Genomic DNA, 72089 nt, shown 5'->3' with positions numbered 1-72089 from the left:
TTTGTTCACTATAATACACATCAGCGTGAAGTTTAAATAAGAATTGTAGAAAGAAGCAATTACAGGTCATCACATGTTCATTTGCATTTTTTTCCTACAGATCAGTATGCTCTAATGGCGAATTTTATGGATTTTGCAACAGTGGACTGCTGAATTTCTTATTCTTCCATTACCAAATACATATATTCATGAAATAGAACCAACATAATGAAAAGTTGGCCTGACTTTCACAAAGTTCTCGGGTAACCAAGTATAAATTCATGCAGTCTTTGACCATGAATTTTTTTTCTTTATTGAGGAAGATGATGACTTGAATAGGAGGAAAGCAGGGTCTTTTCAGTCATTTGGGACCAAAAGGCATGGCTGAGAGATGGCTGGGAAGCTCCCTTTGTTATCCCTTCACTAAACAAATTGATTTTATATCCTGGGTGCAGAACACCAATAGTAGAGGTGTTTTGGAAAACAAAATACTTTTTCTAAAGTGTAGCCCTTGTTGTCAAGGCAGTTTGAAACTAGAACGTCACAAAGAGTTCGAAATATTGTCTGTTGCTGTGGCAAAGAGCCAAGTCAACCAGGCTCGCTGGACAGGAATCCAACCAAACATCTTGGCTGGTTTCCTGCCATCCTCCGCCAAATGAACAGAGTTGTTCGGATGATGGGAGTAGTTGAAACACGTGGGTCATATCATAAGCAATATCATCAAAGCAGATCTCTGGATAAAGATAAAATATATACTGCAAAGTAAGAACGGAAACATAACTGCCGAAGTCCAGACTTTTTAGTGTCCAAAATACTGCGAGTTATTTTCTTTTACTTCAATTAAATAACATTTTTTCCCCAAACAAAGGCATCAGGTTAAGGAAATGTCACCTGCTATATATTAACGATTGTGTTGCTGTTGTTTCTTATGTTTAGATGTTTAGAGTTTGTCTTTATGGCTCTGTTCTATCTGGTTATTTCAAGTTTTTTTTTTTTTTCCCAATTCCCCATGATGGAATTGAATTTCAAATTGTGATAGAAATGATTTAAAGTTCTGTGAAACACTGCATATTTGGGATGACGAGTTTTTCTGTTGTGTTTACATAGAAAAATTAATTTGCCACGCGGAGGCAGAGAAGTTATTTTAACCCAGCTTAGAATTTGAATCCCTATAGGCATACCTAGTGTATGCTCCTCTCATTCAGAGCTTGGGTGAACAGCAGGAGCTCTTTTTTTCCTGCAGAAATGTCAGAAGGAGGAGGAGCAGGCTGGTATTGTGACACTACTCTGCTTCGATGTGATATTGAGTCCCTCGGCTTCGTGTTCTGGAAGCTTCATAACAATGTGGAAAGTTACCCCGTATTTTCCTCTGCCTGTATCTCTAACTGTATGTGCACACATGCTTGTGTGTGGTGACACAGACAACTGTTTGGATAGGTCTTGAAGAGAAAACCCTCACTTTTCAGTCTTGGTATCACTAATCTTGCAGCTGCTTCTCGTCCTTGTTTAAGAAAATTTGTGTTTTATGTAAAGACACCGTCAAGATCATGCAGAAGCACTGCAGTTACATCTCAGACCAAAATGACAAGACTCAACAATGAGCCAGCACACAGGCCTAATGCATTAAAAAGGTGGCGGGCAAGAGCCTGGAAATCTGAAAGCTGACAGCGTAGTTTTTTAACCTAGGAAACCAGCTGGAGACGTCCATACGCGATGCGTCATCACATCATTAGTTCCAGAAAGGAGTACTGAAAAGCATAGCTCTCTTAAGGCCACAGAATGTCTTTAGGGCTTCCCTGGTGGCTCAGACAGCAAAGTGTCTGTCTGCAATGCAGGAGACCCAGGTTCAGTCCGTGAGTCGGGAAGAAGTGGCAACTTCACTCTAGTATTCTTGGAGAAGTCTATGGACAGAGGGGCCTGGTGGGCTGCAGTCCATGGGGTCACAAAGAGTTGGATACAACTGAGCGGCTAACACTTTTTTTCCACTTTCCAAGACACACTAAACCCTTCATTAAATCTCCATCTCCTCTGAGTCTTTAATAGGCAATGCTTCATGGGTGGCTTAGTCAGAGCACTTGTCCTGAACACTTGTGAAGGGCCAGGCACGAAGCACACAGCAGTGATGATGCCACGATGCTGGGGCCACCCAGCCCTTTCTCTTGGAGACCCCCACCTAGGCCTGCTCTCTACAGGGAATGCCTCTACTTCAGGCCTTCTTACCCAGCTTCTGGGGATTAAAAGAATCCATCTTACTTCTGTATCCATTTCACCAAGACGCTGCCCTTTCTTGTTCCAAGAAACAAATTTATGCCACCATAATAATAAGAACTGACACTTAGCAAGTGCTTACTAAATGCAAGATGCTAAGTGCTTTGCATTCAATTCAGGGAATCCTCACAACAACCTTGTGCAATAGGCATAGTCATTAAACCTGTTTTTACTGGTGAGGAAAAACTGAGGCACAAAGCAGGTTAGTAACTTGCCACAAAGTCACCCAGTTGATAGGTTAGGAAGCCAGGACTTCAGTGAGATGGTCTGAGTCTATGAGCCTTAACCCATGCATTCTGGGAACCCTTTCTAGAGCATCTGCCCCTCCCCTGACCAGTGTAATGAGGTTCATTCTGGTAAGACATATATTAAAGGTAAGACTTATATATAAATATTAGATCAGGGTAGAGCTTCACAAGCCGGTGGAATTATAAGCAAATCTGCATCATTCCCTCATGAACCCCGCAGGGACCCATGCTGTTATAAACTAGGTAATTCCAAGAACTCTTTCTGAAGCTCATTTTAAAATTGAATCTAGGAAATATGAAATAAATGTTACAAAGAAAGATAGTTTTTTTTTCAAGTACTTAAGTCCCAGAAACCATATAGCCATAATAAAAAAAAGAAATAGGGAACTCTCCAAGATACTGTACAGTATTTGAAGGGGAAATCCGTATGGCAAATGTACTTACTCAAGGCAACTGTTTGGGCAAAGTCTGTGTCAGCTTCGGTCTTTGTGACAAGGCATGGACAACTAGTAAAAGTAGTTAAAGTGTCAAATATGGTGCCCAATGAAAATCAAAAAGGGGGAAATGTGAGAGTCAATGTTTGGACAATTGACGTAAAAAAAATGTGGGTACAATATGGCAGAAGGTGAAGGAAGGTGGCTTCCCCTACAAATGCAATATGCTCAATGAAAGAATGTTTTATCTGGGCATGTCAACAGTCAGCCTAATCTGAAAACCCAACCATCAAGTGCCAGATGAGGGTGCAAAAATGCCAAGAAACATATCAAGAGGTAAAGAGAGCCAATTAAAAAAAAAAACTTCCATCTCGTGGCAGTTTTATGAAAAGGATTTACATAGAAATCAAGGGCTAATAATGAGAGCATACAAATTACTGTGGAAAATGATGATTAGTGATAATAATTGTTCGAGAAAACATGTGTGTCACCTGCCTCTAAATGATAATTTACACTTGACTAATGAATAATTCAAGTCCCTAGGCTTAGGACAGATTGCTGTTGAAACTAACTAGTTTCCTAGTGGGACCAAGGAGAGAGGGCAGCAACTGAACAGATCCCCAGAATTGCCCGTCCCTCACAAGCAATTCCTCCACGGCCACTGCTGACTGAGGTCTGAACATGGCTCTTTCCCCACACCAACCCTCCTCCCACCCCCGTTTATCCATCTTGTTCACCTTCAAAGCCTGCATAGAACAAGTGGCTCATGACCTCCAAATGTCTGGACACGTAAAAGGTTTAGCGTGTATAGCAAGTGAGACTTTGAAAGATCACCTACCAAGGAATATAATCTGTTGGCAAACTAGAGGGAGAGATGTCTGAATCTTGACCACAGTGCTCAAAAAGACGTTTCACTCTGCTTCTCTGACAATTCATGTTCTGAAAAATAAAATGCATCAGGAGAGCTGTTAGAGATACTATTATAAGGTTGAAAAAGGCATTAGTGGAATAGAGAAGTGACTATCACCAATCTTCCCAAAAGAGAGGGGTCATGATATCACCCTCAAAGGGAAAGAGCTAAAGAGCTATTATTATTAAAGACAGAGCAACAGGCTGCTGTAGACTGTTTGTATCCACCCAGAATTTATAGTTGAAATCTATGGAGGAGATGCCTTCAGGAGCTAATTAGGTAATGAGGGCAGAACTCTCACGAATGAGATTAGCTGAAAAGACCACAGTCTATGAACCAGGAAGTGAGCCTTCCCCGGATGTTGAATCTGCTTGATCTTGGACTTTTCGGCCTCCAGAATAGTGAGAAATAAATTTCTGTTGTCTATAAGCCACCCGGTCTGTGGTATTTTGTTATAACAGCCCGAAGGGAGCTAGACGAGGTTCAAAGTTACGATTTTAAACACACTTGAGTGATAAAGTTTCCACACCTCTTATTGTCCTTCACGGAGGGTTTGCATATGACATTTTGAATTAAATGATCACAAGTCAATGTAGTACAGTCAGCTATTAATTCTCCGTAATACATCTTTGGCATGGATAATTCATGGAAATAGTTCAATAGCATTTCCCTTTGCTCATTTGTCTATTTTGTGGTGGGGGTTGTTTGTTTTAGGAGAAGAAATTTTCTAAACAATATTTTCTGTATTTCCAGAAGGAAGAGTGAAAATAGATGAGGAGGAGGAGGATCAAGAAGTGGATGGTGAGAACGAGAGGAAAAGAGGATCGAAAGGAGAGAGAGGAGGAGGAAATGAAGGAAAGAAGGAGGGAGCGTACTCAAAGTGTCTTCTAAAAGCGTTGGTTTTAAAAACATCCATGAAGACTTACCTGCTAGATCTCGCAGCAAAAAATCCTTTTGCTGTTCAATGTTAAGTTCTCAAAGTTTACAAACAAGCAGAGTAAGCAATATCCTGAGCACTGTGATTTCAAGGACACTGGCTTTAAAAATAACTACATTTTCCTTTCTGGTTTGAAAAGCCCATAATTAGACAGCTTTCCCTTTCCTTTCTAATTGGATTCAGTATAAACATACCTAGAAGACAGTCAATGTAAATCTTTTACTCTTCAGTATGAAACTTTAGCATGAAACTTTATCAGATACTTTTCTATAAATGATTGAAGGACAAGGGGAGCCTGATATAAACAGTGTCTACAGTAAAGGAGACTGAAAACGAGTGGAGAAAGGACTAGAGACACTGCAATTCATTTTCCCTGCAGTTAAAAAATGGCGACTATCAAGTCACTGCTCTAACCTGCCAGGGAAGGAACTATGTCAACTGTCTTTGAAATGGGTAGCACCAACCTTAGAATAGCCATTCTATGGATGTTTGCTGAATTTATGAATAAATGAATGTAAGTAGCTGACAGTTAATATATTCTTGATAGTTTGTAGAATCTACCTGCAGCACGAAATTGACTTCTAGAGACATGGCCTATATAGCAAGTGTTCTTTCAAACTAGCTACATCTCTGCATTAATTTCTAAACCAGGTTCTGTCTCCACCTACACCATCTTAGTTTCTGGTGAGGAAATTTGTTGTGTTATTCAAAAAGCAAACCAGCAACAGGCCCATTTTTTTGTGGATATTATAGTGAAGAATGGCCAATGATAGAGACATCCAAAAAACATATTTAAAAATGCAGAAAAACATATTTAATAATGTATTCACTATTTACTGAGTTGCCTGTCATGTGACGAGTAAAAAAGGCAAATTCTCTGATCTCTTAGAGTACATAGTCTAGCCTAGGGAAGTAGACAAAGAAAAAAGTGCAAATAAACAGAAACAATACTCTTTCAGAAGGTTATATGTTCTTTTAAAAATATGAATGTGAGAGGCTGATAGGGTAGGTTCTACCTGGGAATGCTTCCTGAGAATCAATAAGAAGGATGTAGCCATCTTGATTTCTCGGGGCAGTGTTCCAAGCTTAGGCACCAGCAATTGTGAAGACGAAGAGCAAGGGGGACAGGAAGGTGACTGTAGTGGTAACTTAGGAGAGAGCAGTCTTCTTTCTCACACAGGCCCAATAATTTAAATTGTCATTGAATGCTCCCTTAAAATTAATGCCAGAGAGTTAGAAGCTGGTCTTGCAAACGATATAAATTCAAATCCTGTCTTTGCCATTTTGGGGCACAACAGTCTTATGTTCCAGAGATGTCTGTTCCAGTTCTTTCTCTAGGGGGCTTTGTCTGTAATTATACTGAGGAGTTTAAGCATGAAGACAGCCCAGCCTTAGGAAAGACAGCCTATATGGTTTGACTGGGCACCCATCACTCCAAGTTAGATGACAAAAGGAAAAGTATTCCCTCCAAGTACACTGGTTAAAATTGAACCCTGAACCAGGAAACTTGAAGGGACTTCGGCCTAGGATGTGAACATCAACTCATTTATCATTATCAACACATTAACATGGATTCATTTTATCATGTGATCTAATTGTTGTCTTGGAAGGCAAAGTGTGGGACCCTAAAAGACCAGAAGAAAGGAAAACTAAGTTTGGCTAATAAAGAACAAAAGTAAGAAAAGTTCAATACATGAAGATAAAGTTCTTTACACTTAAAATTTCAGCCATTCTAAATAGCGGTTCTAGAGTATTTTTGCAAGAAAGTATAATTGTTTCTTTGCTACAATAGAATATGTAAGTGAAGTGAAGTGAAAGTCAGTTAATCATGTTTGACTCTTTGTGACCCCATGGACTATACAGTCCGTGGAATTCTCCAGGCCAGAATACTGCAGTGGGTAGCCGTTCCCTTCTCCAGGGCATCTTCCCAACCCAGGGGTCAAATCCAGGTCTCCCACATTGTAGGCAGATTCTTTACCAGCTGAGCTACAAGGGAAGCCAAGGAATACTGGAGTGGGTAGCCGATCCCTTCTCCAGTGGATCTTCCAAATCCATGAATCAAACTGGGGTCTCCTACATTGCAGGTGGATTCTTTACCAACTGAGCTATCAGGGAAGCCCAGAATATGTAAGACTACAGAGCAAATGAATGTTTTCCCCTAGAGCTATGATAAATTACAATGTCCTTATCTATATGTTGTGATTCTGTCCACTGTTGATTGTGTCTTATAAGACTTTGTGATTTCCTTAATTTTAAGAGTGGTTGCACATCACTATTTACAATAGCCAGGACATGGAAGCACCTAAATGACCATCAGCAGAGAAATGAATAAAGAAGATGTGGTGCATATATAAAATGGAATATTACTGTGTCATAGAAGGAATGAAATTGTGTTATTTGTAGAGACATGAACGGACCTAGAAACGGTCATACAGAGTGAAACCAGAAAGAGAAAAACAAATATTGTATATTAACCCATATGTGGAATCTAGAAAAATAGTGTGCTGTGCTTAGTCACTCAGTCGTGTCCAACTCTTTGTGATCCCATGGACTGTAACCCACCAGGCTCCTCTGTCCATCAGGATTCTCCAGGCAAGGATACTGAAATGGGTTGCCATGCTCTCTTCCAGGGGATCTTTCCAACCCAGGGATCGAACTGAAGTCTCCTGCATTGCAGGCGGATTCTTCACCATCTGTGCCACCAGGGAAGCCTAGATGATCTTATTTGCAAAGCAGAAATAGAGACACAGAGGTAGAGAACAAATGTATGGACACCAAGGGGAAAGCGGGAGGTGGGGTGGGATGAATCGGGAGATTGGGATTGGCACACATACGCTGCTAAATATAAAATAGGTAACTAGTGAGAACCTACTATATAGCACAGGGAACTCTTCTCAGTCCTCTGTGGTGACCTAAATGGGAAGGAAATCCAAACAAGAGGGGATACATGGATGCATATGGCTGATTCACTTTGCTGTACAGCAGAAACTACACACTGGGCAGTAGTGTGAAGCAACTATACTCCAATTTCTTTAAAAAAAAGTGGTTGCAGCACTAAATACATCACAATGGGAGCATTAAAATGTTAACTTTTAATACTATAGTATCATCTATTTTAACATTAACCTAATAGTAAGTCTATTGTAACTGTGAATCAATATCTTAAAAAATTGATGCCATTGTAGACTTTGAGATTACACATATCATTCTACGTATCTGCAGCAGTTAGAAATAGTATTCAAATTGGAATATCAGAAGATATTTCTGTTATATGTTTCCAAAAATACCACTGGAAATAAAAATTAGGCTTATTTTCTGTGTATCAGAAATAGATTCTAAATGCAAAAAGATAATTGGTAGTGGAAAGGGAAAAGGAGAAGGAGAAGAAAAGTATGAGAAAGAGGTAGAGGAGTAGAAAAGGAAGAGAAGGAAAAGAATCCAAATATATTGTGAGAAGTGACTTTATTTAAATAAGTGCGTAATCTCCCTGAGGAATGCTTTACATGCATATTTTGACACCTTTATTTAAAATTTTTAAAATACACCTTATTATCATATGTCATGACGTATAGAATGAATCTAATTTTATCTCATTTGTCTTAAATGAGATACATAAAATACAAAGATACACTAAATTAAAAAAAATCATTGAATACAGAGATTCTCCATATCAAAACTCATAAAATAAAAAGTATGTTTAAAAGCATGACATTTCATTAAAACTATTCCTTAATTTTCTGTGTTGGTACTATTACCAACAAGCTTTGAGGGACTTACTCCTTTATAATCTTTATTTCTGGTACTTGATTTCCCTCTTTTTGTCATTCCATTGCGTCTTTCACTATTCTAACTTCACATTTTAAAAATAAGCCACCGGGGAGAGTAGCAAAATGCTTTTTTCCTGCATTCCTGGCAGAGGTGTGTGGGACTGACTAAGAAGGGATAGTCCCAGAATTAACATCACACAGGATCTGAGTCTGCCCCTGGGAAGAGCATTGAATGGTGTGGGACCACAAGCCTGTTTCGAGCTTTCTGAACTGGAGGTCAGTTCCACTGAGCTACCCACAGTTTCTACTTCTTCTAAACCGCAGCCTTCCCTTGTAGTGGGAGCCAAGAGCCATCCAACTGTTGGAGGGTCCTGGAGAATGCTGGAGCAATATGGCCTCATCTGAAAACCCTGCTGACCTCTGCTAAGAGCTTCCACTCAGGTGTCTAGTACGTGTGTGCACACTCAACCTCTGCCACTCATGAGCTCCTGCGCCTTTCTCAAAGTCAGTCAGTGACTCTGCACTTGCACTTTCAAATCGGAAGGAAGGGAGGAAGAGAAGAAGAAAAAAAACTATCTGACATGGTTGTTGTGAGACTTCATGAGAGTAAAATAGCTAAAGCATTTAGCTCAATTCTTATTGCTTTAAAATTATTAAATAAATAGTAACTATTTTAGCTCAGAAGCTACTTTCCAGATATATATTTTTTTAATCCACAGAAATAAAAATTAAGTTCAAAAAAATCCATCAACAGAAGTGTAAGGGCAGGTAAATCCTGACATGCATGGTTTTGTAGTTCTTTTAAATTCACCCTAAAAAAAAAATCATGATTTGATGTGGGGCAGCGAGGGGATAAGTGCTATATGGGGTGGAGGGAATCACTTTTGTAAGAGTAAGTAACTTGAAAGTTCACCTAAAGCAGATGGGGAAACTGAGGCCAGGAGGAGACGATCTGTCGCCCTCGCTCACAGAGGCGCTCTTCAGGCCCTCCCTAACCGCCCGTCCTTTCTCCGCACACAGGGGCGCTTGTCCGGGGAGAGCCCGGAGTCCTCCAGCGCCCCTCCCAAGCTCCAGAATCAGGTCGACCTGGAGGCTCATTCCAAAGCTCGGTCTTCCCTGGGCAGTCCTGAAGTGTTTCTGAACCGCACTGCGGAGTTTCTCTCAGGGAGCTCTAACGGAGCATCTCCAGGGATGGGCTGACCAGAGCGGGGAGAGGAAACGAAACAGGACGAGACTGGAGGGTCAGTGAGGTGGCAGCCTCAAGGTTGGGAGTTAAAGGGGTACAGGAAGTTTCCGAAGGTGCCATCCCTCCAGCCTCAAGTTCGAGACAGGCACTCGGGAGCCTCCCTCATTCAAAAGTTCCAAGAAACTTGGATTCAAGTTTCTGAGGTTTGAGTTCCAAGATTTTCCCAACCTGCCGGAGGCTCTACAAAATAGACTCATGTGGTCGTCGTCGCTGAGGGTAGAGACGTTGAGGGTGAAACAGGTAATGAAAAAGACGCTTCCAAACCTCGCGTCCCACACCTCAGTCTCCCATCCCTTCCTCGTCCCTACTCTCCACCCAGAAGCTGCTGCTGCAAAGTCGCTTCAGTCGTGTCCGACTCCGTACGACCCCATAGACGGCAGCCCACCAGGCTCCCCCGTCCCTGGGATTCTCCAGGCAAGAACATTGGAGTGGATTGTCATTTCCTTCTCCAGTGCATGAAAGTGAAAAGTGAAAGTGAAGTTGCTCAGTCGTGTCCGACTCTTAGCGACCCCATGGACTGCAGCCTACCAGGCTGTTCCGTCCATGGGATTTTCCAGGCAAGAGTACTGGAGACGCTACATTTCGCAATTTCAGAGAAAGAAAAATAGGAAACGGACCAGAGAGAGAGAGAAAAAAAGACCGCTAGTCTTTTCGGATTCTTTTTGATCTACAGAATAGCTTAAATAGTCCAAACGTATTTTTTTAAACAACTGCACACGTAAAATTTAGAACTCTAGCCAAGAAAGAAGCGTTCGCAGCCGGGCTCCAGGAGAAAGCTCCCAATACCATCCGAGCGCAGAGCGCCCGCGGGGTTGCCGGCTCCGGGCCCGGGGCCCACCTGCTACTTGGCCTCGGAGCTCGCCAGGCCTCGGATGCTCGGAGCCTGCGACACCCTCTCTACCTTTATCCCAGACTCCAGATTTGCATTGCCCTCCTCCCCCCACCCCATCCCCTAAAAATTTCCTACGTGAAACTGATGGGTCGCTCGGATTCCCAGCCGGGCGGCGGCAGGGCGCGCGGTTGCTGGAGAGGGGCGGGTCGTCCTGCGTTGAAACCCCTCCATCCCCACCAGCGACCCTGGGAGGACCAGCAGTGGTTTGGTGGCCACTCGCTGGCCAAGTTCTCAGAGGTTCTAGGGGCCGATGATCCAAGTCCATTCTTTCCAAAATCTTAGGGCGGGGAAAGATCCACGACCGGAATCGTTCTGAGAGGAGGGCGACCCTTTTGACAGCAGCTACCAAGCCGCTAGGATCTTGCAAACTGGGATATCAGCCCTGCCGCTCCTACCCGGGTGGCGAAGGGGTCAGGGCGACGCCGAGCCCCCGAAGCTCGCTGTTTGGCCTCTCCAAGACAAGCCTGAGTGAGGCTGTTTCTCATCCGCGCCCACTTAGAAGTTGGCTGAGGAAGGCTCCTGTGAGCGCTCCCCGCAAAGGTGAATCTGGCATTCTGGGACCTGAGGCGGGGTCCCTAGGGGCCTGGTGGGCGCAGATGGCGCCCTTGGGTACAGTGAGGAGAGCGCTCCCTTGGCTTCTAATGGCAGGGGCGAAAGGGCTGCTACGCGGCCAAAGGTAAGTCCCCAAATTGACAAGGGCCCAAGTCGGGCTGGACTCCGTTTTGTTCAGCTAGGCATAGCTCCCCGACTTTGGCCTCAGGTGTGCGAACGCCGGGCCCGCCCGCAGCAGCGCCTGCTCTGTGCGCCCCACGTGGTGCTGAGAGTGACTCGCGCCGCTTCCGGGGTGCACACAGGTTAAGCGCCTGGGGGCAGGAACGCGAGTCTGTCCTTGCTTGGGGCTCTCCGAGTTTTTATTTCTCTTTGATTCCCCAGCTGCTGGGTTTTTCTTACCCCGGAGTTACAGAGAACTCCTGCGGCGAGGTGGCGTGGAGGTCGAGGCCAACGCCCACGGCCAGAAGCGCCTTTGCTATGAGGGTCACGTCTGGGCGTTTAAAAGTTGGAGCCTGGTTGTGTTTCCCGGTTACTTGACTGAAGAGATCATTTCTTAAACTACGACAGTTCGCTTTTCTGTATTAAAATCTATTATTTTATTGCTGCATTTTTGTTTTAAGATAGGTTTTATGTTGGCGACTTAAAATGCTTCTTATTTCACTTAACAGTTCTCGAGCCTTCCTCTCGGGTCCGCAATGAAATCTTCGGCCCTCACGGGTTCCCTTTCACTACGCATTTCTTCCCCTGTTGGGGCTCAGCACCCCTCCCCCGCCGCATCCCCCAGCACTGCGATTTGGCAGCCTTGCGCAGAGGGGAGCTACTGCTGCACCCTGGGTCTGACATCCGACTCTGGACGGTCCCACTCACTGGGACAAATTCACGGGGGACCCTCAACACCTCTGGCCGAGAAAGGAGGGGGTGGTAACTCCCGCCCCTGGAGGAGCTGAGCTAGCCCCCTCCCTGTGGTCCGAGGCCCCTCGGAGAGCCGGCCCCAACACTGCGGGGAGAGGCCTTGCTCTTCCCGCGGCCTCGGGACCCGGTGACTTACTTCCAGGACCTTTCCGAAGGCTCAAAGGGGAGAAGGGGAAAGTTCGGAGAAATCATTCTACCCTCCTCCACCCGCCCAGCCCCCAGTGCTGCTCTTCCTTCGCCCATTGTCCAAGAGTGACAATCTCTCTGGCCCCGCCGTCCCTCCCTAGGACTGCTGTCCCCGGACGGGGGGCCGAGACGCGCTTGCTGCGGTCCGTGCGGGTGCCCCCGGACCACTGCGCTCCAGGCGCAAAGCCTCAATCCCGGGCAGTGTGAAACCGGCCCCAAGCGGATTGTGATCAGGGTTTGGGAAGAGGCAATGCCTCGGGTGCCCCATCTCTGTCTCCCAGTCCTTAACGACAGATTGGGGTACCCGATGGAAAGCCTGGCACAAAGGGAGGGAGGACCCCGCGAACTGCCGGAGGCTACCCGCCGGGGAGGGGGTCATCTCCAAGTCCCTGCTCCGAGCAGCTCGCAATTCTGGCTTCGGCCCTTGGGGGAAGAGTGCCTCGGGGAGGGGTGTCGGGGGCGTGGGGTGGGGAGAGAGCAACGAGACTAAAAATATCCTCAAAAGCCTTCAGGGCAGGACCCGGCAGGAAGGGCCAGGGCAGCATGGTGGTCCGCGAGGTGAACTCAGACACTGCCAGACGGCGGGACCCTGAGCTCCGTATTTTCTTGGGACCTCTCCAGCTTCTCTGTCCTGCTGCGGTGTGCGCGGAAAGGGGAAAGAGAAAATTCAGAATTCTACTTATTCAGAAAAAGGGACATTGGGTCTGAATAACTGTGGCCTATGGTTTGCTTTTGACGCACGCAGTGCGCGGACGATCTTTTCCAAAACAACTTCTGCATTTGTTTCGTGACTGATAAAATAAATGAAGGGGGTGGGAAGGTAAGAGGTCGTTTTATCCTCCTGGTCGTTTTCTTTATTTTTATTATGTGAAAAGGCTCTGGTGTGTTAACTGTTATTCGTTTTTTTGTGTGTGGTGGTGTCTTACTTGCCTGAAGGGTGTGAACTCAGAGGCCTATGGGCTGTTCAACAAATCATTTGTTCTCTTGCTTTCCTCTTGTTGAAACAACTAAGCGTCTTCTTTATTTTTATTCTTAAACGCAGGAATAGGTCATAGGAGGACTGATGAACTTTGTTTACAGAAGCACATTCGACTCCTTTCCCTGCCTGGCTGAAGACCCTCGAATCTTTGAAACCCTTGCTTTCCTCTAGGTTAAGGAACCAAAGTTCTCAAACCTCTTCTGTAGGCTCTCCCTCCCCCGCCGAAAAGGATGGCAAATAAATCTCTGTGTGTGTGTGTGTGTGTGTGTGTGTGTGTGTGTACGCGCGCGCGCGCGTCTTAAACCGCACTGGGTTTCGATTTCAGATACATCAGAAGAGCTAAGACCCTCGCTCGCTCAACATCACTAGCGGAGGGCCTTTTCTCCCTTAATTTGGGGACTAATGTCCCTCCTAGTCTCTGGGTTCCGAGGAGGGACCCGGCATCCGCGCGGGCTGAAGTTTTCTCTGCCACCCAGTCCCGCAAGCGGACTCTCCCGAGCTGCATATCCCGCCGTGTCCACTAGAGGTCACTGGCCCCTCGCGGCTCGCCGCGCGGCCCGCCGCCTCCTGCTCCTGGAGCTCAAATTAGCCGCGCGTTAATTAACACCCGAGTCCATCAAGGCGCGTTCCTCCGTACAGTACTCCGGCAGGGCTTATATAGGCAATCCAAACCCAGCCCAAGCAAACCTCCCCAAACCCAACACTTGCAGCATGTCCAAAATGGGAGACAGGCGCCTGAGTAACCCGGGCCAAGGTATAGTGCCGTCACGCTTTAACTTTTGTTCGGTGGGGCTTTGCTAAAATTTGCTATGAGGATAACGTTCTCCGCGAGCGCAGGTTCGGCGGGGCCGGCTCTGCGCGCCAGCTTTTGCAGGCTGGGCCGCGCGCCTTCTGGCGCCTCCAGCACACAGAGCCTCCGGGCGGATTTCTCCAACTCGGTAACCACCGGAGAGATGGGCCCAGGTCTACACCATCTTAGGTGCACACGAATGTAAAGTAATATTTTTTAGGGTGTAGAGTACCCCCACAAATGTCCAGATGTCTTGGAAATTGGTAGAGGAAAGAAACAGAAACGGGAGTGGGGATGGGGGCGGGGGGGTGCGTTGAGAAAGACCCAAGGAAATCGATCTTGGTGATTTTAACTCGAGAGGAAGGGGGAGCCGGCAGACGTCCAGGGAAAGTCCCTGCTTCTTGCTGAGTGAGCGTGGTTTTGTTTTTGTTTTTGTTTTTTTGTTGTTCAAAAAAGACCCACATGGAGCTTGGGGTCTAGCTTTACCCCCAACCCAACCAAATCCCCCAAAGCATTTTTTCACTATGGGCTGGGGAGACTGAGTCACGTCTCCAGGGCCTCAACTAAATCCCTAAGAACTGCATGAAAGAAAGCCCGGATTTATTCCAATAGTACTGTCCAAGTTCTTGATATTTGTAAACCGCCACACAAATTCCTTTGACACGGTGTCCTAGCGGGTGGAAGGGCCCACCAGGGGAGCTTGTCATTCTTTTGTAGAAAACTCTAGGAAACATTAACACGGGTTCTGACGGACGAGTTTTCACGTTTTGTGGTCTTTCGCCTTAGCCGGGAAGCAGCAGGTTTGAGGAGGAGGACTGTGGATATCCAGGCAGTTTGAGGACTGATCTTTCCTCACGGAGGCATTGGTGCAGACCCCAAAGATCTGGACATGCCAGTCTCTGGGAAAGCAGGATTCAATGCTTTAACCACCGTTTGCTCAAACTGCTCATTTGTAGACAAGAGATACCTGACGCGTCCTCACTGCGGGATAGGGTTTCTCTAGGGTTGGTTTAAGGATGGCCGATTAATGAAACCCCTGTCCGCCTTAAGGGAAAAGTGCATCCTTTCAGGCCCCGCCGTGAGGACCCCCCAAGATGGGCAACAATAGTACCCAGGAGCGGGGCGCGGGCCGCCCGTGAGGGCCCCGCAGCAGGTGAGTAGCTCGCCTCTAATGAGGCCAGAGGAGGCGCCCCAGGGAACCCACCCCAGCCTGGAGCAGTAAGGGGCCTAAGATGTCCCCTGAGGACACTGGATCCTCAAAACCGCAGCTTTGATCCCCCCTCTCCGCGTCCGGGATGTACTAGGGAGCCACCCTTGGAGCCTCCCTTCCAGGATCCAGCCCCTACCTATCCCCCAGACTGAGGCGCCGCCCCTCCAGCCCGAAATTCGTTCCTTTTCCCCTTGGTCTCCTGTCCCGGCGCAGCCGAGCCCACGTTCCAGGCCCGAGACGCCGCCGGTACCGGGTTCAGCGCCAGCATCCGCACAGGTGTCCCGCTGAGCTGGCGTTATGTAATGGATCGGGCAGCCGGGATTCCAACCGAACGCAATTAACAAGGGTGGGGTTTTCTCTTCCCTTTTTCTGTTTACGTCTGGTATCAGGTGTCCTTGATCTGCGGCAGCAGGTGTTTTTTTCAGGAAAAGACCGAAAGGAATGGCCTTCCGGGTCCAGGCGCTGCGGGAGAGGGGCCCGGGGCAGGCCTGGGTGGAGGGGGGCGCTGGGACGAGACTCCAGCACCCTCTTCCCCAGCCGCTCACCTGACATCGCCCGCCGCAGCCTCAGGGGGGGGGGCCTGTAGTCCAGGCGCAAGAGGCGTGGAGCTGGTTGCTCCCGCTGTCTCTCTGGCTAAAGTCCCTCTGGGAGAAACTGTGGGGTTCTACCCTCTTCGACTTTTATTAGCCTGCCAATCCTGCGAGTGTGGCTGAGTGTGTATTAGGATGCAGAAGCAGAGGAGTCTAGGTAAAATACCTTCTCAGGCGACACGGAGCTCCGCCTTCATCTGGGTAGCTTTGCCTGAGATCGACTGCGGGCACAGGTCTCTAAAAGTCATCCGAAAAGAGCCAGTTCGCGACCTTTCCTAAGATGCAAGACCATGGGACGCTTTCTCAGACTTAAAATAAACAAACAAACAAACATATTATCAATTCTGGTAAGCTGTGGAGGGAATTTAATACAGTCAGCCTCCACTTTATTAGACAGAAATGAAAGAAAATTTACGAATGGTAAATTTGAGCTCCCTCCCCAATTCTTCAGTTTACTTGTGGATAGCATAATAGTTGCCTTTATGGAAGTCAATCCTAAGAGCTGGTTTGAACCCTTAGAGACCTAAGGAAGGGTTTGAGACATAAAAAGCCAAATGCTCAGTTTGGGGGAGTAGGCTTAGTTTTAGATGATAAAATAGGGAGTAATGTTTAAGTGACCAACTCTAAGGCTAAATTTGAATCTGTGCGTTTAGTCCTGACAGGACTAATTCATATCATTAAAGGTGGTGTGTGTGTGTGTGTGTGTGTGTGTGTGTGTGGGTGTGTGTGTGTGTTAGTCTCTCAGTCGTGTCTGACCCTTTGCAACCCCATAGACTGTAGCCAGGCTCCTCCGTCCATGGAATTCTCCAGGCAAGAGTACTGGAAGTTAGCCACTCCCTTATCCAGGAGATCTTCCTGACTCAGGGATCAAACCTGGGTTTCCCGCATTGCAGGCATATTCTTTTCCCATCTGAGTCACCAGGGAAGCCCTGGTGATATGAAGGTTAAAAGCAAAGCCTTGGAAAATTATGACAATAACTGTGAAGACAGTGGCCAGAGGCTGGGTGTCCAAGTGGTTATCTACAGATTTGGGCATGTATCCCAACTCTTTTAATTTTGAGTTCAGCCAGAAACTCACATTCATAAAGACCTTAGTTGCAACTACAGAAATGAAAACAGGTCTTTTTTTGGAGTAGCTCCCATTTATTAGCTAAAGCTACCAGGTAAATCTGACAGCCCCTTGACACTGGTATTTACATGACCTCCAAAGTGCCCCTGTGTCTCTGTGTTGTAAATTGGAGCACAACCCCAGCAATGACTACCTATAAATGAGATTTTAGATAATCTTTGTAAAAGATAAGCAGAGAGAAGAGTAATACCTGTAGGGGGATTTTTAAAAACAGAGTTTAAACTAGCCCCATTTGAACATTATGTTCAAAACCATTTAGTAGTGAATTCTTGCTTTCCGTGATGCTGTGAAAGCCATTGATTGTTATCACAGGAGCTCTCAGCAAAAAGAATCAGGATGCAGCACCCCCACTCCCCCCCTTTTTAAAGCACAAGAGTTTCTTCATGAATCCCATTTGCTGGATATCATCTGCCAGCTGAAGATCCTGTCGTGATCTGGGTAGGGACCAGCCCTGACATGCAGCCGTCCCTGTCTGCTTCTGGGCGGAACTTGGAGATAAAACTATGTTCTCAAGCCAAGAATACAAAAATGATTTTGCCTAGAATCAGGTTGTATTTTCAAGTTACCTTTCCTATCTAATCGTGCGGTGCTTAAAAGACTGATAAACTCAGTGAAGTCACCTCACTACCAAACCAGTTTCAGATTTGGGGTTTTTCTTGAGTCCTCAAAAAGGATCCCAAATCTTCAATAGGGGCAGGCCAGACATTGCTGGGACTACTGGGTGTCTAATTCAAACCTTCACGGGCATTTTACTAGCAAGAAAGAGGAAATCTCTGAGGTGGTACATGATGAAAAAGAAAAGGAGTGTAATTTATGAAGTTCGCTGTTTGAAATATAAAAAGGTTTTGCAAACTGATAAACTCTATTTAAACCCTAAGTTTCTTTTTTCCTCTTTTACTTAGATAAGCAATTACTTTCTTTCACATGAATTGTTCTGCACCTCAAAGCTGTACACCTTGTCGAGGCCCACCCCCTTTCCAGAGAACTCAATCTTGAGGTCTCATTAGAAGCAAACTCTGGCTAATAATTTCAGAGAAAGAGGCAAAATGGTATTTAATAAGCAGAGCAGTTTAATTATTAAGCAATTGTTTAATAATAATAATATTAAGAGTTCTAGCTCCACCATGCTATTGTACTATAGCCTGGACCTTTGCTTTTACACAAATACTCATTTCTAAACGGGTAGCGGTCCACGGAGATTGCGCTCATTCTCGGAAACCCAGCCCCAAACTGCGCCGGTGCGCAAGGGCCGAGATACCGTTGTGCGCCGAGTGCGCGCTCCTGGCCAGCGACCCGCGGGTGCAGGCTGGGAACGAGGCTCCATGTTACCTACTTCCCCTCCTATCGGCGCTCTCTGAAAGAATTTTTAAAACTGCATTTCGGATTGGTAAAATATGCTGCTTGTTTAATAGGCTGCACACCGGCTCGTTTTGATGATGGGAAATATTTTTGTTTGCCTACAACTAACAATTTTTAAAGAACAGCTTCGTTTGTTTCATTTTCCTGCACAAGTATGGTGGGCATAGCATTTTATAATCCTTATTCTGGAAGAAGATGTGGCAGGTCAATGGTCTCTAAAACATGCCAAATGTTCCAATAAGTTAATGTTCAGCAATTTTTTATAAAGGCCACAGGATGAGTCTATATAACTCTACAGCAATAATCATCCCCTAACCAAATATACAATGCATTGTTCACCAAACCATCCCAGTGGTTTCGCTGGACTGGGAGAAGGAGGATGGTTACCGTGACATCATTGCTATTATTTAAATTAAACAGCGAGGGGAGACTATAATTGTTAATAAAAGCCATCTCCACGCCCCTCATGGTTTCCCCTCCCCCTCTAGCATTTTATGACGTGTCATCCACGATAAATGTAAGCAGAATTATGTCGATCCGAGTAGCCTACTCTATAACTCTAATGTTGCATCTACAGGTTAGCAAGGAAATGTGGAGGAAAATTGCCATATTAAGGAGTAGTTGTTTGAGAAAACATACGTATTTATGAGTTTAGGGTGTTGGTGTTCAGTTTTTCTCTTTATAAATGTGTATATATGTATGTGTGTATATGTGTGTACAGAGTTCTGCAAACGCTTGTGCGCACCCTCTGTAGTATACCTACCCATGTTTGCACATTGAAAGCGGCCGAGTAATCGTTCCGTGGGGCTGGCTTAATGCAGTTAACAGAGAACTAATGTGTCGTCTATGTCGAAAAGCATGCTCCTATTTTTTTAATCCTGTCACGTAATGAACTGGTTTTGTACCAGTCTAAAGCTTCCACCTTTATCCATCATGGATGCTCTTGTCAACACACACACACACACACACACACACACACACACACACACAAAACATTTCAACCACTTGGTTCCTGACCATTGCTAAAATGACCCCCTTCTTTCTCTGCAACTATTCTTTATTTTTTTAAAGCCTATTTTCGTATTTAATAGTACTGATTATAAACAATCCTAGTTGTATAGAAACTCAGTTGAAATGATCCAGTGAGCTCCTGCCTTGGTCCTTGACGCAGACTGTCATCTCAAGTACTGGATGTGACCGGACTAGGTCGCCGGGCTCTAAGCTGCAGGAGACCGAAGCTACTTTTTCGTGCCCGGATGTCACCTTCTTTCTAGCCTGGAGCTTGCGCTCTGCGCACACACACGCGCGCGCGCACACACACACACACACACACACACATACACCTCCTTCATAACTGGCTCAGGAGGTACCCCAAATGTGAACAGAGCCGCGGGGCTGACTGAGGCTGAGCGAGCCTGGGCGGTGCGGCAGCCGCCGGGACGAGCGCGCCCGGCCCAGGGGCTCTGGTTAAGGTGGGCGCCGGAGGCTAAGGACGCACGGGGGGCTCCGCGAGCTTTTAGTTCTGGTCTGAGACGCGGGCGAGGGTGGCCAGGAGCCCAGGAAGGAAATCTAAGTTGCGTGGAGCGTTGGAGCCCTTAGACAGCCACCCCGGTCCGGGCGGAGGACCGCTGGAGCGTGCAGCGGCCTCCGGCGCTCGCTCGGGCGGGGTGGAAGCCTGAGAAGGGGGTCCCGCGGCGCTTTTGTACTGCCCCGCCTAAAGCCGGCCGCGATCTGACGTACCGGCTCCCCCAGGACGCTGGGGGCGTCGCACTGCAGCTGGGTGGGGAGCAATTTATTCCTCGCCGTCCCATCCCAGCCCATCTTCGGTTACTCCACCCAACCCGTCCCCTCCCTCCTCCCCCTCTACCTACGCCTTCACTACCTCTGATTCCCCACCCCCTCTCCATCCTCCATCCATCCCCCTTCGACTTCAGTCTCCCCCTCTCTCCCCTCCCTCCCGCCTCCCTTCCCTCTCCCCTCCCTCTCCTCTCTGAATAAGCAAGCTTTTGCCTCTAAAAGTCACAAGTAATCCTTGTGTGTGACAGAGGAGAGAGAGGAGAGAGGGAGAGGCGAGCTTTCGGAGAGGAGCAGCAGGCAGGAGGAGGATCTGGCATAGCGGCTGGGAGAGGAAACTTGACGCTTCGGGGCCAGCATTTGCCAGGGCCTTACTCGAGGTGAGTACTCGGGGGACGGCGGAGTTCGATTCCTGGCGGGGTCCAGCCTCCGCCCATTGCCCAGGCCCGGGAGATGGGCTCCGTGACCTGGGGCTACTTGAAGGGGGATACAAATGGGGGTGGGGGCGAGCAGGCGAGCAGGGTGAGGTGTGGCGGGCAGGGATCCGAGCAGAGGGCCGGGGTCAAAAGGGTGCTGTGCGCCTGGGAAGGCTGGACTCCCAGCTCCAGCCCCGAGGCCCCCTGTGCGTCCGGCCAGGGTTCCAAGCGAGGGTGGCGGGGGATGTGGGGGGAGATTGAGGGGGTGTTCCCGCTACCCGACTCCCCTCCCTATCTGAGCGTCCCCACGGCTCCCCTCTCTCCCACACCCGCATGCAAAGCAGCCCCCGCTCAGTCATGAAGTGAACATTTGCGCCTCGCTCAAACCTGGAAAGGGAAAGTTTGGCGAGGCGGAGGCTGCGCAGCCCTGTGGTTGCCTGGAACCCAAGCTGGGACCCCAAGACTTGCACAGGAAATCGACAGATTTCCTTTTTTCTTTAAAAAAAAAAAATTACCTTTAAAGAAAAATTGTATGTATTCAAAAAGATTATTGGATTACTATGTCTGATCAGCTGCTGATGACCTACCAATAAGCGTTTTAAATACACACGCACATTTGCGCGCGCGGGCGCGCGCGCTCACACACACACACACCACACCAAGGGCTATGTGCAGTAGGAAAGGCCGTCGTAAGTAACCAAGAATTCAGAGGAAGTCGCAGGGGCTTTAAAATGTATAAAGGCTGCGTTCATGTCCTCCACGGGTACAGAGAACAGAGGGAGGGGGCGGAGGGAGCGCGCGTTGGCTCGGCGTTTTCTCTGTGCCTGTGTGTTTCGTGTGTTGTCAGCTGGCTCTGGTTTCTAAGCGCTGAACGCTGCCAGGGGCGGGGGCCGGCATCCACCATCCACCTCGGCACCCTAGTGGCGAAACAGGACTCATTTGTTTGGTGCAGAGCGGTGACGACCTAGAAGAGACTGAAGTGTGGTTAGGTCGGCCCCCTGCCATCCATTACACCTGCGGCAGATGGCTCAAGTGGTAGAATGGTTTGTTTTCGGGGATGGAGAACAGAGGTGGTGGGGAGGCTAGAGCCTCGCCCCACTCCAAGGAAGCACCATAAAGAACCAAAGACACGAAAGAAGCCATATTGTACCATCGAAAGAAATACTGTTCCGCAGTCTCTGAGTGAACCGGGACATGTTAGTGACCTGGGTGCCTGACTCCAATTGATGATATGGCAGAATTTTAGGATCAGTATTTTTTCCAATGAATTTTTGACGAAGTCCCTACTCCTCCCTCCTACACACACACACACACACACTCCTGTCTCTAACCAGATGCACACAGGTGTCCTTGGAGCTCTACTCCCTGAAGCCAAACGTCATTGAGCCCCTGCGGGTTTCACGGAAGCTGAAAGGGAGGCTACTCCAGGAGCTGGGACCCGCTCACCTCTCTCCAAGTGATTTATGCCACCAGCCTGCCTGCTACCACACACACCCCACCCCAGATAACCATGTAGCAGGATTTCAAATGTTTCCATCTCATTTTACACGCAATGATGTGCCTTTCTGACCAATAATCCCATCCTGGCATCCCTTCCTTCCTTCTTGCTTCTCAACAAGCAGGAAAGGAAGCACACACACACACACACACACACACACACCCTCCAAAGTGAGCCCAGAGGGAGGGCATGTGTGACAAAGGGACAAGACACAGTCTAAAGACAATTTGGCCTGTCTTCATTCCTTAATTTACTTGCTAATTTAAGGAGAGGTATATTAAGGAAGACCTGAACAGAATGAGAAGCCTTGTCTCTACCTTTACTTCACACACACACACTGTAACAATCCATTGTAACATTCATGGATATCCATGGCTTATATATTTTTATGTATACCCATCATATATGTAATGCTATGGTAATGCCACATGTAATATCATAATATGCATACATCCATATTTCTTGTGAATAAGAAACAATTTCACTGGCCTAATTTTCTGTTCAAAATAAACAGTCCTTTAAATAGGATTTAACAAGCTTATGCTTCAGGGGTGATTAGGTGTATAGCAAATTCTACTATTTTGACACTTAAATTCTATTTTTCTATTTTCATAAATCAACACTATTTAGAGCTAATGAAACCAAAGAATATCAGACAACAATAAGAAGCCATTCTAGATCAGATTTTCAAGTCATAAATAAAGCTACATTCTAGAAACAATGTTTCTTAAGAAAGGAAAATTTTTCAATCCCTCCATTTTTCAAGGTGCTTTCAGTATCCAAAGATACCTCTGAACTCGGTTTGATTCACAGTTGCTTGTTGTGTGCCTAGTGTAATTTAATTTTTCTGTAAGCATCTTCTGTTCTATGAAGATTTCCATTGTGCCAGGAAAAAGTTGACTTTGATATGCAGTGGGGTAGAGGATTCATTGACAGAGATCCCATTAGAATATAGCTCTGTTTTATTCATTGTTAGTAATATGGGTTTGTTTGTACATCATACATACTGCTAAGGGCCTGCTCTGGGATGTGAATTCATACCTTATCAGAACACGTTCAGATACACTTGAAGAAAAATTTTTAAAAAAGAAAAATATTTGCAAAACTAAGTTGAAGAACAGCCCCCATGAATATTTTAGATTTTTTTTTTTAAAGCAGAAATCTTGATCTAAAACTCTTGACTATAGGGGCCCTAAGGGATTCCAATTTTATTTAAACAAAACAGAATGATCAAAACTTTTATAACTGTAGAGAATGCAGACAAAAATTTAGCCCTAACAAGACCGTCCTTCCCTTTTCCTCAAAACACTTCACACCCTATTTTCAACTAGCATCTAAAGCTAAGGAAAAGAACTTCCGAGATGAACTCAAACTTTAAATGAAGAGCCGTTTAAAAAAAATTTTTTTTTGGAATTTTAAATGACTAGTATGTTAAATGGAAAAAATCTCAAGGATTCAAATCAGTTCAAAAGACCAATCTTTCTAGGAGAAAGAATATATTTTATTGTTTAAGGAAGTTAACACCTGAATCACTCTCAGGCCCAGGTGAGCCTCAGAGCTCAAACGGGAAACGGAGGTATCTGGGGAACAAGAAGAGCCTGAGATAGCCACTTCCTCCACACAGTGTAGAACCACCTACATCTTTACAGAGGAAATAGCTGTTACCTTGAGCAGAAAAAGCACTAAGGAGAAAAAGGCAATCTGGAATACCCGATCTGGTTTCTTTTCACCCTCGTCCTTGGCTAGGTTTTCCTCGGGCCTCGCCTTTCCTTGGCACCCTCTCCCACCTTTCCCTACCGAAGCTAGCATTCGCTTGGAAGCATTCCCATTCCCATTTAGCAGGATGTATCTATCTAACATCTGCCCGGAGGTCTTGAAAATATCCCCGCCACCCCCCAATTTGCCTTTACTTCCGGTGTAATTAAGATGATCATTCGTGAAGAAAAGCTACCAAATCTCCATCGCCGGCAGCGGTGAGGATGCGCCGGAGGGGGGCCCCCAAGCTGGCGAGCAGGCAGGCTGGCTCGGCCCGGGCCGCCTGCCTGAAGCCACCGCTGCGTGTGTTCGTTTCCTTGACGCGTACGTTTCCCTTCTTAATGGAGGCTAATGAATGGTCTCTGGTTCCTAATTGCAAAGATAACCATCTTGAGTCAGCACTGAAACCCGGGCGGTGGAGAAGAGGCCTTGGGTCATGAACCCCAGGAGAGGTCAGGGCTCCAAGCCTCGCCTGGATGTCTCCTAAAACCGGGAGACAGTGGCCAACTGTGTCTGCGGGTTACCCCGGGTTCCCTAGAAGAAAGACCCTCCGACTGAAGGGCGCGTGTGCCCTCGCGAGGGTGCAGGCCCATCCTGCGCCCCTCACCCCTTAGGATTCTCTAGAAGCGGAGGCTTTGCTTTCCCCGGGGAACAGGCGAGGCCTCGAGGGCGGGGCCGAGCCTGGGGCGCGGATGCCTTCGGCCTCCGGAGTCCAAGCCATCGGGTACCCGCCGCCCAGGGTCGCCCCGACGGCCCCGACGCGGTGCCCGTGCGGCCAGTAGGTGTCGCTGTCCCCCTGCTGGCCGGAGCCGGGAGCCCCGCACTGGACCCCCGAGCCACTCCGCCTTCCGCGCCGGGCGGGTTCACAGACCCACCGGCGCTCCCGAGAGAGGGCCGCTGCGCCCCCGCTCCCGGGGACCTTCCGCTCGCTCACCTGGCCACGACCGCAGAGACACCGGCCGGCCTCAGGGAGCGCCTTCGGGGGAGAGAAAGAAGAGAGGGCTCCGATGGGGGCGAAACGCGAGGCCCCGACGGAAGCGGCTCGAAGCCACCAGCTCTCCCTCCTTTCTCTTCTTTCCACGTGCACTGGGACCGCGCTGGTGAAAATCCCAGGCCGGGCTTTCAGCTGGGTCTCCCCACTGGCTTTAAAAATAAACAAGAGGCTTGAAATCCCAGCTTCGTGGGAACCAGCCACAGAAAGAGTGGATTGGTTTCCATTTATCGCCTTAAAAAGAAAAAAGAAAGAAACCTGGGCCTGGCCACATGCGTGAGCTCCCTACCTATACCCATCTGTAACTAACGCACGTCTGTACGCTGAAATGCGGGGTAACCGCGACCGCCCCCCCTCCCCCGCCCCAGGAAGAAGTCAGTATTTGGAGGTGCTCGTCTTCTCCGAAAGCATTGCTTGCCAAGTATTATTCCCCTTCGGAAACCTAGCAGTTAGCAGGTCTTTGGAATCTATATTGAAATTCTAAGTGTTGAGAATTCTGCGCCCTTCCTCGGCATTCTGCGGCTCCTTGCCTTCGGCCTCCGTGTGCCGCGTGAGAGATTATTAATCAGAAGCGTTTGTGTGTGTGTGTGTGTGTGTGTGTGTGTCTCAAAAGGGAGGGGGGGTTGGCTTCCGAATACCGAGAGGGATATTTACAATGGGTACATCCTCTAGGTGACTGGAGATTTTATTATGATTATGATTATTTTGTACTGGGAAATCACTGCTCTGATTTGAAGATAGGAAGGAGGGAAACCGTATTGAAAACGCTACGTTCGGAATGTCAAGTTATTGAAAGAATTAGTATGCAAAAATAGAACTGGCTATGTATTTAAACCAATGTTTAAAATCATATCCTCAGTTAAGATGTGGGGATATATTGCAGTAAAAATTTTAAAAGACCCACACTTTATCTACATTTTAAAATTTATTTTGGTAAACGCAATCGATTCGTGTAGAAGAAAAAACGTAACAATCAAATGCCAAAGAGAAAGAAAGAAAAATTCTCAAAGTCCAAAACATTTCGGAAAACATCTTGTTCCTGCCTCTGGGCCTCGTCCTCGCCACCTCAGAAGACAAGGCTGGGCAAGTGTCTGAGTCTTCAAAGCAAGCCTTAAAATTTTAATGTGAGGTGGCCAACATCATCTTTAAATGTCATGCCTTGTGCTGTGTTTCACCAAATTGGCTCCTTTCGTTAAATCCTATATCTGTTATACAATTCTAAATAATTATTTCTGATTGAGATGGTAAATTAATCATTCGATGACGTGGGAGGGGGAGACACGTGTCTAATTGGAGGTTGCGAAGTTCAGTGAGGTGGTATTTTTAGCTCGGAAAGTCCAAATTCGGATATTTGGGCCTCTCTTCCCCTCCCATCGTTTCCCCACTCCCTCCCCATTTTACTCCCTCTTTCACTCAACCCTTTGAGCTCTCCCCCCCTCCCCGCCTTTTCTCAGCTCCTGTCTCTCGCCCCTTCCCCCTAACGCCTCTCTTTCCTCTCCCTTCTCCACTTCCCCTCCACCCCCCCCCCCCGACATTTTTCCGCATGTATCTCTGTCTCCCCCCTCCCTTATTTATTGTCTGATCCTATCAGCCAAGTTAACAGGAAAGTAGCAAGTGGGAGGCCCAACACCCTCCCTCCCGCGCGCCCGGGGCACTTTGGGGAGGTGTCAGCCGCTGACAGGTTACCGGCCGGACTGTTGGCCCTCGGCGCTGGGCACGCTGCCCGCGGCAGAGTAGGGGTCTGTGCGGGTTGCGGGGCTTATTCAAATACCGCCCGCTGCTGCTGTGATTCGCAGGACTCGGCCTCCATATGGTAATACGGGGCGGGCGGGGGGGGGCGGGGAGGAGAGGAGGCGCAGAGAGGAGGGGAGGATGGGGGTGAGGGCGGGGTGGGAGGGGGCTCCGGCACCGTGCGCTCCGCTGCCGGGCTGGGACAGAGCACCCGGACCCGCGGTGGCAGCGGCAGCGGCAGCGGCGCGACCCACCCTCCACCACGACATCCACCGAACCAGCGAGCCACCAAGCCGCCGGCCCCTGGGGTAAGCCACAGCGCGCTCACAGCAGTGACGATGACGGTTCAGAGGCTTCAGGTTCCTACCATGCGCCAATAAGGGAGATTAGAAGCAGAAAAGGAGATTACGGAGAGATCAGAGATAAGAGGTGTACCTCTCTGTGTCCCTTGTCACACAGCGCGAGCGCGCGCGCGCGCGCACACACACACGCGCACGTCTGTACACAGATGCATGCACAGACATCCCTACATGCACACATTCCTTGCTACCACCATCTAAATATATGCACCGCCACTGTATGCTCTGCGACGTGGCTGATACGTTTGTCCTGATCCCTGCATAAAGGCGGGCAGGTATGTGCCAGAGTCCAGGTAGGAACAAACCGCCGCGCACGATTGAATTGCAGCCAAACTCGAAGAGACACTTAACCTTCGGAATTGTTTCACTCAGCCTGGTGCCCCTCACCCCTCCCCCAAGAAACTGGCAATTCTGCAACCAGTTGTGGAATACCTGCAATTATTCATAAAATGTGTTGAAAATGTACTTTAGGAAACGGTAATCTTGCTACAAATGGCAAAGCAAGGAGAAACCTAAAGGATTAGTGCATCTCCGTTTTTAAATGTTTTACGTGTAGCCATCTGACCACTTTTTATTGGGTGACATATCATATGAGCACTTTGGTATAGGCTTGGAAAAACTACAGCCAGGGGTAAGGCTGGAAATACCTTAAGAATTAAGGGTGCTAAAAATGGACGCTGGATAGTCTAACATGAAAGATGGCATAGAGCTGTATGTTTAAAATGGGTGGAAACACATATGAATATTTATACATGAAAGCCATTGGAGAGGGTAAGTCTTTACCCTGAGTATCTGTGCAGGTAAGTCATTCATAAGAAAACTAATTACCTGTGCATGTACTCGGACTTGTTTAATTGAATAAGCTGCATGTGTGCCTTTTGCTATTCTTTGTGGCTATGCAATTATGGATTCAGTCTTCTTAAAATGATAGCTTTGGGGAAAATTTTTAAGTGGACTTTATACAGATACATTTTTCAGAAGCCATTGTGCTGAATAGACATATTGCCAGAATGAAAAATCCAACCCTATAAATAAGATTTCCACTGCTTGAAATCTAACTCAAGGCCTGTATATTTTAGGACAAGTCAACTGGCTTAATATAGTAAACTGTTTTGTTTATTTGTTTTCATTCCAAAGTCAAGAACTAAGGATGTTTTTCGATCAAGGTAATATGCCTTGTTTCCATTCATATTAAGATAAAAATGAAACAGTAAATTCTGAATGAAGCAGAAAAGGTACAACATACAACATGGTTGAAAATGTCTTCCTTGCAGAAGGCTGTCGGTTGCTGTTTCTACACATTTTAAGAGTTTTTTTTTTTTTGTAATAAATGCTAGAAAGCAATAGGGCGGTGAATGCTATACCTCTCAGTTAATCAGCACAAGAATTCTTTAGACATCTTTGGAGTTACTTTCTTTTATAGATACATTGTCTCAAATGCATTGGCCCAAACTGTTTTGCTAATATGAAGTTAATTAGACAATCCAACTTTGAGCCTTGAGCGATGGGCAGTACAGCCGATCAAGGGGATATGTCGGGGGGGTGGGGGTGGGGGGGGTGGGAAGGTGTCTTTTATGACCAAACCAGGAGGTTATGCAGCTGGCATTACATACATGACAGGTGTGCATATATGGAGCCTTAAATAAACAGAAGCAGGAAGGCAACTGTACATATCATCTAGCAAGAGAAAGCCGCAGACACTTGCCAAAAAATACATACAGACAGAAAGGGACAAGAGAGACAGAGAGACAGAAGATAACCAAAAAAGAAAAAAAAAGTGGGGGAGAGAATCAATAAAACGATAAACCTGAACTTTTCACGAATTAAAAAAATGCAAATATATCTTTACATATGCATCAGTATTAAAAATAATACACGCTGGAACCAACAGGAGCGGGAGGAGGAGGAGAGGTGGAGGAGAGGAGGAGGAGGAGGAGGAGGAGGAGGAGGAAAGAATGGAGGCGCCGCGGAGCCCTGATTATGCATGGGCTGGAGCTGCCTCCTCTAACCTGTTCTTCTCCGAGCCGGGCAGCCGGCGGTCCTCAGCCGCCCACAGAACAGGAGCCGAAACAACCGTTCCCGAAGGCTACAGCGTTTATTTTTCTCTTTTGGGGGTTTTGGCGGTTGTTTCAGGGGCTCGCCAACTGGCCCCTTTAATTAAAAGCTTCAATAAAAGGCGATCGCGCCAGGAATGCACGGGCTCCTCTTCGCGCAGGATTTGCATATTTTTTTAATGCCCTAATTTCCTTGATGTATGTAAATGTAGCCGGACGTAGAGGGAGACAGGGAGCTGACGTCAATGGACGTGACCTCGCAGCTAAACCTTGAACGTGAAGCCGGGATGGGGGAAAACACGGAGCGGCGGCCGGCGGAGCCCGCTAGCACGGGGCGGCGGCCACGGCGGTGGCAGATCCAAGACCCGAGGGGGCCCGGGGAGCCCGCGTGTCGACCCCGGGGGAGGACGAACGGCCGCCTTCTTTCTCCGCAGCTCGGCTTCCAGCCTCGCCAGCCTTCAGGCCGCACCGCAGGCTCTGGTCCTACACCTCCAGCCCCACCAAACACACGTTCTCTTGCTTCCCCCAGAAAAACAGCACACCCCCCAAACAACAAACCCAAACCAACAGATAACAGACCAAATCAAATTCCCCAAGGCTTTTAGACCAATGTTTAGACAAAGAAGATTCTGACAATGGAACATTTTTTTTTTTTGGCTTCTTTCCACAAGAAGAGGAGGGGGAGACCTCAGACAAGAGCAAATCACTCCTAAAACACGATAAAACTACACGTGTTTCCAGTAGGGAGAGGTAAATCGCCCAGCCGACTGGTGGGGGCTTCTCGTTTCGATACCTGTTTACCTGTGCACTCATTAAGCATGTTGGCTTCATTAACAGCCTTGCCTGGAGCGTGCGTTTTATAATGTGATGGGAGTGTCGTGTGTGTGTGTGTGTGTGTGTGTGTGTGTTTTGGGGAGGTGCTTGGGCTGGTGAGCACCGAGGCAGGCGCTGTGAGCCAGAAGAGCGAGAGACCAGCGTCTCTCCACAGCCACCTCCGGGACTTATCTTCGGAGCCATCTAGGCCAGCGCTCCGGGGCTGGAGTTCGAGTGACACCCATCTTAAGGGGGCGGGGTGGTGGTGTTGTGGCTCAGAGAAGGCTGTCTCGGTACGGCCAGGCCCTTACATTGTCTGGGGAGGAGGGAGCTTGAAGTGCGAGCGAGTCGGTGGCCGCAGGCCCGGGAGTAATCTTGCGGGATTTAGCCTGGTGGACTTTTCACTTGGAGCTCGGCGGCCTCCGCGAGGAGGGAGCGGCTCGCGGCTACGCGGCAGGGAGGCCTTCAGACTCCAGACTACGGCCTCGCGCGCCCGCGGGTGCGTGCCCGCGCTCCCAGTGGGGGGCAGCCGGCACCACCCGGCGCACATCCGCCCCCGCCTCCGCCCGCCGCCCTCTCCTAGGCCGCTAAGAAATGGTCCTCGGCCTCTGCGGGGGCTGGGGCGGTGCGGAGCCGGGGGCGGAGGGCCTGGGTTCCGGGCTGGCGAGGCCGGAGCGGCACCGGAGGCCGCGGAACCGGCTTCCTAGTCCGGCTCTGGGCTGCCGAGGCTGCCGTTTCTTCGTTCCACCTCTCGCAGCCCTAGCTTTGTTTTCTTGACATGCTCGTGGCCACCGGGCCCCACGCCGGCTATGGGAGCGTGTGCGTGTGCGCGGGGGCGGGCACGCGCGGCGGGCGGGGGCCCTCCCGCCAAGGACACGCATGGCTGTCTGTCCTCCGGCTGCACTTGGCGGGAAAGCTGGGGGCCGCCGGCTGGGCTACGCGCCCGCGGTTCTCATTACCTCCTCCCCGCTCCCCCTTGGGCCACATTTACATACGGGCCACTCGTCTGAATTTTTACAGCCCACCTCCCGCCCCCCTGTCGCACGCGCGCAGGCTCGGAACAGGCGCCCGCGCGCGCAGACCCCCGCGCTCAGCCTGCGGGCGGCCGGGGCGCGCGAACAGGCCCAGGGGTGCAAGCAGCCCTCGGTGAGACGGCTTCTTGCACCTCCCTGTCGCGCCTACACCCCTGACAGCATCCCGGCTCGCGTCTCAGGAAGCCCACCTTCCCTTCCAGGCTCCCACCCTTCTCTCCCTGCACACTCCTACCCACACCCTTCCACATCTCTCAGCCTCTTTCCCTGGAACACACACACACACTTTCTTCCCCCTCAAATAGCTAACCCCTATGGAGCGTCCCTGGTACCTTTTGAATAGCTTTGAAGTTTAAAGTATAAAAATCCTTATAATGTATTGCTGTCTTTAGCCAAACACATTTAAGAACCACAACAAAAAGAGGGGGAGGAGGAAAGAAGGGGGACTTGAACCAAAAGACCTTTCTTTAAAAAAAAAAAAAAGTCTTCAAGTCAAAAGGTCATTCTCCAAGTTTGTAAATAAAATTGCAAAGGAGTCCTTAGAAAGGAGAGGAAAGAAGGAAAGAAGATAGAAAAGATCTACAAGTTACGTAAAAATGGTGCATTGGAAAAACAAAACAGGGCTATCCTGTTTTAGAAGCTTCTAAAAGAAATAAAGAAGGGGAAAAAAACTGGAGAAAAAAAAAGAGAGAAGGAAATAAAAGGTAGGAAAGGCAAAAGAAGTTTCCAAAGAAATGTGTGCTTTGCTTCCTACAATAGGAAAATGTAGCCATTGCCTCCTTCAGACGAGACATTTCTAATTTGTTCCGTCTGTCAGGAGGGGACTATGAGAGGTTTGGGTGCAAATTCATTATCTCTGGCAACGCTGAACGTAGTGTGGGGACTGAAAAAGACCGTGGCAATGGATGAACAATAGGGCTTCAGTTCATCAGTAACAAAAGCAGTGGGGAAATTGGTTGAGTTTCAGAGCACGTCCTCCTCGGCAGAGGGGGCTGGACTAGACCTTGGACAGCCCCCCCAAAAACTTGCCGAGCCTCGCACACACCACTTCACTCTCCACTCCGAGGCTCAGGGAGCAAGTGCCTGGTGTGGGGGGGAAAAGTTGGCTTTTTTTTCCTTCTTCGTCTTTTGCGCCTTTCTCTCTCTCCCCCCCACGAGGGAAGATCCGTTTAAACTATTTTAGACGCAATCAAGCAAGAATCACCGTGTGGAATTGAGCGGCAGTTTTAAATGTGCTAAGGAGAGGGATGGTCTGAAAAAAAATATTTTTTTTTTCTTTTTTTTGGAGACGCCGAAAGGAGCCTGTTTGCGTACTGCGGCTGCCCTGTGATTCTGGATCTTGTCTCCTGGCCGGCGCCTCGATTCCTACCCAGCTGGATTGGGGGGCAACACTGCCTGGCGCAGCCAAGAGAGCGAGTGAGTATCGCCGCGGCCCGCAGGCGGCAACTCGGCCGGCGGCGCGGGGCCAGCGTGCCTGCCGCGGCCCGGCGCCCGCGCTCCTTGCCTCGCCCGCGAGTCGGGGCCCGCAGAGCCCCGCTGCGGGCCGCTCCGAGGGCCAGTCCGGGGCTTTGCTTTAGCTAATTGATTGTGTGTCTCGGATGCGAAACCTGTTGATCTCGTGAGTTGTCTGAGCCGGGACTGTTAATTATCCAGTGGCTTGATCACCCCCGCGCCCTCCCCCCGCCCCCAATGAAGAATGCCAGGAAATTTTCGCCGTGGAAAGGGGAATGTTGTATGTAATTTTGTGTTGTCGATAGTGGGACTTTTCCCTCTTAAGCCTAGAGCAATTTTTTTTTTTCGTTCCTGGGTTCAGGATTCGCGTTTTAAATAATTCTTTTAACCACCTCAAAGTTGAAATTACCTGGCAATGAAGTGAGAGGGTCGGATTGGATTCTAGCGGAAACTTAGGCACAGTGTCTAACTAGAACCGGTGGATTTCCACTTCCCGTTTCTCTCGGGGCTTTTGGATTTAGGGAAACGAGAGGCCGCTTTGCAGGGTTATCCCAAGTTCAGATTCATCAAGATGCAACCATCGCGGTTACTTTGGAGCGTTTCAGCTTCTGACTTTTCTGGTGTCTGAGCGAAAGCCGGGTCTCTGCGGTTTGCTCCGAGCCCAGACCTCGCTGAGGAAGGCGAGACCTTCCTTCCTGGGCTTGGAATTGTCTGCGGGAACCAAGGGCGGTGGGAACCCAGGCAGTGTATTTGCATTAGCGTCTGAGACGTTTTCTCTTGCAAATATACCCGCGGTATTTGAATGGGGAACTGTCTTGAGGGGTCAGGGCAGCAGTGGAATTGATCAGAAGTTAGTCCGGAGGCCCTGTCAAGTCACGGCCACGGCCGGGGTCACTTTGGACGCTCTGGCTGCCTTGGGCCTAGAACGGCGGCGGCGGATCCCCTTTCCTCCTATCGGTGGTGCCTACCTCTGCCAGCCACACTCCTTCCCCACTTTGGCACCAGTAATTAGGGTTGCTGTCTAGAGAGATGAGCTCCCGTAGTCAGCATAATTGAACCAGCGCTGTACTTTCATTTTGCAAAAACAGTAGCCCCACCCCACCTCTCCAAAATAACAATAAGCATTTTAGAAAAATCATAAAAGAAAAGCACCTATATTGGGGAGTGTAAGACTTCTTGAATGTTGAGTCGTGGGGGATGGGGGAAGGGAATTTAAAAATCCACCACTTTACAGCAATCAGGTTTTACATTATTCATTGATTTATTGGAGGAAATAGCCAATCAGGAGCCATAGATATGAATGCACATCTCACCGTGCTGTGGCCTTACAGTAAACTATTTGCATCTTTCTACTGGATTAGATATTTATCCAGGGATTCCCATTGTTTGAAAGGCCTGGAAATTCAATGCTTTAAACATTTAAAAAATATGACTTTGTTCCAATCTTTAAATTCATACATGGAAGAACTCTTCCCTCCTCTTTTGTATGGCAGGTTACAGTGTTCAAATCCCAAATGTTTCTTAAGAGTCCCTCTTTCTTCTAAGCTAAAAATAAAAGAAAAAAATTAATTTCCCAAACCCCTCCAGATTCTGCATATTTTGCATTGCCATTATCATGCATGTCTCCATTTAAATGCAAATTAGCATATTTAACCCTGTGGGTGCTGAAGCACAGGATATATTATACTGGGGTTTTCTGGAATCTGTTGGCATTTTAAGGAATTGTGGTAATTGCAATACTTTAAATGAAACTATCTAGGCATGATTTTATATATGTATGTGTATGTATATATAAAACTGTGATCATTTGTTTTCTTGACTGTTTTTCAGATGAGACCACAAAGAAGCATAAAATGAATAGATAATCCAACCAACCAAAGGTAATTTAAAATTTTACATTTGATAAAATTAAGGTGATGTGCAAAATAGAAATAGGGTATTATTTACTGGGTGGCAGACCTGCAGTGTATTGCATATCTCCCAATTCTTGTGATAGAAACAATTCCAGAAATATATAAGTTTCCATATGTGCAGTTTTCTCCTGATAGGTATTCCTGTCTATATTATATATTAAGGATAATGCAAATATAACCTTAACTGCTAATAAAAAAGAAACTCAGTGTACAGAAGAAATAATAGGACACTTTTATTAGAAAGTAAGCCAGTCAAGTACCTTGCCTGAACTGTAGAGATCACTATAAATTAAATGGCTTTTATGTGGAAAATGGTAGTCTTGACTATATTAGTGGACTGTGGTTTACATTCATGAGAATCATACAAACTCAATATTAAAAAGGGATTTCAGTGATAGGCCAATTTCTTTATATACTCTGCAGAGGTCTGAATAGGATTCAGAGAGGTGTTCTACGTATTAGTGGCAAACCTGATGTATTTGCATTTATGGAATAACGTAATTCTGATCTAAATATGTGGAAAATCATAACTTTCCACTTTTAACTTAAGCAGAGATTGTTTATTCCCAAGAAAACCAGGATGTTTCAATTCAAGTTTCAGCCATCTGGAGACCTATAAAAAGATTAGAAAACAAGCATGACAATCACGTCCCAATCTATTGGTCATTAATGGGAATTTATTAGAGAATGAGTAGGCAAGCCATATGAATTCAGTATATCCTTCAATATGCAGATTTCAAAAAGCTATTCTGTAACTCAGCTAAATAGCTTTTTGAAAAGCAAAAATAACTGAAATAAAAACATGTAGGTGTTAATAGTTGCTCATAACAATGTGTGGCAGACATTGCTGGAAATCTTTAGAATAGCACAATTGTTTCAACTTCTCTCACATCCTAGATAGTAATACAGTTTTTGAAATGAATGTGATAAACCTTGGCAATATTCAGAATAACCAGGTGCTCAATGTTAAGTCTTGCTATGTATTTTTTATTTCTTTATACCTTGAAAGATGATGGAGAGGTAAAATATTTAATTAGCTAGTGAACAGACTGTCCATAATCATCATGTTGGATAAATTCATTTTGGGGCGCTCTGAAATGAGCTGCAATATATGTGACAGGCAAGGGGCCAGTCTTGGAGTTAGTTGATATGACTATGTGGCATTGCCATAGAAGATGCTGTTTTAAGACAGTATATTCTATAGCTTCTAATTGTAGAAGCATCTCAGATGTTCAGTGTCTTGGCTTTAATGATACTTACTTGGGTTCTAAAAACACATTTAATTGTTAAATGTGGCAGCATAGTTATATTCATTTGCAAATTCACACAAATATGGTGGTGATACACACACAGATGCATTCCATCTCTCTACTTTTACCAACCCCCACCCAGACATATAGAAAGCAAAGAGATATTCTAAAAATAACTGACATTTGGTAGGGTTTTGACTTAAGGAATTGAAGTAATCTGATCATATGCTTCCTTTATGTAGTACATGCCAAATCACTAATGATTCTGCTTCTAGGTCTTGGAAATCAAGGCCAAAATACTCTCCATCTTCCAAGGAAGTAAAGCTCATTGGGGTTTTACATAATGTCAAAAATGTCATGTGCCTCAGTGATGTATTCAGTTTTTATCCAGTTTATGTTGTGCCTCATAGTTTAAGAAGGAATAGTAACTGTATGGGTGTGTGTTTCTCTGATTTAGTTTGCAGGCATGTCTTATATATAACCCAGTGCAGCCATTTCTGATTGTACTTCCTGTTCCAAAATTTGATAAGGAAAATAGATGAGCAATTTTCATAGCTTAGTCTTTTCTAAATAATCAGGATAAGAATGCTTACCAAAAAAGGAACTTACTAAAAAATCTAGGAAAGTTGGCATCTATGTTACTAACTTACATATTTAATTGGTGTAATATTGTTGTCTGAACTCTTAATTGGGGGCTTTTCTTAGCAATTCTGGTTTTCTTGTCAGTCTTTTCTATAGGCTTTGCGTATGTGTACTCTGTGTATAATTTGATAGCCATATTCACACTCATGTCTTAAATGAATAAATTACTGAATTAATGAGAGTGTATATTAATTATGAAAGTGTTTTTGTGATGGGGAAAATAGTAAACCTATAAAAATGAGAGTATTGTGATAAACTAGTGATGTGTGAAATGAATATGAAGATTTATGATGTTTACATGTAGCATATATTTAAAGAATAGTAACACCACCAAGCATAACTCATAACAGTCCATAAAGTTCACCCATGGTGAATATGTATCTTATGTGGACAAATGTCTGTTGAGGGACATCTGACTATTAGAAATGTACATATCATAGATGCATTAGACATGGACTTCCCATTATGGAGAAGATAGAAGAAGAGGTCTTTAAGTGGCCATATTCACACTTGGAAAAGTCCTAAGGAAAAGGATGAGGCTAATTAATTAATTAAACAAAATTCCTCTCTAGATAGAAGGGTGGGGGTGGGGAAGGGGAAGGGGATAGAGTTATGCTCTTAAGGTCCAGGTGTCCTATCTGTCTTTTTAATGAGGTACCAATCCTTTTAAAAATAATTTCATAAGGAAGACTAGTATATTTTTCCCTTCTGTGTGAAAATTAATGTTTGAAACCACAGACAAAGCCTCAGCATTTTAATTACAGCAGAGTTGTGTACAACATTAGAAACTATTGCTACAGTCTTTACCTGTGCTACGTTCTAAGGCACACCCTGTATACAGAATTATTAAAAAAAAAAATCCAGGATGAAGTCGGCTTGCTTAGAGCATTCACTTTGAACTTACAGAACAAAATATGATGCCCTATCGCCACGGTACATAGATACAAAACATGTCTGAGCTGTGAAGCCATTAAAAACACACCACCAGAGCAAATTGTCAATGTAATCACACATGGACTCACTGCGTAATACAGATCTGATTCCCAGCCCCAGAAAGCAAGGCCCTGCTTTAAGCAATCGCAAAGTGCCTTCCATCTGCCTGCCCATGCAATCTGCCAGAAGAGAAACGCAGGTAAAGACGTTCCCCAGATCTGAAATGCTTTTATCTGTCCTTAGAGAGAGATTTCTTCCAGTCTTTGGATATTAGAGCGATCTACACTAGCACCGAGGAGGTAAAAGGCCGCGGGTTGCTTTTCCAGGAGCAGGCGGTAGTGCTAGCGGAAGAGCTGTTGATTGAGAAAACAGGGCTGTGGCAATGCCGCCGCCGCCGCCGCCGCCGCCGCTTTTGCTGCCGCTACCTCTGCTTGGGCAGCAGACGTGGGGCAGTTGGATGATCACTGATGCATATCAATAACCGTGTACTTGAGATTTCTCATGACATCATCATTACCGTGGTCTCCCGCGGTCTCGAACCTTTGACCTTGCCGGGCTGGTCCACATTTTGGCAGTGAAAGCCCCTCCAATGATGGCCCTTTTCTCCTTCTTTCAGACCCGGGGCAGCAGCACGCCAGCAAGACGGCATCTTCTCCTCCCCAGCCTAGAAGCCCTGTGAAATCGAGGATCTTCCCCCTAAAACACACACGCACAAGATATGTGCAATCAAGCTGCCACCGCTTGGTAAAAAAACCTCATGGTGCCTACCCCAAAGGATCCGGAGCAGATCCTTGAATCAGCTGTCACTTCTTCTATAGAATGGGATTTTTTTTTTCCTTCCTCCTTAACCTGCGCTGGAAATTGCCTTTGGCTTTACACGTCTCTATAGAGGGAGGCTAAAGAGTCTTGCGTGAGAATGAAGCAATTTACAATGCAAATAGAGGCCTGTGAAGGGACTGATGCTGCTGCTCACTCGTAACCGCTTTCTGCACCGTAATAGCTGGTTTTATTTTCTGATATTGATAGATGAATTGTTGGCTAACGCTGCCGGAGATTACCTGCTGAAAGGAGAAAAAAAAAAGTTTGGAATAAACTTTGAAAGCCACAGCTCTCGTTTGGATGTTTTAGCTGCACACACAGACAGAAACCAGGTCATATTTACATACAAGGAGGCATCTTTTGCGCGGCAAAGTGTCCTGGAGGACTACTCTTCGGTGCTGCCGGAAAGATTCGCACCTGGAGTATGGGCCGAAGAAGACAGAGGCTGTGAGGGAAGCGAGTTGTTATCTTTGGTTATCTAGCTGTATGAGTGTATTGGTCTTCATAAAGCTAGATAACCGAAAGTAAAAACTCCTTCAAGGTCGCCGGGGAGCGTGTGAGAATGAACGACAACCAAGAGACAGTAAAAACCGGAAAGGTCAGGAATACTTATTGAATCTAACTTTGTTTTTGTGTTCGTTTTTGCCTTATGATGAAAGATGGGATGAGAGGAAATTAAGCGACGCACGTATGCCAAAACATAAAGGTGGAGATATTTTGCTAGAGGTTGTTGGAGCTGCAAAGGAGACTTGTATAGTGCTAATGAGTAAAGGGGCACATGTAGTGTGTCCTACTTTAAGGCAAAAGTTTACATATGGAGGTTTTTTTTTTTTTTTCTTGGAAAGCTGTTGTAGAGATGTCTGGTACCTAGTCTGTAAATGATTCCCTATATATGTAGACTTAGGCTGTTCCCTTCTGAGACCCCTCCCCTGAAAAATTTAAAGATTATGCTTGGAAACTGCATATATTGGGGTTGTATGTCAAATTATATGAAATTAGAGCTGGAAGGTTAATAATTTGTATCTACTGAGGATACTGAGTACAGAAAGCTAGGAGGAAAAATGCAAAAAAAAAAAAAATAGCAAAGAATGATTTTTATTCTTCTATTCAAAATACAAGGACAGATGCTTCTCTGTTCCAAGAGGGTTTCCTTGAGGAAGCTACTGAAGCAGAAAGACATGATGGAGACGAGATCGCCTCCCCTCTTGTCAAAGTGTTAAAAAAATGTTCTGTCTTACTCTGCGCCTAGCATTGGAAATGAAAGTGACATTTACGCCACAACCCACGTGTGCGCCTCCTCTCTTTTTGTTTAAGGATGATCAGGTCTATCCAGGAAACAGCTCTGGCATCCCAAACTGAAATAATTAGGACGTATATAGACCTGACAAAAATGGAAAGGGGGTGGGGAATCTGAGGGTCTGTCTTGCCTAATTGATTCCACTAAACGGAATGCGGGAGATGTGAACGGCAGGACGCTCCGATTCCCACGCTCGGGGGCAAGTGGTAAAGCGGGGCCCGGCAGCCTATGACAGACAGCCCTGTTGGGGGGTGGGGGTATGAAAAAAACATCAAGTGCACACACCATACTCATCTCCATCGCTTAAGAAAGTAGAGGCATTTCCCACCCACAGCCATCTGCAGCCTCCCAAATGGCAGCGCCAACTGGTCTGTAGCTGCTGCGTACTGTCTGTTTCTGTTAATTTTATAATCGCTGTTTAATCTGGCCATTATTAAGTCTGGCTGTTTTCTTCGGTTGAGATTTTTAATATGTAAGGAAAGCTAGTAGAAAACAGTCCCCCCCCCCCAAAGTGCCATTACTTCCTGCCCCTCATGTCAAATTCTCAGTCCCTCATTTTGGCCTGGTGGACCACCTTTTCTGGCTTTTGTTTTGGGTGGGTTATATTTAAAAATATGTATCTCTGTATAACAGACGTTATGATCACTTCATCAGGCTGTTTACATCTGAACATTATGTATCTAGGAACTTGGCCTAATTATGCTAGTAGGCATGCACTGGAAGTGAAACTATAAAATCCTCAACCTGAAGTGTTAATTACAACACAATAAAAGTTTGTTCTGATATAGGACCAGCTAAATGTGTTCTAAACACCCACTTTCATTTAATCTAAAAAAGTGACTTTGCTCAGGAGAAACTTTGGCATTTTAGAGGTTCCCCCCTGTAATCTTTTAGAGAAATCCTTACATTTTTACATGTGTCACCAAGCAAACATTTCTATAGGTATTTAAATATAAATACAAACCTTGCATTACAAAATGTCTGGAATGACCTGTTACCTTCCATGTGGCCTAGATTACTAGCAATCCCAAATCCCAAACATACAGTTTTTCTTCAAAAGCATTACATTTTCCTTTGTAGTTTCAAATCCTTATATGACTGCAGACTGGTGAAGCCTGTGAAACCACTGTTAGTTTCAGTTAGAAACTCTGAGAGACTTTATTAATGTAAATTCTCAATTTGGCTGCTGAACACGTGCCAAAGTTTTACTACTGTAGTGACCGTTGAGAAGACCCTTGTTTATTTACATTTGAAGCACTGTTTGTGCAAACAACCTTTCATTGTTAAGTGCCTGTATTCCTTTCATTTACTTCATGTCCAGGGGTGCTATTTACCTAGAACCATTGTCTACTACAATTAACATTTACATTACAAAGTGTGTGGTTTTCTTTCTCAAGGAGGTTCAATTAAGGCAATAAGATGTTTGCTGGGGAAACCTATTGTTTACTGAAAGCACTCAATGGAGTCAAATTACTGAAGCTTTTGCCTACATCTTGGTCTTTTATGTAAATGTGTTAAATATAACATCTAAGGAAAATAAACAATATTATAATTATGTGTTTGCCATTGTCATATCAAACTTGCTTTGTATCATACTAATGTTACATGACTTATCGATCAATAAAAATACATTTCAATGTTATTATTTTCATTTTATTTTTTGCTGTTCCACTGCTCTTGCTGCAACATGTCCCAATTTTTCTTTTTTCTATTACACATCAAACTTCTGACATTTTGTTTTATTTGTGTGTGTTGAAGAGAGGTACTGTATCTGAGCATGGGTCTGAAGGGTGTCCGAGGTGATCTCTACAATGACCTTATAATAAGGTGATATTTCTTTGAAATCTGAAATATTCCAAAGGCATGTACATTTAAGTCAAAAGAAGTGTAAATATCAGTTAAGTAGTTCTTTGAAAGCTAGTTTTAACATTGGCAGAAACCGGATCAAGTTTATTTAGCATACCACTGCATTGTAAAACAGTTGGAGTGAAGTTGCAGGTTGCGTGAGCATGCATGTTAACTAGTGGGAACCAAGCGCAGTCTTTGTGAAAGGGGAGCAGCAGATTGCTGTGCAAGGCCAATGTTAAAAAGGCAGCTGAATTTAACACCATCTGGAAGAAAAGATCCCTTCACGACTTTCTCACACCGTCAGACAAAACTAGTGTCTCTTGTTCCGAGCCCTTGTCTATGCAACCATACAATACTGAGTCATTATACTTTTGCTGAGAGAAAATTTGAGAACACAATATGGGTAACCAGTGAATGACCAAGTTTCATTGTGCCCGCTTAAGTCGATTGAAATCTACGTCTAGAGCTATGAATGGTAGTATTGTTTTCCTCACCAGGGCTGTACTAAATGTCAGCACAGTGTAAAGAAAAACTTGAAGTCTGCAAATAACTTACCAGATCTCAATTATAATATTTTCCCACACTAGAACTAATATCATTGCGAGGGGCTACATTGCAGAAAATACAAAAAGAAATGAAAAGAAATAGAGAGTTCATTTAGAAGTTATTTTATCCAGACAAACATTTTAATTTTCTGGTGGGAACCTCAATTTAGGCTGTAGGCTGGGTTCAGAAGTGGAATTCATTACTGGGAAGTTCAAGTTGCAAAAATGCTTCTGGTGCAATTAAAGTAGAAACAAACAACTCGTCCCACCTGAAACTCTGGTTTCTTAAACATGAAGACACTCTCCTTGGGTTTTATTGCTTTAGTTCTGCTGAGAATTATTGGTATGGATCTAGCTTAAATGGTGCTTTAAGTTTTGGCAGACATTGCTCTTTCAAGTTTGCCACTATGATTGACATTGCAAAAGAACATCATAGATGTACATTTCCAAAAATATATGACATTCTGGAACCTCCCTAGTTGGAATCTGGTGCCCTCAGGAATACACCTCTTTTTATACTACTTCCCCTCCCCATTTTCTAACTTTTCTTTTTCAAGATGTGTGTGAATCAGTTATTATACTTAGGTTTAAGGTTCACACAATCTATTTGACTGTAAACAGTCAGAAAAAGGAAACAAAACAATTCAAAAAGAGTAAAAGGAGTTGGTTGTGTATGTTTTATTAGGATGTCTATTTTAAATATAATTGACTTTGCAATTTTGTTATTGTGTCACCAAGTGTCGCATAGTTCTTAACATGTAAGTGCAAAACAATGAGTAATTGCTGTTTTGCTGAATAATACATCTGAGTTGCCGACGTCAAAGGTATTATTTTGTGTATTTCTAAACAGGAACGTTAACTGCAGGTTTTGACATCTAGAATCTTTTCATGAAATCCTTAGAAATAGGCTGATAAAATGACACCTGTAAAAGTAAATATAAAGATATAACCAACTTATTTTCCTTGTCCTACTTTATACAAGAAAATTAACAATGAAAAGTCACTCAATAATAGAACTATAGAGGATATAACATAAAACCAGCCATACAGAAAAATCCAAAACAAGAATGGAAATGAGAGATTAAAAAAAAAGATATATGGGAAGACTTCTGCAATATCCTTGCAGGATATGAATGAATATACTTACCAGTATCAGCCCCCTAGTGCAGTTACCATTAATGTGCATAGTAATGAGATCAATGCATTATTTACAGTAAAAATAAATTATTTTCCCCAAGTGGCCTTTCTTTAAATCTTCTTAAACACTAAATTTCTTCTACTTGTGCTCTGTGTTTATTTTTTAAATTAAAATAATTTTCTTATTTGGAAAAATATGAAATGCTAATTTGATTTCGTGTAGCCTTTGATGAAAATTAAGAAACCACTTAAATAGTACGAGATAAGGATAAGTGCATTTCAAGTTCATAAACGTTCTTCCTATTCATAGACTACATATAAACAGTTCATGACAGTTTAGAATTCAATGAAATTTGTCTTTTTAAAAATGGAGAGAGATGAAGCCAAAGGTTTTATTTTCCAATGTGGCTAGAAAATGTATTAAAGAGAGTGTGTAATTATATACCTGGTTTTTTCTATGGATCTGTATCTCTGGAAATGCCATTCTGATAAGAATATTGATAACCTTTCCCCACTCTGTCTTGCTAAGACTTGGCTTTTCCTTAATTAGTTACAGTAAAACACACCATAATATGATGCTGCACTTGGAAGGGTGCTGGGGCTGCAGGTGGTGAATTGGGCAACAGGAGGCAAGGTGTCCTTTAGAAGTTGCTGAGTAAAAAGTCATCCATAATACTGGGTCAATTGTTTTTAACACTGGTACTTTGAGACAGTTAAACAGGTCCTACAGCGATGGGGCATGTAAGGTTGTTCTTCAGTGTCTCCAGATTTTAATGGATGGCCTTGTTATCCTGTTTTTGTGTTCATTGGTTTCTTAGCACAAGTTAACCTAGTACAGAAGTCAGCAGAAACCTCTGTTCTCATCTGCTTTGAGAATCCATTTCATCCCTCCTGGGAATTGTTCAATTTTATTGTGGAATTAATTCTAAAGATGGTGAATGAAAACGAAAAGTATACAGCTATGATTGCTAAGGAATATCTGCTCACCCTCAATCAGGGCTGCGACTTAGTGCACTTCCTTAGAAAGGTGATGACCATCTTTGAGGTGGGAGCCTGTGACCTTCTGCTTTGCAGCCAACTGCCAGACCACAGGAGGGTAGGACTTTAAAAAGTGAAGATAATCGACTTTATTCAGGGAAATAATGTAGTGCTGAGGCATATCTGTTCAAAGACAAGCACATCACTGTGCTTGGTTGGTTGAACTGGGTTTTAAGCCGAGCTCTAGCCCTACGTATTCTTGAGATCTAAAAATAGCCAGGCTTAGCCGCCGCCTCGCTAGGTGCTTGGCGTGGGCGGTACACGCCAGGGGAGACAGCAGACTCTGTGACTGGCTGCGAAAGTGGTCGGGCTAGCCAGTGGCAGCGACGAAAGCAGCCGGCCGGCCGCCGGGCAGCACGACGCCTCCCGGTGACCGCCAGCAGCTAGAGTCCTGCAGCTGCGGCAGCTCGCGGCCAGGGCCTGAAAGCGGGCGTCTGATTGGTGTTTCCCGGGAGACCGGCTGCCCCAGCTGCCCGAGCTGGTGCGCCGGCGCGCGCGCTCCCGGGGCTAGCGCGCGCTCAGGGCTGCCGCGCAGCGGGGCGACCGGGGGCGCGCTGTGGCAGGGGGCGCCGGTTTAGGAGGCCTCCAAAGTTGGCACGAGCTCAAATTGCAGAACCCGCCCTCCAGAGTTTGGAGACCGCCAGACGCCGGTCTCCACTGCCAGGGTGCGGCGGCCAGCGTTCCAGTGCCTGGCTCGTAGAGTTGCGTCCGCGAGGGCCGGTGTGTGTGTTTTGATTTGTGTGTCCTTCGGCCCCTCACCCACGACCTCGGCCCTGTCTTTGCGCCAGCTGGGAACTGCGGTTGCTTGGGAATCCGGGGAGTTGGACTTGCGGATGGGGGTGTCGTCGGGGTTTAGTCACGCCTGGAGGTCTGTTGTAGGCAGGCCTCCGCCTTCCCAAGCATCTTTCTGCAGGCTAGCAGGCCACTTGTGATTGTCTTTTGCTGACCCTCAGTTTCTCTAGTTCTGCCCAGGCATCTTTCCTGAGTATGATCAATATTAATGATGAAGATATTGTGTTTCCCACCCCCCACCCCCGCAATTTTTACCCTAGTTGAAAAGCTGCTAACGGAAAGATACCCCCACCCGCACCCCAAGGGGGAAGATCTTGGGGGAAGAAGTTTTGTGTATCCAAAGAGGGGGTTGGTGAGCCCAAACTACTCTGGACCCTTCCGGAGATCAACTTGCAGCTCTACCCCCATGGCCCATTACGAACTCAGAGAGCATCTTCCCCTATCAGATTTGCTGGAAATATTAATCTCCTTGTTGGGTGGATACAGTAGAACTTGTTCAGTGATTACTTTAAAAAGAGATCTGGGTCTTAAGCACTTACTAAAGCCAGTTAATAACATCATGCATGGACATTTAAACTTGTTGTAAGTTGCAGAGAGGATTAGTAGGAAGTCACGCTGTGCGCAGCTAATGATACCATCTTAACTCTAACGGGACTAAATCCACCTCGCCTGGCTCAGGTCTGGCTCTTCGGCCCTGGGGTGGGGCTGGGAAAGAGGAGGGGCCTTCCTGCCCTCCTTTCTGGTGACGGTCACTCGTGCTGGGACCCTGAGGACCATTCTGGCCCTGTTGCTGGGTGGGCACGAGCACCCGGATGAGGGCCCAGGCTTCACGGTGTATTTGGACTCGCCACACCCACGGGCTGTGCTTAAGTGACACTGAAGGGCACTTGCCTATATGTTGAAACAGGTTTGATTCCACTAACCAATGGGTGCATCAATGTCTGTTGCAAGCTCAGGTGAGGGTGAGGGAGTCCAAAGGTGGTCCCTTTCTGCTGCCAGTGGGTGTGCATTACAGAGGCCGTTTACTTTCAGTTCTGCTTTTTCAAAAGTAGTCAAGCTCAGTATTTCACAGGTAAATTTCGAAGCATATTATTAACAGCTTTCTGTCATAGGCTTGCACAACTGGTTTCAAACGGATTACTGTTGTAAAGGCAGTTTGCGACCACTTTATGACAGGGCCAATTAGAAATAATCTTGGGAAAACGCTTCCAAAATGCTGCGTTATTAAAACACTCACAGAGCAATATTCATTTGGTTGTGTCACTAAGTAGCTGTCTGACGGATTTCTTATGTTCTCAGAGTTTCTTTTAATAGTAACTGGCCCTGGGAAAACAAGCTATGGGAGAATTTCAACTGCAACCTGGTTCTTGGAGGGTTTTTTTTGTTTCTTGTTTAGTTTTAAATTCAAACTTGACAAAGTTAAAATGTTTATGCCTCATATCGTAATTGCTAGTGGGAGATTTGGAAATAACTATAGATGCTAATCACTTTAATAATTGGTGAAAACCTGTAAATAATTTTCTTAGGAAAAGGGATGTGTGTAAATAATATTAATAAACACTTTTTCTCAATCAGTCCATGAAAAAATGACTTCCAGAATATTGTTCAGGATGTCTCTAAATCCTTGTCTTTCAGAGAAAAAAAAAATCTATGTACTTATATAACCCCCCCCTTTCATACACACACACACACACACACACACAGATATAGATATAAGTAAGATTTACTAGAATGGAACAGTTTCTAACAAGTATGATTAAGAAATATTTTCATTGAATAAATATCTCAAATGTAATTAATTTATGTATTTATCAAACCTGCTGTAATAAACTTCCTATAATTTCTTTGGAGGTAATGCTTTCCTGAAGACAATAATAGATTTAATATCATTGAAATTCAGAATCCATGGACTTACTTCTTGTCAGAGCTACATCTCTTGTATAATAATAATAGAAGTGTACTTAGTTCTTATTTTTAATTCAGTGAGAATTACGAAGGTATCTGAAACTGTTGCATGAATGTAATAGTCTTTGAGAAGAACTCAAATCGTGGAATTTAGGCCTTATTTTTAGAAAGCACAGTTTGGAGACTTCCTTGATAGTCCTGTGGTTAAGACTTCTGCCTTCCAGTGCAGGAGGTGTTAGTTAGATCCCTGGTTTCTGCAGCCAGAAGAAAAAAAAAAAAAAAAGAAAGCACATAGTAGCTGCTCAATATATATTATCCTAATGTACTGAATTATCCTTGAAGTATATAATCTATATACAAAGTTAAATTAGCATTGACTGACAGGAGTCTGAAGTTGGGGATGTTGTACAATCTGTGAAATAGCTTGAAAACTGTTTAGTAACGTTTAATATGAAGTTATTGCCATGACTCATTCATGACAAGTGGGTTTGAAAAGAAAGGAAGAAACATAATTTGAAAGGTCTTGATCTTTAGAGTTTGTAGTATGTCTCTTGAGTGCTTCTGGTAATGAAAATGCCTAGACAGCAAGGAAGAAGGTATTAATTGATAAATTTGTATTTGCATTGTCTTATACAGTAGCTCTTGACAATTTGTGGATACTTAGATTAATATAAAAAAATAAAAAGTTTAGCTGTCCGCAAATCAGGTTAGAAATTGCTGAGTAGCTTAGATTTTCACACTGAAGACTCATGCTCAATTATAGTCTAAAATCTGAGTTTGCAGATAGACATGGGCTTCCAATGATTCAAACAGCACAGTACAAATACTGCATATATTTCTGCTAAATTTGTCTCAGATGGACTGGCTGCTAAGGAAGAACTCATAGCATGACTGAGTTAGCAGAAAGTTACTTTTCCAATAGGTAATCCCTCCATTTGCATGCTGTGCTCACTGACAAAGGAGAGAACTTGAATTTCTGTCATTTTTCTGGAGTTCAGCCTTAAGGTCTATATTGTCAATTCAAAATATATGATATGGACACTGTTTTTTGTTGACCAATAATTATGATTAATGCAAAATTATTTTCTTAGCCAATAGAAACAGAAATCTGGCACTATTTAAGTTAAATTTAGCTAGCTCCATTTTATTAGAGATTAATTCAATTTTGAGTTTTCCAATTGCATTTCATACCTTGAAGAGCCCTTTGGTGTAAAGTGCAGTTTGCAAAGAGAAAAATATTTATGCTTTTATCATTTTAAGTGATCAAATGCTGCAGTGGTAGATATTAGAATATCATGTGCATCAATACATTATTAACTTAATCTAATGCTCAGAGTCATTACCACATTCATGGGTGTCTTTCTGATATCTCTCCAGTCCACTGGATTTTGAAGTGTGATTATGTAAATTTTCTACTGATAAATAAATGACTATAATTGTACTTGAAATACCACTCAAATTCTTAAGACCATGGCATCTAAATAATATATTATGCATTCCTTAATTATTTATCAAGACTAATTCAAAATAACTGTAGGGTAAAGCATACATTTATTTTTAAATAGCTATCCCCTTCCCCATTTTTTTCTGCACCAGGTTAAAAAATATTCCAGATGGTGAAAATATGGAGAGATGAGAAAGGGTTGATGAGTAGAGTATGCAGCAAGTTTATCCTTCAAGGAAATATCTGTGGTTTGCCCAATAATACTATCGATCTGATGCGATTTTTGTGGCATGTGATCTTAATATCAGTTCAGGAGGGGTATATTGTTGACAGAAGAAATCATGTTTCTGCATTAAATATTAGTGTAGAAAATTCCTCACCCTTCCTGGACAAGGAGAAAGGGAAAAGTTAGCAAACAAAAACATTTCACCCATCGGTATTTTTGAAAGTTCCTTTATAAACATAGTAGGGAAGTTGTAATCTTGAGGCATAAAATTTGACTAAGGGTTACACAATCGAATGATACTAGATTTAATGTATGGCTTTCTTTCATTTAATTATAGCTATAGAAAAGCACAGTAACCGAGCGGTGCCTTTTCATTGTTCAGCATTGCAAGGCTGTATTCGGAACTCTTGTTGCACTGTGCCTTTAAAAGAAGCACGCGCGTGTGTTTTACCTACATAAATTCTAATTGCAGAATCCACTCTAATCACCATGTAGAAATCATCTGAAGCCTCGTAAGTTCATGAGCTACACACTTTTCTTTTTTATTCTGCAGACCACACCTTATCTGGTTGCTAATGAAATACAGGAGATTGATTGCAGAAAATCTTCAAGGGAATATGTGCTGTACCACATATAGTAAGCTCCATTTGGTGCATTAGCATTTAGCCATTTTATGCAAATTTGGAGAAAATGACTCATGTATATGATTTAATATGCATCAGCGATAACTCATACCACCCTTATAAGAAAAAAGAAATTAAAAATTCATTAGAAAACTAGACTGGTGTCACTACATGGTTAAAACATTATTAAAGCATATTTCAATGTTTTGCTTACACTAGTGTTCTCATCATGGTGCCACCATTTCATGACAAAGGCCGTAGAGGAGAAAACATTCAACTTAAAATGTCTGCTGGCACACATCGCTGGATTTGTGTGTCACTAAACAATGAGCGAGCATAGCCTTGAATACCAACTATTTAATTAGCACTTTTGGAAGCCATGCATAGAAAATAGCTCATTTACATGCATCTGCTTAGCGATTAGTCCCATAAAAAGCTACCATTTTTTTTGTTGTTGTTTAATATAGCGAACATTTTACCATTCGGCCATGAAAAAAAATCAAAACATATGTTATTATTTTCAAATCCTGAAATTCAGAGATTTAATTAAAATAGGCAAAAGTCTTCATATTTCTTTTCAAGGTATGTTTAAATTATTTAATTTAACCTTAAGTGTACCATAAAAGGCTGGATACAAGTAATAATTAAGAACTTCAAAGGGCAATGGAAACCCTCTAACAGTCCTTGGTTTAATTAAAGGCTATTATTAGAAAGCTCTCAAATTTACAGTTACTTTTAATGACAAGTGATGACTAGTAAAAGCAGTATTTGAAAGTTATGAGTATCTTATTTTAAATACAATTCATAGACTCTAGAAAGTATTGCTATAATTTCATTTTGAAAATAAATGACATGTATTTCTTGAAAAATCAAATTGATAACATTAAAAACCTGTTAGTTTAAGATGCTTTGCTTTTCATTAATTCTCTAGTCTACACATACCTGTCATGATCACAGATTAATTGTATGCTTTTAAAAAGCGTTTCTGCCAATTTAAATGTCTTTAAGAGGGTGTATTTTTGAATACAGTGGCGTATTTATGAAATCATGTATACAAATGTGTATAGATGCATTAACAATGAAAGTGGGCTTTACTCATGCATTTTGAAGTATAACATTCTTTTTTGGAATATGAATTGATATTTAATATAATGGTAATAAATGATCTTTTAGAAGTTTATATAATCTACCACATTTTGTGAGAGACAATTGACCAGAAAACCCCAGGTGATTCTAAATGTATTTTAGAAGAGGTATAAACCATACTGAAAATAGACCATATGTAAAATTTGTTGTTTATTATGTTATACTCATTGGACTATTTGTTTTATGTGTATTTATATAGAGAATTTAGTTACAATTTGCATAGTTAAAATTCAGAGCAGATGAGTGTATACTGTATGTGTATATATATATTGTCAACTGAAACTGATGAATATTTTAAAAGTTCATTTGGAACATTTTACTGATTCTGTTAATTATATTTAGTAATTGGCTTATAAAGCATCTATAATAAAAATGCCTATCTATTAAGCATATAAAATTTTACTTTTATGAGTAATCTATTTTTTTGAAAATGGGACACTATTTCCTTTGTTCACTGTGGGTCAGAGAATAACCATGAGGTGTTTGGTCTTAGACTATGCAGATTAAATATGTAGATATGAATCTATATCTGTATAGCTTATCTACCTATCTATTTATCTAGTTAAGTAATGCAGTATATGTAAGTCCACTGTGTAAGAGAATGCTCCTGATGTGCATTTTGTGTATGTTCTCTAACTTGAAAAATGTTTATTGCAATTTCTTATTTTATCCTCCTTGTAACCAGTATTATTGTTTGTCTATCATGCCCACCCCTTTTCACCCTTGCATAGAAACTCAGAATATAAGGTTTGTAGAGTAGGGATCTTACCTGTCTGACTCTGCTGAATATCCTGCACCTAGAACAGTGTTGGACACCTAGTAGATGGATGCGCAGTGATTATTTGTTGATAAAATGACAAGTGAATTTAAATAAGAGGTAGATCTTTGTGAGATAGCTATTGCCTTATGGATCTAAGGGCTTCCCTGGTGGCTCAGATGGTAAAGAATCTGCCTGCAATGGTAAGGAACCTTCCCTGGGTCAGAAAGATCCCCTGGAGAAGGGAATGGTTACCCACTCCAGTATTCCTGCCTGGAGAATTCCATGGACAGAAGGGCCTGGTGGACTACAGTCCATAGTATTGCAAAGAGTCAGACATGACTGAGTGCCTGTTACACTATGGACCTAAAAGATTGATTCAAATACATAGACTGGTTCCCCCAACACTGAAATTCTTTCGAAGCTGCCAAGCTGTGTTAAGGGATCACCCTTCTTAGAGTAAGACCATTGTTTTATTTTGGAATGAATGATGATGGCAAGCAACTTCTAGGCTAGATTTTAAAGTCCATTTATAGGAGAATTGTGTGTGTGTGTGTGTGTGTGTGTGTGTATATATATATATATATGAGATACAATCCTTGATATCAAGAATAGTCAGCAGTTCATGGAATAGGGTCAAGTTAACTGTACACATAGGAAGTGAATGCTGGAACACAGAATTAATAACAACTGCTGCTAAGTCACTTCAGTTGCGTCCGACTCTGTGCGACCCCATAGACGGCAGCCCACCAGGCTCCCCCGTCCCTGGGATTCTCCAGGCAAAAACACTGGAGTGGGTTGCCATTTCCTTCTCCAATGCATGAAAGTGAAAAGTGAAAGTGAAGTCGCTCAGTCGTGTCTGACTCTTAGCGACCCCATGGACTGCAGCCTACCAGGCTCCTCCATCCATGGGATTTTCCAGGCAAGAGTACTGGAGTGGGGTGCCATTGCCTTCTCGGTAATAACAACTAGTCCTAACCAAAGTATGCTGCAGGTAATTTAAATATTTTTATTTAACAAATTAAAAAATATATTTCATAGAAGCATTGCTTGCAAATGGTTTGAAATGTTTTTAATTTTAACTAATGATGGAAGAAATAAATGTCAGTCAGAGTCTTCCTGGGGTCCAACATTCTTGACTAAGTTAGGACCATTTTTGAAAGCTCCATTAGTTTCCTTGGAATACTAGGAAATTGTGAATAAAGATAGGTTTATGTTACTAAACTGTGCTCCTGTGACTTAAAAATTAACCTAAGTATCTAACATGCAATTCAAGAATTACATGGAGAATTTAAACTATTGATTATATTTTTGAGCAGACATTGGAATTTATGGTTTGATGTATACACTGAAAATTTGTCTTTTTACATGTTTACACAACATGGGTTTAAAATAACAAATGTAAGATGGGAAACTGAAATCAATGAGATATTTATTGAGCTCTTATCATGTTCCTTCCAATGAGGCTCTAAAGTTCTTAGAAAATAACCAACTGTAGATTGTCCAGTGCATAACCAACAAGCAAATATATAAGGCCAATAGGAAAGTGAGACATCAAAGAAGTGCAACCCTTTCTGTTTATTTACCATTGAGAAAGAATGCTCTTGATTTGGGAGTTGGAGTAAGCACTTATTAACCCTATTAATTATTTGAGATTGTTAAGATACTATTTTCATCTATAAACAGAGATTTTCGAAGCTACAGTAGACTCTGTGTTGGTGCAAAAAGGAGATGTAATAGGCTTCTCAAGTCATCTGCCTTGAACATCATGACTGACTCTGGTAAAATCAGATCTGTCAACAGATGTTATCATAAAGCAAAGCAGAGAATACTGATTATATATTTTATCTGGACTACATTGTCATGCTTTTTGCTTTTAACTAGGAAAGAAATTTCTACTATGTAAGTGGCCATACTATTTACTGCATTAAAGATAGAGCTGTTGTTGTTGTAGTCACTAAGTCATGTCTGACTCTTTTTGTGACCCCATGGACTGTAGCCCACCAGGCTCCTCTGTCCAGGGGATTTTCTGGGCAAGAATACTGGAGTGGGTTACCATTTCCTTTTCCAGGGAATCTTCCCGACCCAGGGATCAAACCTGTGTCTCCTGCATTGCAGGTAGATTCTTTACCACTGAGCCATCAGTGAAACCCCAAGGACAGAGCTAAATATGAGGAAATTACCTAAGAATTTCTAGACCAATAGAAAAATCTATTAACCAGGGAGTATTGGTTGAGTACCTTGTAAGAGTATACAGTGTTAGGGGCTATTTATATTTTGGGGAGTATAGGCTTGGGAGATGTAGAAATGGAAAACTTTGGAAGAGCACTTATAAAAAGTAAAAGAGATGATGCTAAAGTAAAAATATAAGAAATGATGCTATGTTAACTTTAAGAAACACAAGATTTGGTTGAGAAGACTGGATTAATAAACATTAAAACAGTGAATAGTTTAAGATAACATTGAATTGTGGAGTCCTAGTAACACTATTATAGGAATATACAGTAAAGATAAATCAGTATGAATAGCCAAGCAAGGATTAGTAGAGAGAGTAATATTTGCAACTTTGGATTGGAGCATTGAAAGAGTTGTAGAATTAAGACAGATAGAGGGCAGAGCTTTCTGGGCAAGAAAAACAAAATGATTGATGATGACCTGGATGCGTGAATGAACAGAGCATGTTTTTGAGAGTGAGAAGGGAGAAGAGCTTCATATTCGGTAATAGTGATTAATATTTGTGGATAGGTGGCATAAGGCCAGATTATTTATGTTCTTGAAACTAGGTCATTAGAGATAGACATGATGATGAAAATTATGGGCAGTTACTCTGATTTTCTTCTTTGTAATAGTCAACAAATATTTATTGAGCACCTGCTATGTGCCAAGCACAGGTAGAACAATGGTGAACCTAATCTATTGCCAAACCTCATGAAATTGTATTCTAGCAGGGAGAAGGGCAATGGCACCCCACTCCAGCACTCTTGCCTGGAAAATCCCATGGCTGGAGGACCCTGGTGGGCTGCAATCCATGTGGTCACGAAGAGTCAGACACGACTAAGCGACTTCACTTTCACTTTTCACTTTCCTGCATTGGAGAAGGAAATGGCAACCCACTCCAGTGTTCTTGCCTGGAGAATCCCAGGGATGGGGAAGCCTGGTGGGCTGCCGTCTATGGGGTTGCACAGAGTCGGACACGACTGAAGTGACTTAGCAGGGAAGCTAGATTTTAAATAACTAATTATACAATTGACTCTTCATTTATGGCTTTGATTAGCTCTATAAAGGGAAAGTACAGGGCATCATGAGTGAGTGGAACTAGTCTGAGATAGAAGGCAGTGTTAGGAAAGCTTGCCTTAAGAGGTAGTGTTTGAGTTGAACCAAAAGATGATCGAATAAATGGGAGGCAGTGGATGGGAGGAATTTTATAGTCAGAGGAGACAATACACATCAGGACACATCGGCAGGACAAAGTCTGCCATGATTGAGGAACTTCAAGATCAGTGTGACCAGAGTTCAGAAATACACAGAAAATAAGATGAGATGGTCTAAAATGCAATTTGAGAGGGAGGCAAACCAGATGGTGCAGACTCTCCAAGGTTTTGGTCTTTGACCTACATATGGTGAAAAGCCACTGAATGATTTCAAGCAATTGGGTGGCATGTTTATGTTCTAAAAAAATTATTCCAATAGCCATATGAATTGAAGGAAGGCAAGAGTACCGGAAACCACTTTGAAGCAGAGGTAGTAGTTGAATTAAGAGATGAAGATGGTTTTGGACTAAGGTGGTTGTAGTAAAAATGGAGAGGGGTGTTCATGAGGCAAAACTGATTACATAAACAAAATGCGGAAAGCAGTATTTAAAGACTGGCTCACTGTTATCAACATTCAAGTGGGTCCATGTGGGCTTTGTATGGATATGGAGAAACCACTCGGAGACTGTGACAATAATCTGAGAAGGTCATGGAACATGAAATTAGGAATGGAAGTTGGAAGATGTGTTTGAGACATTAAAAATCTATATATACATATAGATTTTTTTGACCCCAAAGTCTTAAGTCTTAGTGAATTGAGTTGGTCTTAGTGGCTAGAAGAAGAAAGTAGTATGGGGACGAAAAATGACTGAGTCATTTCATAAGTGTTGTTTATAGTGCTAAATAGCTGTAAAGATAGACGTGAGTGAGATTCTATTTGGGAGGACATCAGTACAAATTTGAGATTGAATTAAAGTGATAAAATATGTAGAGTTTGTCTAGGAAAGAGTATAGAGAGTGAAGAACAGCAAACTAAGGCACTGATTCTGAAGTTGGTGGAAGGAATAAATAGGTGTCACCCATGACTTGGTGTACATCTGGAAACATAGTACCTCTCAGTAAATCCCTTTTTAAGGTCTCTTAAATTTTAGCTATTTAGTTTATGTTCAACTATTGAAATAAGCAGTCCTCTCCCAAATGTCTGTAGTTTGCCACATTTAAGAATGTTACATTGTTGTCATAAGTAGACTTACAATCACTTTGAAATGCATAGAAATATTGAATCACTATGTTGTATAACAGGAACTAACATAGTGTTGTAGGATAACTGTACTTCAAAACAAACAAGAAAGTAAACTCATAAAAAAAGATCAATTTGTGGTTACCAGAGGTGGGGTAATTGGATGAAGGCAGTTGAAAGGTATAAACTCCCAGTTATAACATACATAGGTCAATAAGGGATGTGATGTACAACATGATGAATATAATTAATGCTTCTGTATGTTATATATGAAAGTTGTTAGAGTAAATCCTTAGTTATCACAAGGAAAAAAATTTTATTTCTTTAATTCTATATCTATATGAGATTATGGATGTTCACTAAACATTGTGATAATAATTTCTTGATGTATGTAAGTCACTATGCTGCACACCTTTAAGTTATCTAGTGCTCTATGTCAATTATATCTCAATAAAAACTGGTGAAAAGAGAATACGTTACATTGAGATAAGAAATAAAGGGAGGAGAGACTAGCTGGAGAGTGTTCATGTAATTCTAGAAATAGAGAGTTTAATGCCTTCTAAATATTTAATTAGAACTGATGAGCAAGTTATCCAATATATGCTTAAGTTCATAGAAATTTTTAAAATAAAAATATGAGCTTATTCTTTCAGTAAATATTTCTTTTTAAAAACTATTTATTTATCTTTGGCTGTATTGGGCTTTGTAGCTGCGTGGGCTTTCTCTACTTGGGAGGGCCACTTTCTAGTGGTGTTCTGGCCTCCCACTGTGGTGGCTTCGCTTGATGCAGAGCACGGGCTCTAAGGCACACGGGCTTCAGTAGTTGTGCATGGGCTCAGTAGTTGCGGCTCCCAGTCCCTAGAGCACATGCTCAATAGTTGTGGTACACGGGCTTAGTTGCTCCACTGCATTGTGGGATCTTTCCAAATCAGGAGTGGAACCCATGTCTCCTGCTGTGGCAGGTGGATTCTTTACCACTGAGCCAGCAGGGAAGCCCCAGTAAATATTTCTTGAGAGCTCACATGCTTGACGCTGTTCTTGGTTCTACTGATTTTAGTTTTGATTATGGAATCTACATTTTAAAGGAGTGAGATAATCATTAAACAGGTAGATAAAAGAAAATATCAGAGAGCTATTGGATATTTATAAATCATGCCAGGAAATGGAGCTCACTTTAGATTGGGTGGTCAGGCAAGGACTTACTTGAGGAAGCAATGTCTAAAATGACACCTTAAAACATAAAAGTATAGTCATTACACTATTTAAGTCTATAAAGAAGGATATATACTTCTCTGTAGGTTTACATAAGATTAATGAATCTATCTGTGTTCAGTAGCAGTAAAAACCTTGATTTGATCTATTTTGATTCTTCATTCAGGTCCATAAAAGACAGAAAAGAAGGGCAGAGAGCAAAACACTGTACATCGATGTGACTCTTTGCATGCTTTACTTCCATAATTCTGCATTCAACTTCAAAGAAAAAGCTACAGGCATAGTTTTTTCTCTGTTTCTTATTTTGCCTATGAACTTCAGAGTTCATTTTTAAAAGCATTTATATATATATTTTTTTAATATTTAGTTATTTGGCTGCACCAGGTCTTAATTGCAGCATGTGGGGTCTTCAGTCTTCATTGCAGCATACAGGATTTTTTAGTTGCAGCATGTGGGATCTATTTCCCTGACTAGGGCTCGAACTGGGGCCCCCTGCATTATGAGTGCAGAGTCTTAGCCACTGGACCACCAGGGAAGTCCCTTTTAAAAGCATTTAAAAAAATCAACCTGATATTAATATATTCATGGAGACTTTTAAGCTGCGTCATGATAAAATGTTTTGTAAAGCAATACTACCAATAACATCAGGCAAGTGTATCACAGGTGTTGACTGGGTAATGGGGTTATTCAAAAGTAGTCATTGGGGGACTTCTCTGGTGGTCCAATGGTTAAGACTTTGCTTTCCAATGAAGAGGGTGTGGGTTCCATTCCTGGTTGAGAAGCTAGGATCCCACATGCCTTATGTCCAAAAAAACCAAAACAAAAAACAGAAGCAATATTGTAGCAAAGTTAATAAATACTTTAAAAAAAATTGTGATTGGAACTGGGGCTAAGAAATATTTGTATAGTTAACAGAAAAGAGAGGACTTGAGCCAATTCATTGCTAATCAGTTCTGTATCAGTAACTATATAATTTATATTTATTTATAGAGATTAAGGACATTTTTCCCATGTCTAATGATATTTATATTTCAATACATTACAAAATTTTTAACTTGTTGAAGTTATCAGGTAATGTTTTTCTTTTCAAGACATTTCTTAATTGCCTACATCACAGTTTTGAGAAATATTGGCATTTTCTAATCACATGTGCTTAATGTAGTTTTGGGAATTCATGTTCAGACTTGATTTATTGTTTAAAAATTTTAATTAATCAATTTTCAAAAATAGGCACATGTGCACAGAGTTTTTAAAAATTAAAAGTTGCATAGAGCTATATGGTTAAAAGTAGGCCCCAGTCATTTGAGTTTTACTCTTTAGAAGTAACCAGCAGTTTCCTGAGGTTTGGAAACTGTTTTAAAATTTAAATTTAAATTCCTTTGTGTGAAAGTTCCTCAAATTATAATTATATTGGACTTGGGAACATTTTTCTGCTTTTTTACAACTTTCTCTAAACTACAATGTCAAGATTGGATTTAAAGATAAATCATTAAATATCTCAGAACTGTTGAGGTTATCTTTGATGAATGCTAGGCTTCAGTGAAATCATATTGTTTATTCTTTTTGAAATTCACATTTCAGAGACTTAAAGGAAAGTTCTGGGCAGTGTCCCTCAGAAAGCTATTCGTGTATGCCTCCAGGGATTTTGTGAACTTTGTTATGACTACAGGGAGTTCACAATTAGGTTTAGTTTGTAAACTATTTTCCTTACAGCCCCAAATACATGACAAACTTTCAAAATGCCAAGATAATTAGTGGTTCTCTACTCATGTCAAATTAACTAATCTCTAAGCTTTGACCTGAGCCCTCATCAGTATCCTTCTCTTCAATTTCCGAACTCTTATGAATCAGTTAAAAAATTTCAGAACAGAGCATCCTCGTGGAATAAAAAGAAGATGCTTCTCAGTTCTTAATCTCTGTCCTAACAGTGGCCTAATGTCGAGTCTTACTTTCCCTTAGGCAAATTAGTAATTCATGTGTCTATTGTGCAAAATCCCCTTAATTCTTCCTGTTTATCCTTCCGTCAGGCTTGAAGTTGAATCAGACATTCTGTGAAGCTGTTACATTCTTCTCTCTAGTTTCAAAGCTAACCTTTCAGTTCAGATTGTCCACCTTGGAGCAACAGTGACTGACAAAGGAGAAGTTGCAGCAGTGTTCCCTGGTAGGATGAAGAAGGAGCATTATGCAGTTAGGTAAGTGAATAAATAATGACTTAAAATTTCTCAATAGCATATTATAAAGAAAACTTTGGACATCAAGTATATTGTTAACTAGTGCCTAAATTGGGGAACAAACCAAGGATGTGAGCAAACATTACTTTCTCATCAGTCACAATTACTCTGACTGGTCTAGAACTGACAAGGAAAAGTGAGGTGAGAGGAAAAGAAACCTAATTAGACACTGTGCTAGGTGCTTTACATATGTTTTCATTTAATCCTCCTGAAAACTTTATGTTAGCCTCAGCCTCATGTTTCAGAGCCAAAACTGAGGCTCGAAGAGATTACTTAAATAAAGAAGAGTCAAAAGGAGGAATGTATAGATATCACAGAATCAGGTCAGGATGTTATTATATTTAAACAAAAAATAGAGAATATTATGATTTATTTCTCTATCTTGATAGTTAAGAAAAGGCTCAAGTTAATAAAATCTCAGCACTCTGAATTTATAAATGGTCAAAATATCAGATCATTTAAGAGAAAATAAAAACCAGAGACCATTTGATGGGGAAAAATATAATAACTGTAAAGTGAATTGAATATTTTGAGTTCAGTTGCTATGGTATCATGGAGATATAATTTATAAATGCATACTTGCTTCACATTTTACATATTTAGAAATTACATCTACATTCATAAGTATATCAGTATTTGAATTTAACAAAAAAAATATTCATTTTTATGTTTGAAAATATTCCAGCTTTATTGAGATACAATTGTCAAATAAAAATTATATATATTTTAGGTGTATAATGTGATAGATTTTTAAATTTTGTTTATTTTTTAATTGAAGGATAATTGCTTTACAGAATTTTGTTGTTTTCTATCAAACCTCAACATGAATCAGCCATAGGTATACATATATCCCCTCCCTCTTGACCCTCCTTCCCATCTCCCTCCCCATCCCACCCCTCAAGGTTGATACAGAGCCCCTGTTTGAGTTTCCTGAGACATATAGCAAATTCCTATTGGTTATCTATTTTACATATGGTAATGTAAGTTTCCATGTTACTCTCTCCATTCATCTCACCCTCTTCTCTCCTCTCGCCATGTCCATAAGTCTGTTCTCTGTGTCTGTTTCTCCATTGCTGCCCTGCAAATAAATTCTTCAGTACCACTTTTCTAGAGTCCATACATATGCATTAGTATACGATATTTATCTTTCTCTTATCTTTCTCTTTTTGACTTACTTCACTCTGTATAATAGGCTCTAGGTTCATCCACCTCATTGGAACTGACTCAAATGCATTCCTTTTAATGGCTGAGTAATATTTCATTGTGTATGTGTACCACAACTTCTTTATCCATTCATCTGTCGATGGACATCTAGGTTGCTTCCATGTTCTCACTATTGTAAATAGAACAATGGGATGTATATGTCTTTTTCAATTTTGCTTTCCTCAGGGTATATGCCTAGGAGTGGGATTACTGGGTCCCTAGTGAGATTCGTAGCTTTTTAAGGAATCTCCATACCATCTTCCGTAGTGGCTATATCAATTTACATTCCCACCAGCAGTGCAAGATGGTTCCCTTTTCCCCACATCCTCTCCAGCATTTGTTGTTTGTAGACTTTTTGATGATGGCCATTCTGACTTGTGTGAGGTGATATCTCATTGTAGTTTTGACTTGCATTTCTCTAACAATGCACTTCATTAATAATAATAACAATAATAATATAATATTTTACCTATTTAGAAATTACATCTGCATTCGTAGGTATTTGAATTTCTTAACAAAATATTACTCATTTTTATGTTTGAAATTTTTCCAGCTTTATTTAGATACAACTATCAAATAAAAATTATATCTATTTCAGGTGTACAATATGATAGTTTTATATATATATATATATATATATACACACACACACAGACTGAAAAAATTACCACAATCAAGTTAATTAACATACCTATAACCTCACATAGTTACTGCTTTTTGGTGTGTGTGGTGAGACCACAAAGACATATTTCTCTGTTTTTAAAAAAATTATTTCTTAAGGTGCGTGGGGTCTTAGTTGCTGTATGCAGCTCTTGCTTGTGGCATGGTAATTTTTCTTTAGTTGTGGTGCAAAGGCTTCAGAGCAAGCCGGCTCAGTAGTTTGCCGCACGTGGGCTTAAGCACCAGGTTAGCTGTTCCTCAGTATCCGGGGATCTTAGTTTTCTGACCAGGGATGGAACCGGCACCCCCTGCATTGGAAGCCAGATTCTTAACCACGGGACCACCAGGGAAGTCCCTTAAGACATAGTCTCTTAAATTTACAGTGTAGTTTTTGTTGTTTTTGCTGTAAAAATTGTTATTGTTTCTGTTTGGTTCAAGGGTTCAGAAAGGGCTCCAGGGTTGTTGGAAAAAAAAAAAACAACTGCATAGTGGCTACAGAGAGAATCTTCAGGCAGAAACCTTGACACCAGAGGGTCTTTCAAAGGTCGCTGGGCTCCAGAGGCTCCTTCCTAGTCGGTGCTTGAGGGTAAGCCTTTCAAAGCGGTACTCGCCCAGGCCTGCCTGGGGACCAGCCAGCCTGTGAAGGTTCCTCAGGTGGTCGCCATCTTGATGCGCTTCCCCTGCTTAGGTAGGACGGGCTTTCCAGGAAGTCACCGCGGTGGGGGCCTGGCGGGGGAAGCCAGGCCATGCAGATCCAAAACGGCCTGGTTCAGGGTCTTCTGCCTGAGAACGGCAGCTTTCAGAGCGTCCTGGGTTTTTCCACACTCGTCTTGAGACGGCTTCTGCTTGACCTGGAAGAGGGCCGTAGTCGCGCCGGTTTTGCATTTTCAAAAGTCTTTGGGCGCCCTGGCGCTTCCCCCTCAGTTGATTGGCGGGAAAAGTGCCCGACATCCTCCAGAGCCACGTCGTGACTGTCGAAATAGAAGCCCAGAGACAGGTAAGTGTAGAGGCCCCTGCAGCCGCAACCTGACCAGGTGGTGGACGTCAGCCTCCATCTGGGTAGAATAATTTTGAGGAATATGGGAGCTCACAGTTGATCAATGGTAAGGAGCTAAGCTCAAAAGCTGGTGTTAGCTGGTCCCGGAGGCCCAGGATAGCTGAGAAAAAAGGGAGGAAAAGGGGGGTTTTTGGGCTGCAATGAAAGCCATGTGAGACCTTACCTCCGTGACCAGAAATGGAACCCATGTCCAGTTGTAGTATAAGGGTGGATTCTTAACCACTGAACCATCAGGGAAGATCCATAAGACAGCATCAGTAACTAACTGTTGTTCACATGCTGTATTAGGTTCCCAGAGCTTATTCATCTTATAACTAAAAATTTATAGCCTTTGACCAACATCCCCTGATTCCCCTCACCCCCAGCCCCTGTCAACTACCCATTCTACTCTCTGGTTCTATGAGTATGACTTTTTTTAGATTCCACATATACAAGTGAGATCATGCAGTATTTGTCTTTCTGTAGCTTCCTTATTTCACTTAACATAAGGCTTCAAGTTTCATCTATGTTATAATTGGCAGGATTTTCTTTTTATGCTGAATAATATTCCTTTGTGTATATATAAATATATGCAAAGGAATATTATATATGTGTGTGTATCTATCTCTCTATCTATCTTTAGCACTCTTTTTTTTATTATCCCTTCATCCACTGGTGGATACTTAATTTTGTTTCCATGTCATGGCTATTGTGAATACTACTGCATTAAACATGGTAAGTGCATATATCTTTTTGAGTTAGTGTTACTATTTACTTTGGATATATAACTAGAAGTAGAATTGCTAGATCATATGGTAGTTCTATTTTTGATTTTTTGACGAACCTCTATACTATTTTCCATACTGGCTGCATCAGTTCACATTTCCACTAACGTTGCATGAGTGTTCTTTTTCTCCATGTCCTAGCCATAACTTATTTCTTATTTTTTTGGTAACAGGGATCCTAACAAATTTCAGGTGCTATCTCTTTGTGGTTTTGATTTGCATTTCTCTGATGATTAATGATATGGAGCAGTTTTAAAGGTATAGTTGTTTCTTGGTATTCTTGGGGAATTGTCCAGGATGCCCATGGATACCAAAATCCAAAGATGCTCAAGTCCTTTATATGAAAATGGTGTTGTACAGCCAGACCGCTGTATCTGTAGGTTCCTCATCCTCAATTTAACCAACTTCAGATAGAGTTAGAAGTTAAATGTAAACCCTGTGCATACGGAGGGCTGACTGTACCTGTTTGTCATTTGTATGTCTTTGGAAAAAAGTCTGTTTGAGTTCTTTGCCTTTTTTTTATTAGGTTATTAGTTTTTTTGTGAGTTCTTTATATAGTTTGAATGTTAACCCCCTTAACAGACATATGGTTTGCATTTTTTTTCTCCCATTCTGTAGGTTGCCTTTCATTTTGTTGATTCTGTACAGAAGCTTCTTACAGAAGCTGTACAGAAGATTCTGTACAGAAGTTTCATGTGGTCTCATTTGTTTATTTTTGTTCTTTTGCCTGTGTATAGTGTGAAATATTGTCTTTAATTTCATGGAAAGAAATTTGATGTTCATTGAAACTATGTTTACTATAGATGATGATATGGCTGTACAAACATATTAACCCTAACTTTAAGTAGTGACAGTTTGCACTGCCTTGTGTCTAAATATGTGAGAAGTGTCTTTGATGATCAAAAGAAAGTTGATATTAACATAACCCACATTTGGTACTAAAGAATAATCAAATATATAACAACATTTTTTCCTTTAAACCTTTGAATTGAAACACACTCTTGAATTTGTGGTTCTGCATGGAGAAGGCAATGGCAACCCACTCCAGTACTCTTGCCTGGAAAATCCCATGGGCAGAGGAGCCTGGTAGGCTGCAGTCCATGGGATCGCTAAGAGTCGGACACGATTGAGTGACTTCACTTTCACTTTTCACTTTCCGGCATTGGAGAAGGAAATGGCAACCCACTCCAGTATTCTTGCCTGGAGAATCCCAGGGACAGGGGAGCCTGGTGAGCTGCCGTCTATGGAGTCGCACAGAGTCGGCCGTGACTGAAGTGACTTAGCGGCAACAGCAGCAGCACGCACTCCTAATGGCATGGAAAGCAAGTTGACACTGAGCAAAATTGTAACATAAGGGATGTTCATAACTTCTGATTTAGTAATGGATTGTCTTTGTTCTGCTCCTTTTGCCTTCATAGTTGTTTCCTATTCCTATACCCTTATTCCTCCTTGAAGACAGCCAGCTCTTTCTTGTCTTTTCTGATTTTACCCTGGTAATTTTTGCTGTAGGGATGGGATTGGAAGGAACTAACTCCTGAGGTGAAAATTGCTTATATGGTTTAATGCCTTATTTCTTAAAACACAATGTAGGTCAATGGAGTGAAAATTGTTTTATTTAACAAGCACTCACTCACCATTCTGTGTGAGTGTTTTGTAAATGTTAATCATTTAATTTTCACATTAAGCTATTAGGTAGATTTTTAATTGTGGAATTTCTCAAATAATCAGTAGGGGAAAGGTTGGGAAGCAGTTGATCCTTTTATCTTTGAAATCATTTCGTGAAATGAAATTCTGTTTCAATATAGCCAACTCCATTTTTACTCCCATGATGATAATCATGAACCAAGACAAATCAAGAACAGGATCTTGTGGTCAGTCTGGTTTTTCTGTGTGGTAGTGACGGTAAGACTCAATTAGACCCTCACAAAAGGGGTTTTACTGACTCATATTACAGGAAGTGTTCACATCAATTTTAAAAAGTTTTACAGAGATTCGCTAATTCTTGAATTTTTACTATATGTATAATTGTTGTGTAAGTTAATTTTTTATGTTATACACCTTTTATATCTAGTATTTTAGTATGTTAAAAAGTTAATTTTTGACTTTTGGAGTATCCAATATGATGTCAATTTTAAAATGAGTTATCCATAAACAATATTTGCTTTAAGTTTATAAAAACATACATATTCTTAGAGAAGCCTTTCTTCATAAGAATGAAAATGAATTGTATATTTATTCTTAGTAATAGTGCTATATGTGTGTGCTGTGCTGTGCTGTGCTTAGTTGCTTGGTTGTGTCTGACTCTTTGTGACTCCATGGACTGTAGCCTTCCAGGCTCCTCTGTCCATGGGATTCTCCAGGCAAGAATACTGGAGTGGGTTTCATGTCCTCCTCCAAGGGATTTTCTAGACCCAGGGATTGAAGCCCTGTCTCTTATGTCTCCTGCACTGCCAGATGGTTTTAAAAAAATAATAATAATTTTAATAGAAGGATAATTATTTTACAATATTGTGATGGTTTTGCCATACATTGACATGAATCAGCCATGGGTGCACATGTGTTCCCCTCATCCTGAACCCCTCTCCCACCTCCCTCCCAACCCCATCCCTCTGAGTTGTCCTAGAACACCAGCTTTGAGTGCCCTGCTTCATGCATCAAACTTGCACTGGTCATCTCTTTTACATATGGTAATATACATGTTTCAATGTTAGTCTCTCAAATCATCCCACCCTCACCTTCTCCCACATAGTCCAAAAGTCTGTTCTTTTTACATCTGTGTCTCTTTTGCTACCTTGCATATAGGATCGTCATTCCTGTCTTTCTAAATTCCATATATATGCATTAATATACTGTATTGGTGTTTCTCTTTCTGACTTACTTTATTCTGTATAATAGGTTCCAGTTTCATCCACCTTATTAGAACTGACTCAAATGTGTTCTTTTTTATAGCTGAGTAATATTCCATTGTGTATATGTACCACAACTTCCTTATCCATTTGTCTGCTGTTGGACATCTGGCTTGCTTCCATGTCCTAGCTTTTGTAAACAGTGCTGCCATGAATGTTGGGGTACACGTGTCTCTTTCAATTAGCTAGATCGGTTCTTTACCACTAGCACTGGCTGGGAAGCGCAATAGTGCTACACAGAGGTATTAATATATTTTAAGAGTATCACAAATTATTTTTTTTAATTTTAGTTATTTAATCCTGTTTAATGGGTGACAATATTTAAATGTGAAATCAGTTCAGTTCAGTCACTCAGTTGTGTCCGACTCTTTGGAACCCTGTGGACTACAGCACGCCAGGCCTCCCTGTCCATCACCAACTCCTGGAGTTCACTCAAACTCATGTCCGTTGAGTCGGTAATGCCATCTCATCCTCTGTCGTCCCCTTCCCCTCCCGCCTTCAGTCTTTTCCAGCATCATGTCATTTTAACTGTTGAATAATAATTCTCTATCTGGAGACTTCAAAACCCCCTTCTAAGTATATGAAAGAATGAAAGGATTAAAATTCACACAATAACTATTTTAACTGGATTATTACCTAACTTTTTAGAGTATGTGGAAGAATCACTAAGAGAAATTATGTAAACAGTGAATGTAACAGAAAAGAAAAAGTGCTAACAAGAGTAGACTAATTTTGATTAAGAAGTATGAAGTTATAACTTTAATTGCAAATCTCATATGAAAAATTGACAGGAAATTTGTCTACTCTGAAGCTTATTATTATATGGTACTTCTATAGTATTTGTCATTTGACTTCTCAACTGATAATTTCTCAAAAAAAATCTTTGAAGAAATAGTGCAACTTTTTGGTTAAGGTCAATACAGACAGCTGTATAACAGTAATTTTTAACCTGTATTGTAGTTATGGTGGATTAAGTCAGACAAAAAAAAATGTGCAGCTCAGTTTAACATTACTCAGTTAAATTACTAAGTTATATTCTATGAAACATTTTGTTGATACCATGACTGCAAGGATATCCAACCAGTCCATTCTAAAGGAGATCAGCCCTGGGTGTTCTTTGGAAGGAATGATGCTAAAACTGAAACTCCAATACTTTGGCCACCTCATGCGAAGAGTTGACTCATTGGAAAAGACTCTGATGCTGGGAGGGATTGAGGGCAGGAGGAAAAGGGGACGTCAGAGGATGAGATGGCTGGATGGCATCACTGACTTGATGAACATGAGTTTGAGTGAACTCCAGGAGTTGGTATTGGACAGGGAGGCCTGGCGTGCTGTGATTCATGGGGTCGCAAAGAGTTGGACATGACTGAGTGACTGAACTGAACTGAACCGATGACATTTACAACACTTAACTGATTGGACCTACCCAATATATAGGATGGAGGACAAATTCTACACATTGGTAAGAATTCAGCCTTCCTTGTGAACATCGTTTAAATTCAGAAAAGCATTCATCTGTATTGCAGCTTCACTTTGTGCTTAAGAGATGTACTTCTAGAACTAGTTTTTGCTATATTGATGCTTTGCAAACTTACTATTTAATAAAAATTGAATTCTGGATAATTCCCTTTTGTCTTCCCATCTACCACAAGGAATTAAGGAGGAGGAAAATAAAAATAAAAGCTTGTTGTAATGAAATACCTAGGGAAAAGATTATAGATCCTCTTATTTTTTTTTCCCAACAGCTATAAATTTAGGGCATTCAAAAGAATTTATGCAAAATCAAAGCTGAAATGAAAACTTTCTCTTTTTCCTAGGGAATTTAGTTCAGTGACTATAATGTGCCCATACTACTTCTAAAATCAGAAATGAGTTGATCTGTAGCTTCACTACATACAGATTCCTTGAGAAGTATCATATGATTGTTGATCTGAAATGTGCATTAGATGTATTATCTAAATGTTGTCAACCACTGTAGTAAATTTATGACACAGTAAGAAAGACACTTTTTCAGTGATTCACATGAGAGTTTATCATATTTAAAAATGTTTGCAATTTATTATTATTCATTGTTTCCTGCACAGTTATTGGTACCAATCACATTTTACAGATTAGGAAATAATTTGGACATATACTAAATAAAGTCTAAATAAGGTAGAATCATTATCAAGATATTTTACAAAGATGGGATTTGGGGATTGGTTTACAAAGATGGGGTTTGGGGCATGTCCTTGGACTTGAATGAAATGCTAAGTTCTGTGCCAATAGAACATGAAATATTCAAAACCGATGACATGTGGTGGCATCATAGTTAATAAATCACTGCCTATAATTTGTTGTGATGAAGTACCTTCTGAAAAAAATACCTTTGGAGTCTAAGTGGTTACCATACTTGACCGTTGTGGCTGAATTAATAACTGAAAGAACCTTAGTGTGGGATGGACTCTTCTGAATGAACTGGAACATTTACAGAAAAAAAATTCAGAAGCACCAGTTTTTAACTCTTAGTTTAAAGCATGGTCAGAGAACCTGTGAACTTCTATAGTAACCTTAAATTAATCTCTTATTTCTTATACCAAAAGTACCAGTATTACTGGAAATTAAACACAAAATTTAATAATAAAGATTACAAAGTTTTTTTTTTTAGTAGATTTTTTCCTATTCTTTTTCAAATTTGTTTCCCATTTAGGTTAGTAAAGATATCAAAGTTATAAGTTGAATTCACAGGCTCACCACATACTGAAAGTCAGGACATCCACTGGAAGATGTGGGACTCTGAAACTTGGAATGGAGGCATTGCCAGTGAAAACAGCTTGCCTACGGAAGGAAGACTAAAGAAGACTAACCTTCCCTGGCTTAAAAATCCTATACTAACTCTACCCAAGGCACTACTGTGAGAGAGCATGCTCATTCTCCTCAAGACTCACCCCAACTATTCTGTGTAGATGCATTACTGGATCATAACTCAGTATGCTCCAAAGTACAGTCTCATCCAAGAAGAAATGGTTTATATCCAAGGAGATTGTAAAATTCTGCTAATTTATATTGACAGAAATCCAGGGAATATATGAGGGAATGAAATCTAAGGGTGTTGGAACAAGGATGGTGGAGTAGAACATTGAGTTTGGTCACTTTTATGGATGTGGGTGCACTTAACTAAAGATTCTGAGTTTAATGCACTTAATGCCTGTATGAGCCCCTGGTGGCTCAGACAGTAAAAAAATCTGCCTGCAGTGCAGGAGACCTGGGTTCGATCCCTGTGTTGGGAAGATCCTTTGGAGAAGGAAATGGCAACCCACTCCAGTATTCTTGCCTGGAGAATCCCATGGACATGGGATCACAAAGAGTCGGACATGACTGAGCGACTTCAGTTTCACTTTCAATGCCTGTATAGCTGGTAGACTCTAATAGTTTATTTGCTTGGTTGACTGAAATTTAGATTCAATGATGAGGAAGGGATGCCATAATTTCTTTGGAATAGTAGAAGTCAAAAACTTATGGATATAGGAATGTTGGAGTAGGTTTATCATACATGTCATACATAGCCAGCCATTCCTAACCACATCCCCTGAGCCATCCCAGAGGACTCTCACTTTACAAAGGCTTGGGGAAGTAAATTAGGGAGCGAAGCACCTGAATCTTTGAATAGCTCTGTGGTGAATTCTTCTGTAGTCCAAATAGCAACACTTAATTTCCAAAAACACATTGGGTATATTTACTATAATGGGTAGCAGAGACATGGTGGTCCAAATTAGAATGTTTGGACGTGCAGGAATGTTTAATGAAAGGCAGTCCTCTCAGTGGGCAAGATTTCAAGCTGTCCCTTTGCCTGATTTGAGATATGGGTGGAAGTACATTGCATTAGTTTGCTAGAGCTGTCATACAAAGTACTGCACACTGAGTGAGTTACACAACAGACATTTATTTCCTTACAGTTCCAGAGGCTAGAGTTCAAGATCAAGGAGTCAGAGGGGTGGTTTCTTCTGAAGTTTATCCTTAAATTGTAAAAAGCCCTCTTTCCCCTATGCCTTCACAATCTTTCCTCTTTGCATGTCTGTGTTCTAATCTCTTTTATGAACACTAGCTATTGCTGCTTCCCAAGAAAGGAATGTTTCTACCTGGGGACCCACATGGTTCCATTGAATTCGCATGTCAGCTGGATGTTTTGGGCTTCTCATTCCACTAGACCAAGAGGCTAGAGTGATTAATCCCAAATTACCAATTACCCTTTGAAGGTGTGTGTGTGTGTGTTGTGTCTGTGTGTGTGTGCATACAAGTAGAAAAAGCAAGAAAGAAAATGTGCAGAATTGATACTCTTAATTTTTATAGCTGGTCATGAGACCATGGCTGATATTTTAAAAATTCCTTCTTCCATTACCGATTTCCTGTTTCCTTTGCCTTCCCTAATCCAGGACTTCAGTTGGTCAGTCCTTTACCTGGCAAGGTCACCCACCCAAACTTTAATATGTGATGGATCTGAATCCTGCTCTTTTTTCGTTGGTTGTAGTTTTTCATTAATTTTTACTGTTGGACATGGAAGTTACTAAGAAGTGCCCAGAGAATTCCAGATAGTGGTCTCCTTGCCCTGTTGGGTAGGTCAAGGCAGTCACAGTCAAGACAATGAACACATCTAACACCCCAGTTGGTTCCCTCCTATTGCTTTGTAATTTTTTTTTCCCAACCCTGGCCCCCCATTTCTCCCTGACCCTCACATACCCAGGTATTCTCTAAAGTTTATATAAATTTGATCACACAGTGCATATTCATTTTTTTTTGTCCTGGCCTTTTCTTCACTCAGTGTAATCATCTTTCAAATCATCCATGTTATTGATTGAATCAGTAATTCAGCCCTTTTTATTCCTAAGTAGTAATATAGTATTATTGTCTGTTGTTTTAATCGCTAAGTCATGTCTGACACTTTTTTAACCCCATGGACTGCAGCCCACCAGGTTTCTCTGTCCATGGGATTTCTCAGGCAAGAATACTGGAGTGGGTTGCCATTCCTTTCTCCAGGGGATCTTCCTGACTCAGGGATCAAACCTATGTCTCCTGCATTGGTTGGTGGATTCTTTACTACTATCAGGTATCAGGTGGATTCTTTACTACTATCAGCTATCAGGGGCTTCCCTGATGGCTCAGCGTTAAATAATCCACCTGCACTGTAGGAGAAGCAGGAGATGAGGGTTCTATCCCTGGGAAGATCCACTGGAGTAGGAAATGACAACCCACTCCAGTATTTTTGCCTGGAAAAAATCCCTTGGTCAGAGAAGGCCGCCAGGTTTCAGTCTATGAGGTCACAAAGAGTTGGACACGATTGAGTGACTAAGCATGCAACACAGCACAGTATTATAGTTTATGGATGTATCACCGTTTGTTTCACCATTCACTTATTGACAGGTATTTGAATCATTTCCAGTTTTTGACAATTCAAATAAAGCCGCTGTGAACCTTTGTATCAACTCTTTGTATGGATATTACTTCGATTTCTCTTGAGCAAATACCTAAGACCGGACTAACTGAATTATATGATAGTTGTTGGTTAACTTTTTAAGAAACTACCAAACCTTAAAAAAGTTATTATTTAAACCCAGCACAAGAGTTCTAGGCCATTATCCTCAGGAATTCTTCACATGGCCAGTCTTTTTAATCTTAGACATTGAAATAGTGTAGTAGTATCACTGTGTTCATTTGCATTTCCATGATGATTAGTGAAACCATTATTACAATCAAGATAACACACATATTCATCACCTTAGAGAATTTCCTTGGTATTTATTTACCATTCATGTATTTTGTTGGTAAAGGTGATTATTCAAATCTTTTACCTATTTTTCAAAGTGGATATTTAGAAATTATTAGTGAGTTTTGGTTTTCTGACTTATTATGGGTACAAGTTCTTTATAAGATATATAATTTGCAAATATTTTCTCCTGGTTTGTGGTATTTATTTTCATTCCTTTAACTGTCTTTTGACAAGTAAAGCCTTTAATTTTGATGAGGTCCAGCTTATCAGTTTTTTCTTTTATGGATTATGTTTTTGTAGCTATAAAATCTTTGACTAACCCAGTGTCAAAAATATATTCTCCTAGAATTTTGGTAATTTTGGTTTTATATTTAGGTCTATGATCCATTTTATTTTTAATATTTGTGTGCGGTATGAGGCGTGAAAGTTTATTTTTTTTCTATGGCTATTCAGTAGTTCCAGGACCATTTGCTGATAGTTAAAAATTCATATTAAATTTTGTCTTTTGGAATAACTAGTGTGGTTTCTATTTCCTGACTGCACTCTGACTGATACAACCAGGCTGTCTCGTGAATTGTGATCTGGATTTCTAAATTTTTTAACTAACATTTTTTTCTAGATTGTCACAGTATAATGCATAAATAGTGTCAAAATGGAGTCCTCATGATAAACATGTAGTTAGTAATATACATTTTGTTGTAAATAAGTTTAAAAAGTTCTGGTTACCCAATACAAGGTGATAAAATATTTTAAGAGGATATGAATGGTTTCCTAGTCAATGCTCCTATGTTTTAAACTTTGGATTCTGAGCATATCTAAGGTTTTGGATTGGAATGGGTATTGTTAAGTGTTAATGCAATACCTAAGTTAAGTATTAAAAATAAATGACTATCAATTTGTTTTTCCTACATATTTCTTGGATATAATGGATGAATGGAGGGATAATTTACGTTGGATGAAATCAACCTGCCAGTCAACCAGTTAATTAACCAACCAACAAGTAAACAAATTGATGCCTAGATCCAAAATCAAAACAATGGAGTTAGTGAAGTAATAGATGTCAAAAATGAAGTGTTTTGAACCTTTTTGGTGACTTAATCACTCATTCTTTTCAACTATTTTTAGGTCATAATACAGATAGAATAGTGATAAAAATGAAGGCCCAACAACTTGGAATCCTTCAAGGGTCTGAATTTCCTTGTCATTAGAAACTTGATCCTTGAAC

General features: G+C 42.5%; 1 long non-coding RNA gene and 1 pseudogene across 1 annotated transcript; both read left to right on the top strand.

Annotated features, from left to right (window-relative positions):
• The first annotated feature begins 20414 nt into the window (after positions 1 to 20414).
• On the top strand, positions 20415 to 40778 carry LOC109562319 (uncharacterized). Its single transcript, XR_002181166.2, has 4 exons — positions 20415 to 20562; positions 32119 to 32246; positions 34113 to 34162; positions 37637 to 40778. It is a non-coding gene; the product is annotated as an uncharacterized lncRNA (long non-coding RNA).
• Positions 40779 to 62132: 21354 nt separating this feature from the next.
• The window catches only part of LOC139184003 (tigger transposable element-derived protein 1-like), a 14710-nt pseudogene continuing 4753 nt past the window's right edge, over positions 62133 to 72089 (top strand).

The sequence above is a fragment of the Bos indicus genome, chromosome 7, assembly GCF_029378745.1.
Source record: "Bos indicus isolate NIAB-ARS_2022 breed Sahiwal x Tharparkar chromosome 7, NIAB-ARS_B.indTharparkar_mat_pri_1.0, whole genome shotgun sequence".
In the NCBI taxonomy this organism is placed as follows: Eukaryota; Metazoa; Chordata; class Mammalia; order Artiodactyla; family Bovidae; genus Bos; species Bos indicus.
This window is presented reverse-complemented; position numbering and strand designations above follow the sequence as displayed.